The sequence below is a fragment of the Eutrigla gurnardus genome (assembly GCF_963514095.1).
Source record: "Eutrigla gurnardus genome assembly, chromosome: 21".
In the NCBI taxonomy this organism is placed as follows: Eukaryota; Metazoa; Chordata; class Actinopteri; order Perciformes; family Triglidae; genus Eutrigla; species Eutrigla gurnardus.
The window spans coordinates 4,081,892-4,153,980 of NC_139932.1; the positions used below are offsets into that span (position 1 = coordinate 4,081,892).

Here is a 72,089-nt window from a genome sequence, read left to right on the forward strand (position 1 = left end):
ATTATGGCACGTACTGATGTCTGTTTCCTTAACATGAGGGATGAGTAAACAAAGTCAGAGCAGGTCTACAAATTTCTCTCTCAAATCACTTTTTCCTGTGAGCGCATCAATTTGAACGACTTCCCTGAGGGACAGTCTGTTTGCTGATGATTGTGTCCTGTATGTGGGAGAATTTTGACATTTATCCAGCTACAGCGAGAAGACATAGGGCACTAGTTTCGTGGCGCAGCGCAGGGCGGCGCAGGGTGGCGGAGCCGGCGGAATGCAAGTTTCGACCCGCGCAGCCTTGCGCACGGTCAGTTTGGCAGTTTGGTGGATCGCCTGCGCCAAGATGGGTGTGGCGGCGCAGCAGGGGGAGGCGTCACAGATTCAGCTTGGCGTAGCGTAAGTTTCGTGGCAAAAAGCCTCGCCGAGACTGCGCTGAAAGTTCGCCAGCTCCAACCTAAGGGGCCCTAGTTTCGTAGACCAGGCGCAGTCAGCTTTCAGCGCACCTGCGCCACGCCGACGGGGTGTGTCCGCCTGGACTTTGCAAGTTTCGTGCACCGCGCAGGCTCGCGCAGGCACACCTCCCGTCTCGCCCACCGGCGCAAGTGGGAAAGAGGGAGGAGAAGAAGACGTGAGTGGGAGACGAGGAGGAGACGAGGCGTGGACTGGGATTAATACAGCCGATTCAGATCTTCACCAATCAAATGAGCTCCTCTCCTCTCCTTTAATGCGTTAGGGGAGGTTCAGTGCAAGTTCCGTCATTTGACAACCCGATGACAGAAGCAGCGCCGCCGCTCCCACCACGCTCATCACGCGCTGTGCGCGCGTATCATAATAATAACAATGCCCATATTATAAAAAACAGGAGAGAGAGAGGGAGATGTTTTGGTCCGAGAGGCTGAGTTTCCGTTACGCATGCCATCCGCCTTTGATCTGACGTCAGATGTGACGGGACAATCTATATAGATATAAATTCACGTGTTGATTAAATTAGTTGCATTAAATAGTGTTTTTTGTGATTATTTATTGCATTTAAATGTGCCTGGAACTGTGGAAACCTGCCTGTGAGGCAGGCCCGGTTCCAGAACAGAATGCCTTGGGGTGCATCTGAGATTACAGAGGGTGCACCAGTACTATACTAAAACCAGCTACCCAGCTTCAGTTCAGACTTCGCTTTTATACACACAGGCCTCTCTACCATAGACAAGCACTTCTGCGTAGTTCTACTGACATGTTGGGACAACAAACATTTACTGTGCTTAAAAGATGGTATCAGGGTGCGCGCATTTTGCACACGACACACGACGCGGCCGGCCACCGGCCGCCGAAGGCTATCACAGCAGCGCTGATATAGAGCGACAACATTGCGACCTCGAGCGTGATATTACTTTATACAACAGTTATATTTCGTAAAATGTACTGTTAATAATAATAATAATTGACAATAGATTGTGATTTGTTTGTTTATTTAATCATATAAACAGATGAAATTGCTTCCGCCAACAAAAATAGATCCCCACTGAGCGGACTGTTGCCAAGCAACATATAAAGAAAACACCATACATAAATGCGGAGTGATTTTGACAGTTTGGTGAACAGTCACAGTGATGTTGGAAGCTCATATCTCAACGGTATTTAATGGAAATTGTCACAAGTTTAACTACAATTTGTTTTGTGAGCAAGTATTTTATTATTTTTATCATATTTCTAAAAATGAAAATCTTTTTTTTTTTTTTTAATTGAGGGTGCAAACTATTTTTTTGGGGGTGCAATGCATGCTTATGCACCCCCGTAGAACCGGGCCTGCTGTGAGGTCTCGGTGACGTGTGCGCACTGCGCGTAGTCAGCCAAACTTCCACTCCGCCAGCTGTGATTCGCATTGAATGAATGGACTTTATTTACGCCTTGCGCCGAGAGTAGACCAGGTTGGAGCTGGCTAGCTTTCAGCGCAGTCTCGGCGAGGCTTTTTGCCACGAAACTTCCGCTGCACCAAGCTGAATCTGTGACGCCTCCCCCTGCTGCGCCGCCACACCCATCTTGGCGCAGGCGATCTACCAAACTGCCAAACTGACGGTGCGCAAGGCTGCGCGGGTCGAAACTTGCATTGCACCGGCTCCGCCACCCTGCGCCGCCCTGCGCTGCGCCACGAAACTAGACGGAACTTGCACTGAACCTGCCCTAATCCAGTCCACGCTCGTCTCCTCCTCGTCTCCCACTCACGCCTTCTTCTCCTCCCTCTTTCCCACTTGCGCCGGTGGGCGAGACGGGAGGTGTGCCTGCGCGAGCCTGCGCGGTGCACGAAACTTGCAAAGTCCAGGCGGACACACCCCGTCGGCGCGGCGCAGGTGCGCTGAGAGCTGACTGCGCCTGGTCTACGAAACTAGGGCCCATAGTGTTGGTCATCATTTGAATGATTAAGAAAAGTAAAAAATATATAAATGTTTTGACTCATTGACTGAATTGTGTGGCTGTGCAGAAAATGCTTTTCATGTTTTTGTCATTGTTAGCACTCACAGCAACACCCCATGTTAACAATATCATTGACACCTTTAAATTGCCTGAAGGTTTGATTGTGAGTTTGAATGCTTGTCTATCGCGTGGTAGGATTGTTAAGATCCTTTACTTGAGTAAAAGACAAGTAAAAGTCCTGCATTTGAAAGGTTACTTAAAGCTACTATTTATAACTTTCATTTGGTGTTGATTTTGGCAGTCCCTGTGGACAAAAGCCTATTATCAGCAAACTTTATCGATAGAGCAGTAAAAATGTTTCCTATTATATTTGATGTTTCTGGATGAATATTACTGTTAATGTGTATGTTGCATGTTTTTGACTGGTTTATATGTTGGCTGTTGGCTAGTTTAATCTACAGTAATGCATCATATTCTTAGTAGTGATGTCCAAATGAAGCTTCGTGAAGCATTTTCTTTATTTTCTGAGCCCAATAGATGGCGCTCTCTGTTCAACAAAGGGTTGAAAGCAATGGAAATATATCGGCCTTCAAACCTTTTTTGAACAGAGAGCGCCATCTATTGGGCTCAGAAAATAAAGAAAATGCTTCACGAAGCTTCATTTGGACATCACTACATATTCTATAAGATCGAAGCAGCATGGAAGGATTTGAGATAGAGTTCTCAAGTTTCCAATGTATTTTTCAAATGCTGAACTGCTCATCGATCTACATACAGGTCTTGTTCATGGTCACCATCCTGTAAATAAACATGGACACTAAACTAACCACACAAGCACTACATCCTACAACTGTACACGCAAAACATGAACAGAACATCAGTAAAACACAGACCTGTAACGTAGTCCCATGAGCCTTCACATTCCTCCAGGGTGGGACAGTCAATCGAGGGCTCACCTGCATCCCGCCACCTGCTACAGTACTTTGGATGCACTTGTTCCCACAACACACTGCTGTCTGTCTGCAAGCTGTGACATCCATCAGCTCGGCTGGATCGGGAGCTTTGTCTCTGTGACGTCACGGTGGATAAAAAAAAAACTGCAATTTCTACAACTGAACAAAAGTCTAAATGTGTTTTTTTTTTGTGTGCTCTGATACATTATGACTCTCCTCGAACTATAAACAAAGCCCATCATTGGTTGATTCATCAATGTGATTGTCTTTCACCATTGTGGTTTTGAAGAATTACTTGGTCTACAGTGTGTGTGTGTGTGTTTTGGCATCAGAAAGCAAACCTCAAAGTGTGTTCAATTCAGGCCTCATTACACACAAACACACACACACACACACACCCATCTCTGTATTTCACCACTTTCATTTCTTCGTCCTCTCAACCGGAAAATCCATTCAATCTTTTTCAGTCGGTAGATTTTCAGGATGTACAGTGAAATTCAACAGTCACTGAGAATTCAGTTCATTCGTATTGGCAAACAAGTCGCATACAAAGTATTTTTTTATATCCACAAATTGCATTTCCATATTCTATGTAAATGTGAATAAAACAAACATTGGGAACAACTTAAAAACGACCGTGTTTTTCTTCCGCGGGCTTCAGAGGACAAACACTGTATCGCCCACTCTTCAGCTTCCTACCGCATGTGTTGTGTTTCTGGGTAAGAAAAAATAAACAAGCTTCGAGATGATGTTAAAGGATTTATTCTACCCAGGAGAATCATACACCACTGCAAAACAAAGCTGTGAACAGGAAACAAAATCCTGACGCAGGAAGTATTGAATGAACTTTGCTCCGAGTCTGCTCAGCAGGGTTTTACGTCGATGTCAACACTGTCCAACCAAGACAGTCCGGTGACATTGTTATAAAGAGCCAAAGTCAACATTGGGAGGAGGTGGGGATGGAAACATCAAAATTCCACACGGTTTGTTTCCTGTTTGCTACCGACAGTCATCAGTGCTTCTTTAAAGGCCAGACACTCCAGGCAAGAACATACATTTTTCATGCTCAGGTCAACTTTGAGATTTTGGTCGTTTATTTTACTACTTTGTCTATTTGCATCTGTAGAGTTCTCCTAAAATCACCAACAATTGCAGTAACATTTCAGAAAACTTAATGTCAGTTATCAACAGTGGAAGTTTCATGGTGGTATCTTTTAGTTAATTTCTTTTGTGACAAAATGTTTGTAATTTAACATTCCATGTATTTCAAGGTCATTTGCTCTGAATTAGTTTTTTCAGACACTGATCTCCACTTACTTCAACCAAACGTTCCACTTTCATTCCCATCTATATTCTGAAGATTTTTACGGAGTGGTTAGTTCATATATCATTCATAGGCTCATTCAAACATTTATTCCTCAAAACATGCTACATTTATTTTTGTGACTGTTGATGGTATTGATGGGATTCATGGATATATCTGAAATTCATCTGTAAAAACCCTTGAAAATCATGTCAGCAAAATAAAAAGATATTTTGAACCTGGCTTTTCTGATATCTATTTTAATAATGGATGCATCTTAGCACGTATTTAATAAAAGTATGCTCAATTTGCATATTTAAACACAACACTTGTGTTAGAATTGGCTTTTACTTTGTTCATTTGTACACAATTTGTACTTTTTCACCAAACTCATGTAACTTACTGGTTGCTTTCACTTTCTTAGAGCAGTGTGACATGTTAACCTGATAAGCAGGAACCCGTTGAATCTTCAAGGCCCTCTTTGATTTGTCAGTTAGGTTTGCTAGAATAGATACACGCCTAAAGGGCAACACCCATACATGTTTCATATTACATTCCTATAAGTTCATGTCAGAGATAACTGACCAGCGCTGCCATACTTGACCTGAATAAATAATATATCTGTGAACTGAAGAGTTTATCCTTGGGCTTCCAACAAAAGAGCCAGGGGTTAATACTTTAATTATTTTTTTTACCTTATTGACCTGTAGTTTCTCTCCTCAACCATGATGATCGCTCCCTTCTTGGAACCCTAACTTCAAAGGTCCACTAACCTTAACAACTAACCCTCAGCATTTATATCAACCACAAGACACAATTTATGCTTCAAATATATTTGTGCATTAACTGACAATACCTCTCATCATTAGAGCTTCTATGTGTTGTAGAGACAGACAATATTTTCTTATGATTCATCTATTGAATTTTGATGAATCCGTTTGGAGTCATGGTAGTAAAAGGCTCTGCAAAGTCTCCCAGATGACCTCCTCCCCTGCTGCCTTCCCAAGCTCCTCCTGGGATCCAGAGACGCTTCCAGGCCTGATGGGATAAGAAATCCCAAAGGTGTGTTCCGGGTCTGCCCCGGGGTCTCCCCCCCAGTTACCTGTAATACCTCCACAGGGAGACGTCTGAAGGGAATCCGGATCACAAACCCAAACCACTTCAAGTGGCTGCTTTTGATCAGAAGGGGAAAAAATAAATTCCATCCATCAGTTAGACACAACTGCTGGATGTCTGTAAAATGTGTATGAATTAGTAGTAATTAGTTAATATTATTATTAATATTATTATTATTATGTAAGTGTATCATTTGCATATAGTGTGTACCTTTTTTCAATGCTGCTCTTTTCTGCCCTTCTTTGCCTTTTCATATAAAGCTGACGTTGAAAGATATTTCCAATATACTTCTATTGTATGTACAATAAATGGAATCTGATCTACATTTAGCTTTAAGTGGTAGTTAATGGTCAGAGAGCTGGAAGTGGCGAACATCCTGAGCTGAGGATGGCTCCAGCATTTACGTAGACTTTCTTGTTAAAAAAAGGCCGTCATCTATTGGACAAGAGTATAGATGATGCACTTCTCAGGGCATAGATAGAAAACAGAAACAACAGGCTTCCAGTGTTCATTTGGTTCTGAATTCTGAACCAGCACTCTACAGCCACCCTGTAGACCAGACTTACCACACTCCCTGAACGTGGGATTTACTGACCCTGAAAGCACTCGCTTCCCTGGGAGGAAATCCTGCACCGGCACCGCTCTTTGGCCCACGGTGCTCACAGTGAGTCTTCAAGGTCTCCAGTCCATCAAAATTATGTGAGCCTTCAGATTTCTCTGTAATTTTTCAGTAAATGATGTAGAACACCACCACTGGCTAGTTCTGACAGTTTTTCAACTTCATGTCACACTTAGGAGGAGGATAGTACTTTAATAAGGATTAGTTTGTGCAAAAAAAATAATTAAAATATTAGCGGTTGCACTTTAAACAGGCTGATTAAGCAACTTCTTTGGCCCAGACAGCCTGAGAGAGACATTTACTTATGCCTGTTCATAAGAGCTGGAATGTAGATCAACTGGCAAATCTGGAGTCTTAGCTGCATATTTACCACAACAGTCTGGTACAACACCCAATCCACCTACCAATCTGGTCTCACCTAGTTCCACACCAATTTCTTCATTGATTCCAATTGGTTTGGCGTTGTGCTTATTTATGGCTGCTATCCCTCAAAGCAATCGACCAATCAGAGTTTTGTTATGGGGATCAAGAGCAAGGGTGTAATTTTTGTTTTTATTATAAAAGTACCGGTCCGGTAGAGATTGCCTAGTGTGAGGGTGCCCTTAAGGGCTTTTGTAACTCTTTGACTTTGTTGCCTTACTATTAGTGATGTCCAAATGAAGCTTCGTGAAGCATTTTCTTTATTTTCTGAGCCCAATAGATGGCGCTCCCTGTTCAAAAAAGGTTTGAAGGCCGATATATTTCCATTGCTTTCAACCCTTTGTTGAACAGAGAGCGCCATCTATTGGGCTCAGAAAATAAAGAAAATGCTTCACGAAGCTTCATTTGGACATCACTACTTACTATGTCTTCAAAAGTACTAGCACCTTTGTGTGATTGAGGAAATAATTTGCTTTGAATTTTTGCATATTGATAAACTCAATGCCACGCAGTGAAAAGGTGTGCAAACTCCCTGATTTCAGAGTATATCTGAGTATCTGAGTATATCTGATTTGATAGATTATGTTAATTGTTCTTTGATGGGACGCCATGACACACGTCTCTGGGTTCAGACAGAGTGGAGACAAAGCAAAACACTATGAGTAACACCTCCTGATAACGGCTTGATTTTTTTTCTACTTTTTCTACGAAAGAGTGGATGATAGAATGCAACTTCTTCCAGTAAACATCCGGTGGAGCCAGGGGTATCATTGAGCTGATGAAATGTATGCGAGGCAATACATTCTTCTTGATGATTGAAAGTCATTGTCATTCAAAGCTAAAATTACACATAACAGGGATATTAAATGGAGGTGTCTGTTGGCTGATTTTTACTACCAAAATACTACCAAAAGCAAACAAACAAACAATTTAAAAAGATCTCAATCTGTGAATTAAGGCTCCTCTGGATTCCATGATAAAACGGTGATTTTATTCATAGCCTTTTCGAGTTTTGTATGGTCATGTAAGCTGCACAGAGGAACCAATTTGGAAATACATTGAAATGTAAGTGATACCTGGGCCAGCATCACCCGACACCCCCATACACACATACACACACACACGCACACGCACACGCACACACAGGGCCGGCCCGTGGCATAGGCCGTATAGGCAAATGCTAAGGGCGCCGTCCATCGGGGGGGCGCCACGCCAGTGCCACAAATGGTAAAAAAAATCTAATAAAAAAAAAAAAAAGTTGGTACAAGAAATAATCCCACGTTAATTAAAATGCAAAGCAAAGCTTATTTAATAGAAATAATATTTGTAACAACATTACAACCCCCCCCCCCCCCCCTCCACCCCTCCCATGCACGGTGCGCCCCCTCCCTTCCCGTATCATGATTCTTTTTGGACGTCGTCACATCAAAAAATCAACACAAGGGGCCCTAGTTTCGTAGACAAGGCGCAGTCAGCTTTCAGCGCACCTGCGCCGCGCCGATGGGGTGTGTCCGCCTGGACTTTGCAAGTTTCGTGCACCGCGCAGGCTCGCGCATGCACACCTCCCGTCTCTCCCACTGGCGCAAGTGGGAAAGAGGGAGGAGAAGAAGGCGTGAGTGGGAGACGAGTGGGAGACGAGGAGGAGACGAGGCGTGCACTGGGATAAATACAGCCGATTCAGATCTTCTCCAATCAAATGAGCTCCTCTCCTCACCTTTAATGCGTTAGGGGAGGTTCAGTGCAAGTTCCATCATTATCACGACTGGGTGACGACAGTTGTATGGACTCAAAAGCACGACTAGACACAGCACGGATGAAGTAATAAAGTCTTTACTTAAAACAGGTTCGGTACACAGGAGGTCAGTCAGCGGAGGCAGACAAATCCGGCAGGGGTTAGGCAGAGACAGGGTCGAGGGAAAACAGGCAGAAGTCAAAAAACCGTCAAACACTAGAAACTCTGAGGAAAAGGCTGGAACGCTTAGCACGAGGACAAAAGACGAACTGGCAACGGACAGGGAAAACACAGGGACTATATATGCACAGAGGGGAGGTAATGGGAAACAGGTGAAGGTAATCAGGGCGGGGGAAGTCAATCCCTGAGGGAGGAGAAACCACAAGGGCAGGATCTGAAACGAGAGGACAGGTGAATACTCCAAAATAACAGACAGAGACAAAAACTACAACATAGAGTGAGACATGACAGTACCCCCTCCTCTAGGGACGGCACCTGACGTCCCAGGCTGCTCAGGATGACGGCGCAGGAAGTCCTGGATGAGAGTGGGGTCCATAATGTTACTTGAGGGAACCCAGAACCTCTCCTCAGGACCGTATCCCTCCCAGTCCACCAGGTACTGGCGACCACGACCACGTCGACGAACAGCCAGCAGTCGCTTCACCGTATATACCGGGCCACCATCGATGAACCGGGGGGGTGGTGGGGGCCTGGAGGCTGGGACCAGAGAACTCTCCTCCACCGGCTTGACCCGGGCCACATGAAATGTAGGATGCACTCTCAGGGACCTGGGAAGCCTGAGGCGCACAGCTGCCGGGTTGACCACCTTGGAGATGGGGAAAGGACCCACAAAGCGAGGAGCCCACTTGCGGGATTCCACTCGCAAGGGGAGATCCTTGGAGGACAGCCACACCTTCTGCCCAGGTCTATAGGACGGAGCTGGGATCCTCCGACGGTCAGCTGCTCTCTTGGTCCGGGCCGAGCTTCGTAGCAGCACCTGACGAGCCCCATTCCATATCCGGCGGCATCGACGGATGAAGGCCTGGGCCGAAGGGATGCTAACCTCTTCCTCCAGGGCTGGAAACAATGGCGGTTGATAACCGTAGGCACACTGGAAGGAGGAGAGACCAGAGACAGAACATGGCAGAGTGTTGTGGGCATACTCAACCCAAATGAGGTGCTTGCTCCATGTAGCAGGGTTCTGGGAGCAGCAACGTAGTCCAATCTCCAACTCCTGGTTAAGACGCTCGGTCTGGCCGTTGGACTGGGGATGGTATCCGGAGGTGAGACTGACCGTGGCGCCCAGGAGAGAACAGAAGGCCTTCCAAAACCGTGAAGCAAACTGTGGCCCCCGATCTGACACCACATCTTTAGGAAAACCATGTAAACGAAATACATGCAGCAACAATACCTCCGCCGTCTCCTTGGCAGAGGGCAACTTGGGAAGGGGGACAAAATGGACCATCTTAGAAAATCTGTCCACCACGTGAGAATGGTGGTGTTACCTTTAGAGGGAGGCAATCCTGTGACGAAGTCCAGGGAGATGTCAGACCAGGGACAGTGGGGCACCGGGAGAGGGCAAAGGAGACCGGGTGGAGACCGATGGGAGACCTTATTCCTGGCACACACTGGACAAGTGGCCACATACTCGCCCACCTCCTTTTCCATGGCAGGCCACCAGAAACGCTGCTTGATCACGAAGCATGTTCTTTTAACACCAGGATGGCAGGACAGGAGGGAAGTGTGAGCCCAGTGGATCACCTGAGACCGAAGAGAGTCAGGAACAAACAACCGGTTCTGGGGGCAACCATCCGGTATATGAGAGTTAAGATTTGCCTGTCTGACCCTCTCCTCAATTCCCCATGTGACTGCCCCAACCATGCAGGAAGGGGGCAAGATGTAGCTCGGGGACCTAGGCGTTGGATCCGGGTCAAACAGGCGGGACAGAGCATCAGGCTTGACATTCTTAGAGCCAGGACGGTAGGACAGAGAAAAATCAAAACGGTTAAAAAAAAGTGCCCACCTGGCTTGCCTGGAGTTGAGTCGCTTAGCGGACCGAATATACTCCAGGTTCTTGTGGTCCGTCCACACCAGGAATGGGTGTTCCGCTCCTTCCAGCCAGTGGCGCCATTCTTCCAGTGCCACCTTAACTGCCAAGAGCTCTTTGTTGCCAACATCGTTCTTTTCAGCTGACGAGAGTTTCCTGGAAAAGAAGGCGCATGGGTGAAGCTTGTTGTCCGTTTGTGACCGCTGAGACAGAACCGCCCCGATACCCAGATCGGACGCATCCACCTCCACCACGAACTGACGACTTGGGTCGGGTAGTGTGAGGATGGGTGCAGAGGTGAAGCTCTCTCTCAGCTTCTGGAAGGCAAAATCAGCCTCGGGGTTCCACTGGAACTTGACCTGGGGAGAGGTTAAGGCATGCAGAGGGGCAGCAATGGCACTGAATTTGCAAATAAATCGCCTGTAAAAGTTAGCAAACCCCAGGAATCGTTGGACTAGCTTGCGGCTAGTGGGTGTAGGCCAATTCACAACGGCACTGACTTTGGCAGGGTCCATCTGGATGCTGTAACCAGAAACCACAAACCCCAAAAAAGAAACTGAGGGGACATGAAACTCACATTTCTCAGCTTTCACAAACAGCTGATGGTCAAGGAGGCGCTGCAACACCTGACGCACATGCTGAATGTGAGTCTGCTCATCAGGCGAGTAGATGAGAATGTCATCCAAATACACAAAAACAAACTGATCCAGCATATCCCGGAGAACATCGTTTACCAGGGCCTGGAACACAGCTGGAGCATTAGTTAGTCCAAACGGCATCACCAGATATTCATAATGTCCACTGGGAGTGTTAAAGGCAGTCTTCCACTCATCCCCCTCTCTTATTCTCACCAGATGATAAGCATTACGAAGATCTAGCTTAGTAAAAATCTTGGCATCTTGTAACAGTTCAAATGCAGATGAAATAAGAGGAAGGGGGTACCTGTTACGAATGGTGATGTTGTTCAGGCCTCTGTAGTCTATGCAGGGACGGAGAGTCTTATCCTTTTTGTCCACAAAGAAAAAACCTGCTCCCGCAGGAGAGGAAGATGGCCGGATGATCCCAGCCTTCAGAGATGAAGTGATATATGTCTGCATAGCTTCCCTCTCTGGAACAGACAGTGAATAGAGACGACCTCTGGGAGGAGACGACCCGGGAAGCAGATCGATGCAGCAGTCGTATGGCCGGTGGGGAGGCAGAGAAGTAGCTCGGGCCTTGTTGAAAACCTCTTTTAGATCCAGGTAGCATGCAGGGACACCAGAGAGGTCCAGGAAATCCACGTCGGATGACGCCGGAGGAGACGAGGAAGCAGGAGACACGGGAACAGCAGCAGGCTCAGGAACCACAGGAGTCATTGGAACCGGAACCCGCTCTGATGAGAAGCAGGCAGGTGAGCAATCCCCACTCCAACCCAAAATCTCTCCAGACGACCAGTTGATCTGTGGGTTGTGTCTGGAGAGCCAGGGAAGACCCAGCAGGAGAGGATGAGAGGGAGAGTCAAAGAGGTGGAAGCTCAGAGATTCAGTATGTCCTTTAGCCATAATGAGCCTGATGGGCTGAGTGCGGTGAGTTACCTTGCATAATAACCTTCCATCTAAGGCGCTGGCCTCCAGAGGCTTGGGCAGGGGCAACAGGCTCAGTCCGAGTCTCTTAGCCAATTGCCAGTCCATAAAGTTTTCATCAGCCCCGGAGTCCACCAGCACAGGATGACAGGACGTCTGGGACGGACACACCAGTTTAGCCTGAACCAGGCGCAGAGAAGGCAGCAGAGGAAAATGTACGGCTCACCAGTGCCCTCTTTATCACGGGTGAGCCCGGTCTTTTACTGGACATGAGGCGATGAAGTGACCCAGCTGAGAACAGTAAATGCAGCGACCCTCTTGCAAACGACGACGTCTCTCCTCAGGTTCGAGTCTCGTCCTTCCAAGCTGCATGGGCTCCTCTGAGACAACAGGGGGCGCTGACGAGCTGTTCACCGGGAGGAAACGAGGAGAACGCCACGAAGAAGAGACCGCTGCGGACTGCCCCCTGTGGCCGGGCGGGAAAACAGCCGAGCTAGATCTGTCTCTCTCCCTCTCAAAAAGACGTTTATCTATCTTAATAGAGAGTGAGATTAAAGAGTCAAGGTCCTCAGGAAGCTCTAGCGGAGCCAACTGGTCTTTGAGCAGGTCTTCCAGACCATGGAGAAAAGCATCACACAGGGCGGAGGGATTCCAGCCACTGTCTACCGCCAGTGTGCGGAATTCAATGGCGTAATCCGCGACCCGGCGTCTGCCTTGACGGAGCCCCATGAGCGCTCTGGCCGCCTCTCGGCCAGGGGTGGTTTGGTCGAAGATCTTTGAGAGTGTGTCCTTAAAATCGTTCAGCGAGTTGCAGACTGGAGACTCTCTCGCCCATTCCACCGTGGCCCACACCTCGGCTCTGTCGGAGAGGTGAGTGATAATAAACGCCACCTTGGTCAGTCGGGAACGAAGAAGCTTGCAGCTCGAAATGCAGCCCACACTGAACCAGGAAGGAGCGGCAACTTCCGGAGTCCCCAGAAAACCTCGCCGGGCTGGAAAGGTGAGGGGCCGGAACCGAAGCGAGCGGCGGAGCGGGCTGAGGTGCCGGAATGATGGCCGGAGCGGCTGTCGGAGCAGGAGCAGCGGCACCCCGATTCCCCATCTGGAGGGTCAGCTGCTGCATCTGTTCACCCAAGATCTGGAGCTGCTCACAAACGGAGGACTGGAAGCCTTGCTGTTGACTGGAAATTCCCTGGATCTCCTGGACAACTGAGGTAAGTCGCTCCTCCTGGTTGTGGATCCGACTTCCTTGAGATCTAAGCGCAGCGCGCACTGTATCAGGGTCGGCTGAGTCCATGTTTGGCCAGTTCGTACTATCACGACGGGGTGACGACAGTTGCATGGACTCAAAAGCACGACTAGACACAGCACGGATGAAGTAATAAAGTCTTTACTTAAAACAGGTTCGGTACACAGGAGGTCAGTCAGCGGAGGCAAACAAATCCGGCAGGGGTTAGGCAGGGTTGAGGGAAAACAGGCAGAAGTCAAAAAACGGTCAAAAACACTAGAAACTCTGAGGAAAAGGCTGGAACGCTTAGCACGAGGACAAAAGACGAACTGGCAACGGACAGGGAAAACACAGGGACTATATATGCACAGAGGGGAGGTAATGGGAAACAGGTGAAGGTAATCAGGGCGGGGGAAGTCAATCCCTGAGGGAGGAGAAACCACAAGGGCAGGATGTGAAACGAGAGGACAGGTGAATACTCCAAAATAACAGACAGAGACAAAAACTACAACATAGAGTGAGACATGACAATCATTTGACAACCCGATGACAGAAGCAGTGCCGCCGCTCCCACCACGCGCATCACACGCTGTGCGCGCGTATCATAATAATAACAATGCCCATATTATAAAAAACAGGAGAGAGAGAGGGAGATGTTTTGGTCCGAGAGGCTGAGTTTCCGTTACGCGTGCCATCCGCCTTTGATCTGACGTCAGATGTGACGGGACAATCTATATAGATATAAATTCACGTGTTGATTAAATTAGTTGCATTAAATAGTGTTTGTTGTGATTATTTATTGCATTTAAATGTGCCTGGAACTGTGGAAACCTGCCTGTGAGGTCTCGGTGACGTGTACGCACTGCGCGCAGTCAGCCAAACTTCCACTCCGCCAGCTGTGATTCGCCTTGAATGAATGGACTTTATTTACGCCTTGCGCCTTACGCCAAGAGTAGACCAGGTTGGAGCTGGCGGGCTTTCGGCGAAGTGTCGGCGAGGCTTTTTGCCACGAAACTTCCGCTACGCCAAGCTGAATCTGTGAAGGTGCGTGTCCACAGGGGCGATTTTAAACGCGAGTGGACGCGCCGCTTCCCAGGATTGCACGCTTGGCAGGCTGCCACTAGAGGATGATTGACAGGCGCTCTCCTTTAAACAACAATTTTTTGCGAGCGTTCGGAGCGTTCGCGAGCGTTCCCGAGGCGGCGAGTCGAGCCCGGCGCCTCTGATTAGCATAAAGTAGATTCAACTTCAACTTTAGGCAAATGAGGAGCGGCCAACTCGCGCGCCGTCTCTCGACATTCGCCGCGACGCTACCAATGCATTGCACAGCATTGAATGCATTGCACAGCTTTTCACATAAGGTACGTGTCCACAGGGGCGGTTTTAAACGCGAGTGGACGCGCCGCTTCCCAGGATTGCACGCTTGGCAGGCTGCCACTAGAGGATGATTGACAGGCGCTCTCCTTTAAACAACACTTTTTTGCGAGCGTTCGCGAGCGTTCCCGAGGCGGCGAGTCGAGCCCGGCGCCTCTGATTAGCATTTAAAGTAGATTCGACTTCAACTTTAGGCAAATGAGGAGCGGCCAACTCGCACGCCGTCTCTCGACATTCGCCACGACGCTACCAGAATGCATTGCACGGCTTTTCACATAGACAATGAATGGGACGCGGGGAAACACCGCTGCCTGTGGACACGCACCTATAGACAATGAATGGGACGCGGGGAAACACCGCTGCCTGTGGACACGCACCTTGACGCCTCCCCCTGCTGCGCCGCCACACCCATCTTGGCGCAGGCGATCCACCAAACTGCCAAACTGACGGTGCGCAAGGCTGCGCGTGTCGAAACTTGCATTGCGCCGGCTCCGCCACCCTGCGCCGCCCTGCGCTGCGCCACGAAACTAGGGCCCAAGATGTCAAAACGGCCAAAACTGTCCGGTGCCCAGGGAAGAAAAGCAAGAAAAGAAGAGGAGGAGAAACGAGAAAAAGACAGAGGTAACGTTACATGAAATTATTTATCTGTTACAGATAGACACCTGGCTTTTTAGCATTAGGATAACGTTACATGATTCGCTAATTGCTAATCAATAAATAGCTAACGTGAGTTGACTGTTTTAACGTCAGTTAATATTGTGGAGGGGGCTAAGTTGTTATGGAAAGTAATAATGTAACGTTGGGTAATTACAGTACTCCCACCTTACATTCCTCAGGGACATTTGTATTAGATCTTTTAAGCAGGTGTTTACATTTGTTTACATTTTTATTGCCTTCTGGTTAGCTAACATTTGCCCTGCTGGTAATAGTCACTTTTCCACCCCTTTATATATTATAGTTGTAAGCCTAGTTGTTAAAGTGCACATCATTAATGTTAATTAAGCAATATCACATGAGAGAGAATGCTGTTTTGAATATGAGCACTGCTGTGATTCGGTCAAAGATAATCATAAATAACATAACATTCTCATATATATTACTGCTACTTTGCATTCTGCTATTCAGCATTTCACTGTAATGATGACAATACATTGAATCTAATCTAATTTGCATATCAGTTAACATCATATATCTCTTTGGTTTTTCATTTATATTATATCATTTCATTTTATTCCTGGAATCATATGTTTTTATTATTAGACTGTAATACTCAATGGTGTCACATACTCCTCTCTTCAGATGCACTGATGAAGTTTCTAAATCCCACCCCTGGGCCATCTACCACATCTACCACTGCTGCCTCCACCTCAGCAGCACAACCCAGCCATGATGCAGCATCAGCAGCACAACCCAGCCATGATGCAGCATCAGCAGCACAACCCAGCCATGATGCAGCAGCATCAAGAGGTCTTCCTGTTGCCCCCACCTTTAATATCTTGTTTTGTGCAGTGCCTTATTTATATTGTATTTTTAATTTATTTTATGCAACTTGTTGACACGTTTTATTTTGTGTTTAGTTAGATCTTATACTTAAGACTATTTATGAATGTATGTAAAAATGATTGTATTTCATATATTCATTTTATTTTTTGTATTCATTTATTTATTCATAATTTTTTTTATCTTGTTAACTATTCTGATTGTGAATTAGCTTTCTTTAAGTAAAAAAAAAGGTCAAAGACAAAGCTATTCGGTTTCTTGTGAGTATATACACTACACTGCCGATGCAAGGGGGGCGCCACCTAAAATCTTGCCTAGGGCTCCAGATTGGTTAGGGCCGGGCCTGCGCACACACACACGTATGCTCAAAGGAGAAAAAGCAAACCAAGACAAAAAAACGATAACAAAAAGGTTGTCCGCCTTGACCACCATGGATCTTTTCTCCTCCAAAAAAACTGGAGAACCTACACCACCATCTCTACAAAAACAGTATACCAGTGACCACGAAGGAACAGGCATAGTCCCTCCACCTTCCAGTTAAGATAAATGTTTCATCTAAACAGTAGGGTAGTGAGCCGAGCAATATGAAAAAGGAGTCCCATAACACTATTGGCCGATAAAAGGTTCAGTTTACTGGGTCGGGGAGCATTGCTCCAATGCCAAAAAGTAAATGCCATAAAAAAGAAAGATTGACATATTATTTATGTTCCACTTGATAAAATAAAAGACAGAAAAAGGAAAACAGAAAGGTTCCAGTCATGGCTGGTAGTTCATATAGTTCATATTCCATTTGATAAAAAAGAAAGATGGGGGGGGGGGGGGGGGTTAGTATAGTTCTTGGAGTTTATTTAAATGGCTCTTGTGGGGAGAGAGAAAAAAAGCACAGTCTCCAGGCCTTTGCACACTCCGTGTCTCCGAGTCCGTTTTCATGAAATGTGTTTTTTTTCCCATCTGCCATCCGATAAAATTCATTGCGCAATGAAAACGTTCACACTGAGCCTGATGCGTTTTTTTAATAGATTGCGAAAATTCATCATCCAGCAGTGACGACGATTTTGTGATCATCTCATTCTTGAAAAAAGAAAAAAGAAGGAAGCTGCGCAACTATCACAATCGGTTCCAGGTGGACTTCAGGATGTCGGTGGTCCAGTTTGGGACCACTAAACTACTGGGACCGCACATCAGAAAGAAGACCACCGATCTCCGCGACCCAACTGACCAACGTGAGGTCGTATTCATTTTTTAAGGTGTGACTATTCTGGATAGAAAAAATGGGCTCAGTGTCCAAAGGCCTCAAGTCTTATTTCAGTTTGACCTTTTATGGAGTTTATTAACATTTGTACTAATTTTTCAGCCTGCGGACCTAATTCAGTTCCTGAAAGGTGTAGGTGCTGCTCCCCCAGGAGAGCTCGATTGTAGAGTAGGAAAGCCTTCTGTCTTTTAGTGCTGAACTCATGTTTCACTTTCTAGCACGCTTTGCAGTGCTTCATTGTGGCCTTGCTGTAATTTGCCAGCACCTCTACAGCTCACTAATTAACACACTTTATTACTTGCCAACACTTACTTTAACCAGACAACACACTTTCCTGTTTAACAGGGGTTAACTGCTGCACTCTTTATTTTGGGCAGTTGCCAGGCATCGAGCAAGGTTCCAGGAAGTTACCACCGAAAAATGGCAAATATTTGTTTTTTTCACAAAATTAAAAGTTAAATGTAGATGTTGGTAGGTAGATTTTTTTAACCAGACAGAGCCAGGCATATTGTTTCCCCCTGCTTTCAGTTTTTGTGCTACACTAAGGTAACCAGCTGCTAACTAACATCAGATATCAATGTTCCATTATTTCATCACTATTAATCTTCCATATCCACAAATAAACATGACACTGTAGAGATGAGGAGGGCAAACAGACCCAAACAGTCACATATAACAAATTTTGTAATTTCTCTCACCCTCTATCACTGCTGATGATGTGTGTCAGTTAGCATATCGGTTAAATAGCCAGTAGCCCATGGTACAATCTGAAGGAGCTCATCCATTTAAAACCTATTACACAAAATTACATTACGAAGGTCATTAAGAATATATTAGAGGTGTCGATGTCGTTATAAATTCACAACATGTTAGAGAAGTCATTAGGAAATGTGGGCCAACACACCCACACACACATAGGGAGGTTATTAATGTCACTCATGAATGAGGCCGACAATCCAAAATGACAAAAGCAAGGTCTGGGTGTGTGTGATGGATGGACTCAAGTGTGTGTGTGTGTGTTTGTGTGTGTCTGAAGCTGTAGCGCTAAGGAGTGTTAAGGCCTCAAACACCTTTAACATGTCGTGCTTTGTGATGCACAGTAAAAGTGATCCACAGAGACCGAAACACGTCTTTGATAAACTCTTTAACTACATAACACTCCTTTGCAATAACCCTGTTTAACACCGGAACGGAGACTGAGTAATGTGTGTTATTTTGTCTTGTGTGACTTTGTGTTAATGTACAATTAGAATACATTCATTAATTTGATCTTAAGCAAATTTATTGACAGCGAAGCAATTGTAAAATTCTAGTTAAGAAGGTTTCATGTTACCAGACAGCAAGCAGAAACATGAAGCCAAAGCGTCTTAAATTTGCATTCTCTCTACTGGCCATCAGTAGGCAACTCTGGTTACAAAAATAAGTCTGATTGTATAGAAGTCAATGAGAAAATGAGCCTACTTCTCACTTAATTTATTATTTCAGTAAACATTTTAAAGACCCCCTCCAGGCATGTTTTTAAGTATATAAAAATAATCTGCAATGCCTAATATTTTGTCTGACATTGTTTCCCCAAATAAAAAGTAAAAAAAACCCTCTGAAATTGGGCTCTATAGGACATCCACTGCTCTCTCCTCATGGAGAAATTCTGAGACACTGAATATTCATGATATGCAAATACCACAGGCCGCGCGCCTCGACCACCACAGCTGCTTGCGCTCATGCTCGCGCTTACGAACGACAACAAGATGGCTAGCGGAAACATCGGCGAGATTCAGCCGGGGTACTATGAACCGACACAAGGATGGATGCGTCTGATCGGGAGGCCCGGACTAGAAGGTGCGAAACGCGGAACGCCCGCGGCGCGGCCAGCGGGGGACGGAGGGAACGACAGTGATTGGTTGGGTGTACTAGAGACGTACATAATCTTGCTTGCCAGGATTCGTTTGAATTTTCAAATTTCACAGAGGTGCACAGAAATCTCTTTCAGGAGAGGAATGTGAAAACACCTCTCTAGTGACAAAATCTGACAAATCACTATAGTCAGTGTCAGACTTTAAACATGAGTGTATGGTCTCAATCTCTAGTTTCAAGTCTTCAATCCAGCATGATGTTCATTTAGTACATTATGGTCCATTTAGAGTCCAACAGACCAGAAAGCAGGGGATGCTTTAGGGCAGGGCTACCATGTGATTGACAGGTCGCTACCATGCCATTGGCCGTCTGGGAGTTGTCCGTCTTACGATCTTTGCCCTTTCACAGGAAGTTTTCACTTCATGGAAGTTAACTGGAAAATGGTTTTGGTTGTATTCAACGTTGGTTTGCTTAGCTCCACCCGTTCATGTCAGTTCTGGTTACAAAAAAAAAAAAAAATAACTGCAGTGGCCAAAACCAAGATGACAAAAAAAAAAGATCCAAAACGTAGTGAACACGAACAGAGAGAGACCATTAAAATGGACTCCAATTCTGAGTCAAGTCTCAGTTACAAAGACATGTGACATCTTCAAAAACATATGACAATAGGAATGTACAAAATGTCAAACTGGTTTACCTGCTTAGAGAGGTGTAGACATTTTCATTGGACCTTTGAAGACGTCTTTATTCAACGTTGGTGAGTCCAGTCGGTGTTCAAACAGTCATCAGTGGTCGTGGTTACACTTGTCTTTTCAATGCAACTTTATTCATCTGATCGTACCAGGATACATGTAATTGTAATGTCTGTACAATCAGTACTAAGTTCAGATCTGGATACAATTCTTAATTATCAAACATAGGTATCTTGCTGCTGATGAATAACTAACATTTCCCAATTTCCCTGCTTCAAAATAAATGCTTTTAAGTAATGAAATTATAGGGAACATTTTGTGCAAAGAACTAAATGTGGAAAATGTTTATTTGCGTAGACATTTGCAGCTATTCTTCAATAAAGTAAGTCTCTTAACACTGTAGTTGGGAAGAGTAAGCACCAACAATAACTGGGGATTTTATTGTGAAGAATTTATTGTAATAAAATGTGTTTATCCACAGTTGCTCCTTTAACCATGAACTATATTTAAGGCAGGTTGCAGGTTGTTAAATTGAGTTCTAATCCGGTGCATCCGGTTGCAAAAGTTGCACTGAAAAGACGATTGTCATCATGGCCAGTAACATGAAGGGTACAGACTGTACAGGCAGCCTGCTCTCCTAAAAATGATCTTCCCACACAGCAAAACTGCATTGTGAACTACATTTAGAGGGAAAACCTATTTTGTCGCGAATTGTGCTTCTTTTGTGGTGTCTGTGGAAGCCTGGATAGGGAGGACGTCAGGTTGATGGATGATGATTTTTATGAAACATAAGTAATAATAATAATAATGGTTAATAATAGCCAATAATACCAGTTATACAGTTTAGAAATACTGTATTTTGCATATAAAGATGTTTAATAATAATATTGTAACGTCAAACTTGAATTTCTTTTTTTAGCGTCAACATGTCAGCTGCCAGCTGTTTGCTGACTGAAGAGCAGTTTCTGTGCGGCATCTGTCTGGATGTGTTCAACAATCCAGTCACGTTACCATGTGGGCACAACTTCTGCCAAAACTGCATCACGCAGCACTGGGATAGCAGCTCCCAGTGTCGGTGCCCGTCGTGCAAGGAACCTTTCTATAAAAGGCCTGAACTGCGAGTCAATATTTTCATATCTGAGATGGCCGCTCAGTTCAGAGAGTCAGCTGGAAGGAGCAGCTCAGACAAACAAGCTGCCGAACCGGGAGAAGTTCCCTGTGACGTCTGCACTGAAACCAAGAGAAAAGCTGTGAGGTCCTGCCTGGTGTGTCTGGCCTCCTACTGTAATGCTCACTTGCAGCCGCATCTGACAGCTCCACGCCTGAAAAGACATCAGCTCACTGACCCTGTGGAGAACCTGGAAGGCCGGATGTGTACGATACACGATAAACCTATGGAGCTCTTCTGCAAAACTGACCAGACTTGCGTGTGCATGCTATGCCCACTTTTAGACCACAAATCCCATGAAGTGATTCCGCTGAAGGAACAATTTGAGAAAAAGAAGGCCGAGTTGGGAAAGAGAGGAACCGAAATTCAACGGATGATCCAGGAGAGACGGCTGAAGATCCAGGAGATCAAACGCTCTGCAAAGCTCAGCGAGGAAGCTGCAGACAGAGAGACAGCTCATGGGGTTCAGGTGTTCACCGTGTTGATACAGTCTTTGGAAAGAACCCGGGCAGAGCTCATCAGGATGATTGAAGTGAAGCAGAAAATGACTGAGAATCAGGCAAAAGGCTTCATCCAAGAGCTGGAGCAGGAAGTCTCTGAGCTGATCAGGAGACGGGCTGATGTAGAGCAGCTCTCACTAGTGATGTCCAAATGAAGCTTCGTGAAGCATTTTCTTTATTTTCTGAGCCCAATAGATGGCGCTCTCTGTTCAACAAAGGGTTGAAAGCAATGGAAATATATCGGCCTTCAAACCTTTTTTGAACAGAGAGCGCCATCTATTGGGCTCAGAAAATAAAGAAAATGCTTCACGAAGCTTCATTTGGACATCACTAGCTCTCACACTCCAAAGACCACCTCCACTTCCTGCAAAGCTTTACATCCCTGAATACTCCTGCACTCACCAAGGACTGGACAGAGGTCAGCGTGTATCCACCATCATTCGATGAGATGGTGAGGAAAGCGTTGGATCAACTGAAGGAGACCCTTGGTAAAGAAATTAAAGAGCTGCTCTGCAAGGCTGAACTGAACAGGGTCCAGCTCTCCGCTGTGGATGTGACTCTAGATCCTGATACAGCACATCAAGCTCTCATCCTGTCTGATGATGGGAAACAAGTACATCATAGTGTAGTGAAGAAGAATCTCCCAGACAGTCCTAAGAGATTTAATCCTAGTTGTTGTGTGTTGGGGAAACCAAGTTTCTCTTCTGGAAGATTTTACTTTCAGGCAACGGTTAAAGAGAAGACTAGATGGACTTTAGGAGTCGCCAAAGCATCGATCAAAAGAAAGGGGATAATCCCACTTTGTCCAGACAATGGCCACTGGACCATATGGTTGAAAAATGGAGATGAATATGCTGCTCTTGTTGGCTCTCCTCTACAGCTTTCTCTAAATTCGAAGCCACAAACGGTGGGAGTGTTTGTGGATTATGAGGAGGGTCTGGTCTCCTTTTATGATGTAGATGCTGCAGCTCTTATCTACTCCTTTACTGGCTGCTCCTTCACTGAGAAACTCTATCCATTCTTCAGTCCTGGTCTCAATAATGATGGCATCAACTCCACACCTGTGATCATTTCTAGCATCGTTAAGTGATTTTTAAAACATTTGTGTCTGGGTTTTAGGTGATTCAAATTTTGCAGTGTCAATCGCTGAAATGTGCCTTGTAAAAATGATATTTTTCTCATAGACTGTATATAAAAAAGTGCATGTAGTCATTATAACGTCCTCGTTGGTTTCTGGACTAGGGTTTGAAGCCTTGAGTTTGGCATTTTGGCCTTCGCCATCTTAGTTTTTGTCTGATACCATCTCGGCTTTTTGTAACCAGAAGAGGGGTTTATTTTGTTTTCACAATCTGGAAAAACTGTCAAGGGTTAAAGTTATGGAAAACATGGACAACTCACAGACTGGACAACACCTTGGTGGCAACCTGTCAATCACAAGATTGCCCCAAAGCATACCCTGCTTTATGGTCTATTCAAGAAGACTTGAAACTAGTGATACACCTTAAATTCATGTTTACAATGTTTATTGAGGTAATACATCAAATGAAAAGTAAGATCATTTTCACTTTTTCGCTTCTATACAATGAGACGTATTTCCCCCTGAAAGAATGCATGTTCATGCATTGTTAAGTCTGGTTGAAGAGGACTCAGGTAAATTTTCCCCCTTGGTACGATTCTGTTCAGCAGATCTGAACACCACCATTTGAAGCTTGTCCAGTCTAAAACAGATTGCACAGTTCAATTGGAAACGGTCTTGGCCCAGGTAGAAATTGATTCTGGAATGTGATCCAACCTCGATGTCTGTGATGGTTCTCAGTCTAGGCCATGGTACTCTTTAGAAGCTGTATTGTAGGCAACTGGACTGCCTTTAGTTTTTTTTTTTAAGATGTTTTGCCTTTCATCCAAGAGGCTTGGATGTGGGGAGTTTAGGTATTTAACCTCTTGTAGGGTCTTGAATACTGTGAGAGATATGTGACTCCTGGACCCACCCAGCCCTCGTTAGGGTCAAATGAGTTTGAGTGTGGATGGTTGTTAATGTGGGGACTGATCTGAGACCTGTACTGTATGTGGCTGATAGGTTACGTCTTAAACCAGGTCTTCTGTTCAGAGATGGTCGTTCCAGCTCAACGAATATGGCTTCTTTAACTCTTTTCTAAAATCCTCACTGCCAGAATGTGAACATTGGTGTCCTCAAAGAGGAGAATCCCTTGTCCTTATGATGGAGATGGACTGCTGAGTCCTGACCTGAGGAACTCGCTCTCCTGTGTTGTTCCAGTCACTTGTGCAGTGGTTGTTTAGTTTCCCCTATGTACACACCATATACATCACATTGTTCAGATGTTTTCTGGGTATCTTGTCCTTAGGGTGGAGAAGCGCACAGGGATGTGGTTTGGAGACACCTACAATGTTCGGGATGACAATGTTGGTGCATTTTTTGTTGTTATTTTCTTCTCCATCCATGTTCTGTCTCTCTGATATCAACCATACACCGTTCAAATACTGTGACATGTCAATGTCCTTCCTAATGAAGTCCTGACAGTCACAAACAGAACTTGGGAAAAAAATGTTTTTTTCCCTTGTGCAGTATAAAGTAAGCACAGCTTATATTTAGCTGCAAAACCCTGTTCAATAAATGAATGTTAATGGAAGGAAGCCTTGTGAGTTTGTTCAGCGTGACTTTTGCAGTTGTCACATTCATCCACTGCAATAATACTCTTGTTTAAAGCTGTCAATCTACTGCTCACTCTTTTGTTGGAAGCTGGAAGTGCCACATTTCTCTCTGCATCATCACTGCTGTAGTAAATCACATTTACAGGCAACGGACACACCTGCAAGTCAGCCTGTTCACTTCGAGGACAGCTATAGGGGAATTTGCAGCACACATTCCTGAACTCATTGTTGCTACAGTGTACTAGTTTTAGCTATGGTAGAGAAATCAGTTTTAGACAAGAATACACTTAGTTGCAGTTTTCCAAACAAACACATTTACTTACTGTTTTATAACAAGGTTATATGGGTATTTGAGCATCACAACATGTCATGCCTAATAAATAATAATAACCACAGTAACCTGTTCAGCTGAAGGAAAGAGCCACAGTTAATTCAGCCATGAATAATTTTATTATTTGCACCTTTGCTTTTCCTACTGTGACGTGTCAAAATATCATCCATGATGAATGCCTGACAGGCTTAATTGTAAAGACATATATATATATTATTAATAATATATAAAATATAGTTTGTTTTTCTTTGGTCTGGCATATAAAGTGAGCTACAGACTCCTACAGTGCTACAGTGACGTGCCAAACAAATTATTCCGAGACTTGGTCTGTGCTGAAAATACACCAAAACCAAAAGTATTTTCCAAACCATTCAGAAAATTGGCAAATCATGAAGATGATAATATGCAATTTGATCAGTCAGTTACTTACTTACTTACTTACTTACTTACTTACTTACTGAGTCAGCTGCAGAGCCCTCTAAGGTCCAGCCAAAAACACATTGACTTGGAATGTGAAACACAACTTAGTTCAGCAGATTAATTGAAAATTTCAAGAGAATCGTTAACTTTGGTATAAAAGCATGACATTTGGCACAGATACTCTCTAAGGGTCACTTTTTGGGAAAAAGTCGTTAGCCACCCAAAAATTAGAAAAGGTGGCCGCTATTTCTGTCAAATGCTCATTATGTCGATCGTTCAAACTGTGATGTAGGCATAACATTTTGTGAAAATACTCTCTTAAGAATGTTTTTTTGGAGAACAGTGCTTGTTCCTGAAAAAAATCAAGAAGACAACCATTTTTTCATTTCATTTTCATTTCTCTTAAATCCTTACATCAATTTATCAAATGGTGATGCTATCATCAAGACTGGTACAAATGTTCTTAAAGGAACATTCTCATGGAAAAAGGTGTGTGCCACTCAAAAATTCAAGATGGCGACCATTTTCAAGATGGCCACCATTTCTGTCAGAGCTCAATGTAATGTGTTAAGGAAGGTTTTGTTTAATAGAGTGAATGTCATTACACAACCAGGGCACACTGGTGACTTCACTGCTGTGGAACTCAGCATGGGGTTCAGTGTCAGCTTATCTAGTTTTACTTAGACTGTAGTTCTTGACTAGTAGTAATAGTATAGCTAAGGTTAGTGTCCCAAATGCTGTCTAACAGCCCCTCATCAATTAGCTAGTATTTTATGTAGTTAGATAGCTGCACCTGAATTGACAGGTTCTGCCAGCGCGGGAGAGCCATGCCAAGGGTAAACGGGGCAATACATGACTTGTTCATGTATGCTTACCCGGAAGGTGTACAGATCACACGGGACTTAAATGGCACTGAATGAATGATCGGGCTAGGTGTAGGTTACCCAAACCTAGTTGTATCCCATACATAAATGTGTACTATGTCTATGATTCAGGTGGTAAAAGGATAACCCCTCTGCCTTAATCATACAACAAACCAAAATGTTAAATGAAAGTCCCATGTCAACCAAGAGGCCAACTGATTGGATGAAATGTTATCTTGTCAGACAGACACAAAGCAACCCCTCCAATCACCATCTACCCATCATGTTTCTCAACATGATGCCTATAAAATGATTGGCACCAACATTCCACACTTTCACAAGATCAACAAAGCCAATGACCCTGGACCTTGAACAACTGGATGAAGGTGGTGGTATAGAAGCTACTTTGAGAAGGAATCAAGTATCACTACAATTGTCAACTTCGGTTCAACAACACAAAGTCACTTTGTGCCCAGAAGTGCCGCCGAACCATGATGCAGAGAAGTCTGCAGGTTTGCTTTCTTTGTGAAAACACATCTCCTGAATCTGAACTACATCAGGTAATGACAATGCACATGAATGACAGACTACATGAATGTGCACAAACACTGAATGATGGTAAATTATTGGCACAATTTAGTGGCGCTGATGCCATTGCACAGGAGCTGAAATACCATCGTTTATATACCAATACCAACAGAGTACACTATTAAAGCAACACCCACGTTGAAAAATGAATCTTGAATTTTTGCAATTGATTTCTTCTATAAGTGTGGCCGGTAGAGTATTTTTGCTAACACGTATGTGTGTATCAGTGTACATACTACCGAAATGATGGCCATCTTGAAAAAGGGCTCTATCTTGAATGTTTTATTGGCCATTTTTCCAAAAAATGGCCTTAACAGAGTACTTGTGGCATATTTTCTGTATCACTATTTGGAAACACTGGCAATGAACATAGGACAGGAATGGGATGCATCTTGAAAAATATTTTCCATCCTGAATTTTTACTGGCCACTTCCTTTTTCTAACAGTGGCCCTTCCTCTCTGTGGACTGCACCTTGCTGTGGTGTAGAGGCTTGTGTACTCTAATGAACCTGAGAGCTACAGTATGCCGGCAGAGATTTTATATCCCTTGCAAGTTTAACTAAGCTGGACAGGTCAAAGGAGAGGAGGTGGACAAAGCAGACATTATGACTATTTGACAGAAATGGTGACAATCTTGAAAATGGTGAGTGGCACATACCTTTTTCCAAAAGAGACTTCCTTGAAGAGTATTTCTGCCTAATTTTATGCTTGCATCACCATTATGAAAATTGAAATAATTAATATTCTATAGGACCGGTGGCCATCTTTAAAAATGGCAGCCATCTTGAATTTGGGACAAGCATCTTTTCCCATTATCTGTCTTTTAGAGAGTATTTAGATCAAATGTTATGCTTGGATCACTGTTTGAATAATTTATATAATAACCATTGAATAGCTATGTCCATCTAAAACTGGCCGCCATATTGAATTTTTGAGTGGCCAACATCTTTTTCCAAAATAGTGGCGCTTAGACAGTATCTGTGCCAAATGTCATGCTTTTATACCAAAGTGAACGATTGTCTCACTAATCTGTCGCACTAACTACACAAAACCGTAACAAAGATGTGTGGTTATGTTAAGGCAACAAATGGGCTACAAAAGTAACAGCAGTCTCCTGGGTGAAAGTCCTTTGTTTACCCATCCAGCAACCGGAAAAGTCCTCCATATGTGGACTTCAGTGGTCTTATTTAAAAGCAGACATAATGCATGACAAAATACATTTCCCTCAAAAGGTAGCTCTCAATGCAGCTTCATTGAATGCGATTTTTAGACGAAGCAGATAGTCCAAACAATTGAACCAAGACACGCACATCACGCTACTTTGCTGTGAGATTGAATCTGAAAAGATGCATATTGTGTTTGGAAATGACGACCACAAAACACCAGGGAAGGTATAACATACTCAAGCATTAAGTCATCTGTCAAAGAAAAGGTCAGAGAATTTAATCTTCGTCACCTGCACAGCTTTGTGCTATCCCTTCCAGCTTTTCTCATAGCTTTTAAAAGAGCACATTGTCAGTAACTGAAACCATATCTCATTGCTTTTGTTGTGTTTGATTAACAGGCACAAATAAAGCAGCAGTGATTGAACTGTCGTGGATTCATTTCACCCGAATGTTGACACAGCAAAGGGACTGAAGAAGATAAGAAAGACATAACCGGTAACATGATTCCTGTGCTGCGCCATCAATATCTTCCATCAACAACAACAAACTGCCTTATTTCTTATTTATTTTAATTTATGATAGTGTTATCTTCTTCCCCGGTGCATTCACACCAGTATGATCTGTGGAGATAAACGTCTGCGCCTGGTTCATAAAGATAAAGTGTTCTTCAGCAGTGAGTCACACTGTTGTTTAGCTTGTTCTCTGGTGTGTACTGCCATCTAATGGCTGTCAGTGTATAATGTGACAAGGCACACTATATGGCCAAAAGTATACTTGTATGTATGTATATATATAATTTTAAGTATAGGCCTAAGGTATGTTTGACAAAAAATATGCAATGTGTTCAAGAACATTAATGCACATATGTAAAAATATATTTTAAAAATTACTATTATATCAAACTATATTTATATATACTTTTGAAAGTTAGATTTATGCAAGCGGTCACAATGTCACTACATCCCATACAAATCCATTCCATCAGGCTTCAAGTAATAAGTTGGTGTCCAATATGCCAGACAACAGAACAATCAGTGACTTGAGAGGAGCTTCTGTCAGCTAGGGGCTGAGATGACTACACATTCTAAACAACGATGTCTCCTACTAAAGAGGTGAGCGTAGATGCTGCAATAGCATCAGTGAAATCAGAACCGGAGAGTGTTTCTGCATTGATAGAAACATAGAATGACAGTGAGAGCTTTTCATGGTAAAGATACGATCTTAGATGTCAGCTTAGTGCACCCCTGTAGCACTGTGGATCCTTCTTGACATCCCTTATACTCCATCAGCCCTTAAAGCTCCTCTCTTACCCCCTTTATCCATTTACATTTAGACATTTACATTTAGGTCATTTAGCAGACGCTTTTGTCCAAAGCGACTTACAATAAGTACATTTGTCAAAAGAAGGAAACAAAGAAACCACAACGTATCATTGCCGATAAAGTAAGAGCTAAAAATAGAACAAGTGTTAGGTCCTCATCTGAGTAAAGTAGTACTTCAAGAGCAACAGTGCTTTGATCTACGGAGCCCTGGAGGTGACATGAAGGGGGGGGAAAACGAAAAAACGAAGGTAAAAAAAAAAAAAAAAACTGAGAAGCGGTATGTAGTAATGATCAAAGTGCTATAGGTAAGGTTTTTTTTTTGGGGGGGGGGGGGGGGGGGGGGTTAGTGGGTCATGCTATGTAGAGTCGAGGTGAAGTCTGAACAGGTGAGTCTTGAGCCTTTTTCGGAAGATGGCAAATGACTCTGCTGTCCTGACATTAGTCGGGAGTTCGTTCCACCATTATCCCTCTATAAGACCTCAGTACCGCTTGATCAATTTGTAATAAGTAATTGATCAGTCCCAATCTATACTTGTTTCATCCGCTAACAACTGTACTATCGTCTGTTTACAGCCTTGTGTCTCATCCTGTACCCTTCCATCAACTCTTAAAACCCATTTACCATCACACTGTTAGCCCCTCAAAATCTCTTTCTTCCCTGTCAACCAATTGGCCTCCATCCGCCCTTTATGTAATGAGCCAAATAGCCAAAGGGGAGGAAATACTGATCACATTAGAACACCAGAGTGGTGTATTGAGTCCCTGGAGTTTATTATGAAATTATATGAGTGCAGATTTCACAATAATGGTGGTGGGGCATTAACTGTTTGTCATCCGGAAATCGGAACTGTTGATTCGTGGTTTGTCACATTCTAAATGAAACTCGACAAGTTATTTAATTATCTTTTATTGGCCTCAACGTGAACAACTATACCAACATAGATGCTTATTCTACTCAGCATAGGCTCTCATATGTTTCTCAGTGCTGCTGGGATTTCAGTTACATTACCTGCTCTCTACAGGAAAAAAAAACCAAAAATCCATTTTACTGATTTTGAAAATGTCAGGATTTGCCATGTAAGCATGTGGAAAAATGTCTTACAGTACAAAGGAGTGTTCTGTTTTTACAAGACTGAAGCTTTACATTGATTACATTTCTTTACAATCATACAGACAGGTGACACATTAAGTGTTCTATTGACCTGAATGTTTTTAACCCGAGGAGGCTTGGAACATGTTCTCGCTTTTCTTTGGTAATCCCTCCATGAATAAAATGTTATTGTGAGTGCAGAATCTTATTGGATGAAGGGAAAAGTAACTCTGGCAATTTCTGCAAAAATAGTTTAAAAGCTAGGCAGGCAGTTCCCTCCTTGTCTTTGTGCTAACTTAAACTTAAAAAAGGGGAATGGTTTGCCAACAGCTTTAGAACAGGAGTTGGTGGTGTAAATGTCTAATAAACTCTGAATAAAACCAATAAACGATGTGAAAATATTGGCCAGATGATGAAAGAGTCAACTAACTTTGCAGTTATCATCCTCCATGTTCCTTGGGAAATGCATAGATGACATTCACTGTGCTATTTTCTAGTGTGACTGGGCCTTAAGATAGAAAAACAATGTTTCGAACAATTATTACAACGGTTGCGTTTTAAAATCCCTGGCTCTTATGACTTCCTCGGGTTAATAAAGCTGCAGTTAGGTGAGCGTATAGTGCTTATTTTCTACATATATGTCTCTGTTACATAAGACTTTTATAATACTGCACACCAAATAACAAAAAAGAGATATAATAATTCACAAAAACGTATATTGTTATGCAAGCAATATTCTCTACAATAAAAAGCTTGAAGTAAATAAAACTTCTAAGCAGAATAAAATCTTCTTGCAGCGCGCCATAGCAGTTCCTCTTACAGTGCAGTGGTTAAAATGTGAGAGATCATGGGTGGAGGGTTTTAGTAGCCCTTCATGGCAATGGTTGGTCCTCCGGTGCTGTCGTGACGTCTGACCTGATAAATCATCAGGATGGAGATCAACAGGCCCAGCAGCTGTAAAGACAGGTCAGTTAGAAAGGTACACAACCTTGAATTCATTTCAGAATCAAAAGACATTATGCAAGCAATTTCCAATAGACACTATGGTGTTAAGAATTTAAATTCTAAATGGTGGCCAATAGCTGTTATAATGATCTTTTTTTTAAATATCAGTCATAGGTTTCTGCATAGTGTCATCTTAATAACTGAATGAGTAGTTGGGCTATCTTTTCATCTTTTCTTGAGTTGAAACTGCCTTAACCCAAAAGAAAACCCTGGAAAATGGTTGCTGATTCTGGATATGTTTTCCCCTGGACCAAATTTAAGTAGTGGACGTCATTGTGACGTCACCCGTTAGTTTGTGGACTCTGTTTGTGAAGCCTCGAGTTTGGCATTCTGGTTGTCTCCATTTTGGATTTTGGCTGTCGCCATCTTGGAATTTTTGCAGCCAGTGAAGTAAGTGACCATATTTGGACTACGAAGGAGTGACGTGTGGATCTAACGAGCACAAGCAGCAGAGTGGCACCTGAACAGCAACCCTACTGGATCTGGCTTCATCTGGATTCTGGTGTGATGCTTACAAAGTTAGCTTCATAATTCAAGGTCAATTTTACAGCTAAGTGTTAAAGTCATCTTAGTAGCTAATTGCATTGGTAGCATGGTAGCGAAGGTAGCCAGGTCAATGTAACCTGTCAATAACTAGGTAGCCCGCCATAAAGCATACCCTGTTTTATGGTCTATTTGACTTGATGCTAACATATTCTTTCTTTTATATTCTGGTAGTTCAGAGATAGCTTTGACAGTGCCTCCATGGAGGACTTTCATGCAATCAGACTTCTTTTTGCAAGTAGAGAATGCAAGGTAAAGGCACTTCAGCAATCGGAGGTTGAAGCCTGGTGTTTCCTCATGTTAAACATACAGAACTTTCCTGACCATATGCTGAACAGTAGCTACACTCTTAAAATCAATAAGTAATCAGCATAAGAGATGAGATATGTAGTTCACTGAGCGGTTTCACACAAAACTAGGTGATTCCTAAAACATAAAAAAACTATTTTTTGATTTGAAAAAGATGCTTTTTAAATTAACAAATATTATATCTGTAATTCATGGTACAATTCAAACGGGATAAAAAAGAATAATTATCTCGTCATTGACTACCATGCATATTTTTTCTGAAATAAAGTTGCATTGTGACTTGGGCTTTATACAGTTGTGGACAATGCAGTGTACCAGAGTTACTAATGCCATCACAAAACATGATATAACAGAAATAAAAATGACAGCAAAACTTACAGCAGTGACGGCAAATCCAAAGAAGAAGCCCATCATAAACTGGAAGATAATGTTGAACCATGCAAAGATGAAGTCACTGCATGTCTGCAGAAAAAAAGATGGGAAAAGGTCTTTATCTGGAAACATCGCAGGCTGGTGAACTGGATGATGTCTTCAGTGGTTGGTTGATTGATTGAATACCTGTCTATAGATTTGGTCCGGGCCACTGGTTCCCTGCAAGAAAACAATAGCAAGATATGGTTATCATAATAAGAAAAGAAAAACACTCCACTTCTTATCTTCTGTCAAGTATACGTGTTTGAGAAAGATATACTTTTTCAACTTGTTGACAACAGATCACACAGAGTAGTTTTTTTAAGCATAGGCCTACCGTACCCCTAACTCTTCCAGTATTTCTTGATGCTACTAAACATTTGCTAATTTTCAAATACTGTGAATTTCAGGTTTTATGAAGAAATTCCTAATTAAGCTGTTGTAAGCTTTACTCCCCAATAGCAACAGAACTACCATAATGTTTCAGCTGATGATGATGGAGCTGCATTGAACCACCAATTCTTTTTATCACATTGCACCACAGCCGCTTGAAGGCCTGCACTTTTTGATGCATTTAGTGAAGGGAAAAGTGGCATTTACCTTTGCACATGAATATACAGCTTTCCCATGACATGAGGCTCCTGGATGTCTACATTTCTAAATCAGAGCTTCCAGTTTTATTATACAAAACCAACCTGAGGTTTGGCTTTACATCCACCTCCTCCGATTCCAAATGCACCAAGTCCACGTGAAGATTGAGGTCGACACTCACAGGATGCGGGGATATCATCACCCCAGTCTGCAGCGCTCACCACTCCACAGCATTGAGCCTGATACCACACAGAAAATTAGTCTCAACAGGTGGAAATGGTCTTTAACAGGAACAGGAAGTAGACAGTGGAATATCAATCATTGAAAATGATTTGTCACAAATCAAAACCTTTTTGATTGTCGGAATCCTAACATAGTGGGTGGTGGTTTGATTTTTGTCTACTCTAACTGTAGGCTAGAGATTGTTTGGGATGGGTTTTTACTTTTTTCTTATTTCTTATTTTTCCTTGTTCTTTAGACTGGATCGGCACATGCGTGTCATTCGCTAAACGTCAAGGCCCCGCACCTCTTTTGAGGATAGAAAAATAAAGGTGCTTTTTCATATATATGGTTTTGGATTTTGGCAATTTGGAAGATATGTATTTGCTGTTAAACATTTGTTTTATAGACATGTCTAATAATTATTTTGGGATCTTGCCTGAACCTGAGTATTTGCGTTACTTAAACAAGGCCAGATGTATTGTCACATTGTTTAATTTGTATTCCGACCACGAAAAAGGATCCTTATTAACCACTGGCACATTACCTGTACACCAAACTAATAAATTGCATTTGGTGACTATTTTGAACCACTGTGAGATTGAGTTGAAATAACCGACCTATATGATCAAGACTAGGCTGAGATTTAGTTGGAGAAGACACATACAGCTTTACTGTATATCCCACTCAGGCTAGTTATCCATTAATAGTCACCAGCCTTAGCCATTTTGGGTTGTTTTTTTGGACGACAAAGTAGTGGCCAATCATCAATGTAAAACTCTCTGTTTTAGTTGTAAAAGATGTTCCATATGCTTAAGGAAACCATTCTAAGCAATGCGCTCATACAGGTTTAATAGTGCAAAGGTAACATTACACTTGGCTGTAGCCCCTCGAGCATCGCTCTGAATCCCTCGTCTTCCATGAAGGGCTTTGCCACCTCTGCGGAGGCGCTGTCAAAGCTATCTCTGAGCTAATGGAAAAGAAACAACAACGTTAGCATCATGATTGCAAAAACGTCATGGTAAATAGACAATAGAGAATAAGTTAGCATTGAAAGAATACAAAGTAAACAAGAACCAGCATCTAGATAGAGAGAACATTAGCATCTTGAGACAGACTATTAGCATCAAGGCAAATATAGAAAACATTAGGACCAAGGTATATGTAAAGATAATGTTAGCATAAAGAGCTAACATTAGCGTCAAAGTAGATGGAGAGTATGTTAGCATTAAGGTATAGATAGACGTGTATGTTAGCATAAAATAATGAGATAGATAAGTTAGAGAGAACAGTAGCATCACAATAAAGAAAGAGAGTGTTAGCATCATGGTATAGATAGAAAAGAACATCAGCACAGAAAGAGAAAGTGTTCACATCAAGGTTGATAAAGGGAACGTTAGCAAGATAGACAGAATATTTGCTTCAAGAGAGAACATTTGCTTCAAGGTCAATATAAAGAATGTGAGAGACTGTTGGCAACAAGATATAGATAGAGAAAATGTTTGCGTCAGGATAGATAAAACTGTAGCATCAAGGTAGATTGAGAGAACATTAGTGAGAACGTTAGTATTAAAGTAGATTAAGAGAACATTAGCATCAATTTATAGATCGAGAGAACATATTAGCATCAAGGTAGATAGAGAAAATGTTATAGCACCAAGGTAGGAAGATAGTTTATGCATACTAAGAGATGCAGAAAAAGAGAAGACAAGATAGACAAACATTTGTTTCAAAATAGATTAAATGGTAGTTAGCTAGATAAATAGATGACCTTGTTTCTTGTGACAACGACGATGATGCCAAAGATCAGCATGATCAACATTCCAACACCCATGAACCCTGCAAACTGTAAACAAAACAATATTTAAACATGTATGTTGTTTTGCTGATTGTGGCTTGATTATCTTGAAATTATCAAATGAGCAAACATCAATATCGTTCCTATAAGTTCATCCGTTGAAACATATGGTACGTACTATTTTGAGGGCAAGTAATTTCTCTGAGAATCCTGCATAAATTCCCAAGCAGGAGATGCCAAGGACACCGATAGCAAACACCCAACTCCAACCAAGGCTCGGACCCCCGACCGCCGACAACTGCTCCGCAATAATGGGAAAAAGACACAACACAAACATTGGATTAATGCTGTTAAAAAGTGCAGTTGATCATGAGGATGGCATTATTCTACATTTTTCGCATTGAACAAATTCCATGAAATAGGTGTGACTGCATACTTTCCCTAAATAACCTTGTACAGTAAACAGTTAATGTAAGAGCCAACTCTTTGTTTCCCGTGAAGGGTGGCAGCTTTGTTTTTTGTTCTCAGTAGTTTGTGATCTGATGAAACTGTCAGAGCCATCCTGTTTTCCTTGTTGCTGAGAAAGTCAACTGTGTGAATGGAAAATCTCAGGCTGCATCTGCTCTGCATTAAGAGAAATTAAAGCCCCCACTACGTCTTGGCAGCTGCCTGCCTACATTCTTCAACTGGACTTGTTTAAACATTTCTAAACATGTTCTATATATTTCCAGCAGTGTGCAGTATACAGGATTACATGTGATATCCCGAGTGACAAACTCAGCCTTGATTTTAACCAATCAGCAGCTTTGGTTTTAACCCAAGGCTTAATTTTCATGCTCTTCATACTGCTTGCTATCAGGGTCATACAAGGTCCTTTAAATGTTGCTGTAAAATCTGAATCCCCCTTTTTTTCTTTTTTTTTTACAGTATTCAACACAAGCAAACCGTTACCGCTGTTTTCCCCGTAAAAACAAAACACACTTGATTGTTAAATTGTTTTGCACATCTGACTCTGATTTAGTTGTTTGCTAGTACTCCGAGTCACGTTACAGAAAATGTGCTGCCTGTTCTGCCAAGCGACGTCCCGTAATGGGAAGTCCTAAATGTATGTTTGGCAGTGACCAGCTTCCGTTGGTCCAACATCAATAATCAATGAGGACATTTTTAAGGAGATTACTGCATGATTATAGCTTCTTTTGCCAACTTATTTTCCTGAGCTGCCACAGAGGTGGACACGTGTTGTTGTCATAGCCTACCGAGAAAAGGTCTGATATGTTTAAGTGAAAGTGCAAATGCTAATTTCTTCACACCTTAAACAAATTAAACAAGCTTTAGAGGTGCTGAGCTGCCCAGTCTCTATTGTTAAAGTTACAAAGTTGCCTTTGTATAGCTTTTAAGAACTTTCAACTCTGTGATTATGGTAAATGGTTAGCTCGTTTGCTAAGCATGATTTGGCCTGAATATCATCCTCGTAGTACACACTCTGAAGGATCACAGATGCATTTTGTTCCAGGGTTAAAGTGCAAATTTCTGTTAAAATGATGTCCTGTTTGGTTCAGGTGTCACATCAGTCCATCTACCCCAACAGCATTACATTATCACATTGCTAGCAAGTTTAATTTGGTCTTTATTTCATTCAAGTTCCTTTTATTAAACTATGAAACTATTTTTATTGCATTTATAACTTTTGGTCAAGTTGTGGCATGCACGCTAATGTTCCGTACACTTCCTAGTTTTCATTATTATGACATCATATGCAAACATGTGGACTGGTTTTATGTTTTTCTGCGTTTCAATGCCAAACTGTAGTACATGGAGTTGACTGTTGTTGTTTACCTGGTGGCTGTAGGCGCTGGCTTTCACCGCTCCAAAGATCAGCACACATCCGAGGATCTGAACACACATCACATTGGTTAGCTTGAGTTTGAACATGGAGGCTGAAGTGTGCCACTAAAATATTGATTCTTGAAGAAAAAACATTCAAATATTTGAAATGATAACATCCAGTATAAAACCTGCCAAACCCTCCGATGTCTTCATCTTCACCAACTGTGGTAATATGTTCAATCCCATAATTTCATTACCACATGAATCAAATTTAGTTTGCCATTAATGTGTATAAAGAATAGATCCATTTGAGCCTCAAAACATACTGGGTTTGAATATTTCACTCAAAGAAAGTATTATATAACTTCCATCCATCCATTGTCTACCGCTTATCCTGTATTCAGGGTCACGGGGGGGCTGGAGCCGATACCAGCTGTCATTGGGTACACCCTGGACAGGTCGCCAGTCTATCACAGGGCCGACATGTAGAGACAAACAACCATTCACACTCACATTCACACCTACGGGCAATTTAGAGTCACCAATGAACCTATCCCCATCCTGCATGTCTTTGGACTGTGGGAGGAAGCTGGAGAACCCGGAGAGAACCCACGCTTACACAGGGAGAACATGCAAACTCCACACAGAAGGGATCTGGGCCTGACCCGGGAATCGAACCCGCAACCCTCTCGCTGTGAGGCGCCAGTGCTACCCACTACACCACCGTGCAGCCCTATTCTATAACTTATTATTATTATTTACTTCCAAAGGGGCACTTTATGACACGTGAAAAGTTTGGGAACCCTTGTTTAAAATAGGCTTGTTCGGGATGGTCTTGGCTTGACTTGACTTGACTTATCACGCCAACGAGAGCTGCAGGTGTCTGAGGGGGCGGGCTCTAAAAGAGACGGCAGCCAAACGCCGTCAAGTGGGACAACAAAGTCAACGTGACTATGGTGCTCAAGCGATAGAACACAGCAGCAAACCAAAGAGGATATGTTTTTATTTATATATATATATATATATATATATATATATTACACACACACACACACATACATATATACATACATACACACACACACACGCAAGGCAACATGTGGAAGGCATTCTTTTTTCCCAGTATATTTGTATTATCATTCTATGTTTGTATTAACCAGACCTCACATATAATAGGCCTACTCACAACACAATGCACGGAACTTAAGATCAAGCCATGAGATCAATGCGACCAAAATAAAAAGTATCATTTCACCACAAGGTGGCCGCCGAGTGCGGACCTGAACACACGTCATTGAACTTTAAACCAATGAGAACCATTCCACTGTAGCGGAGGTGTGGACAAGCCGGTTGCAGCCGTCGTAGACCGCGCTGCCAAGCGCTGCAAGAAGCGGCTCTTAAAAACTTATTCCCGCGATGTTTTGGGTCACGTGATATGGTCGCGACCCTGTGACGTCTTTGCAGTCGGCTGCTAAGTCGGACACAATTCTAGCCATAAAATAAATACAGGAAATACGGAGTAAAAAAAAAAAAAAAAAAAAAACACAATTCTAGCCATCATGCATCGCTTTCAACCCACAATACATCACGTTAGGTAGCGCGCTGCAGGCGGCTACATCAAGTCGAATTCGCCTAATGTCTGTAAGGGGGAAATCAAGACCTTTTTTAAAAAAAAACACATATTAAGCATGCAAAAAGAGAAACATGTACAATTGACATACTGGCACAGGATCTAAATATTGGGAAATGGCTTTTTAATTTCAATAGCTGTGTTTCCATTCGAAAGTTTTTGAGGGAATTAAAACAATGTTGCAAAAATGGCAGAAACAGCTGATCAGTCATGTTAAATGTTTGGTACATCAGAATGTATTCAGCATAACTTATTTAATGTGTCAGCTCTTTTCCAAAAAAAGAAAAAGAAAATTACATTAAGAGAGCATTAAACCTTTTTTTTGCAATTGAGGAAGTTTAATCATATTCTGATGTCTTTCTAATGTGATTCGAAATGGGCATAGACATATATGAATAGAAACCCAGCAACCCAAGTGTCTTGGAAAATAGTTTCAACTGTCAGGAGAGTTTGAGGGTATTAAACCATGAATATGTGGTTTTCACTGTGTTTAAAGTGTCTTATCCAGGCATGACATTTGTACCAATGCATGTTGGGCTTTTTATTTCATCTCTCTGGACTCCTGAAGTAGTTTCTGTCATTCCTGCTTTTAGACACTAGAGGGAGACAGAGGCCAAAAATCTGAAACTCGACTTTGTCACACCTGATGATAACAACCAGCTGGTTTTTTCACTTTTTTCTAACAACCAGTTCCTGGATACACTCACATACACAATAAGCGGGAAACATGTTTAACTTTAAAAACACCAAATGTATGCATCCATTGCATAAAAACACAAATCCAATCCAATTAATTAGCAAAGATAAAAATAATTTTTAATGCCAGCTAAAGGCAGGAAATTGAAATTGGACCTTGTGGGTCAGAAAAGGAAGAAAAGTGGGCGTGAGGGACATGGAAAGGGAAAAACATATTTAAAAGATGTTTCCTTTTATGTCAATCAACTTTCTTATTGAAACACATGGATATCTTGTCCACATCTAATATTTTTTACGTTTTTTAGTCCTTTTTTTAATATTTTTTTCCTTGAAAAAAACAACTTAAAATGCCCCTGAAACTGATAACAGCCTCTTAACACTCCGCCCTCTTGGGGCTGAATACATGCCTGTGTACCAGAAGGCAACTTCATGAGAGGGGGAAAAAAGCGGGACAGTGGGCAAATGAAACATGACCCCTATCAAGCCCCCCCCCCCCCAAGTTACTGGAAGTGACTGTTTCAAAACCTGAGCTATGAAAAAAATCTGGATCTGCTTACTGTTTAAAAAAATGCTTTACACCTTCTACCACTTCACTGTATATACTTTTTTTGTAGTTAAAAACATAATAACTTAAACTTTTTTTTTCTTTTGCAATTTTTTTTTTTTTTTTTTTTTTAGCATAATAAACTTTTCCCAAGCCTTTTTGGTTAGTCAAGCATCAAACAAGTCAAACATTTAACCAACTTCACACTATTTGTATTTATTTATTCTTTTACCTTAACAATAATCCCTCTTTGTTTTTGAACATATGACATTAAAAAGCGTATTTAATTCATTATTTAATGGATGGTGGATTTATCTTTCCAGGTTTTCTCTTTATTACTTTGATATTTTGCTACACCAATACAAAGAAAATAAGTAAAATTACATGAAAAAAGTCAGAAATAGTCAGAAAAGTGTTTCTACTTACTGCATACACAATATTGAAGAAGATAAAGAGGCATTTGAGGCATCCGTTAATTTTCCCCATCTTCCCTTTTTAGTGATCAGCTCTCAAGAGATGAAGTTCTGTGCATGTACTATAAGACAATGTCTGTGATGGCGTGCTTCAGTGTGTGCTGTGATAAACTGCACAGTGAAAGGACGTGAACACAGAACTGTGACACACAGAACTGATCTGCACTAAAAATTAAACAAACAAGTTGCAACACTGCAAACAGATTGGAAACTTGGAAAGCAGTCATTAAAGTCTCTGAAGTGAACGATTTTCTTTTCTTTTGATATCATAAGGTATTTGTAACTGTTGTCACAGTTAATTTACAACATTCACAAGTAGCAAAAATAAGATTTGGATTGAGAAAGAGAAGTTAAAGTGTGTGAAACAGTTAAACAGAGATGTGGATAAAACCAGGTTTAAAATTCATGTCTCATACTGATGTTTTAAAGTCATGTGATCGTGAAAGAAAACCAACACTGACTTTGTAGATTAACCTTTTCTTTGTTTTTCTCCCTATAATATATCCAATATAGTGTAATTAGTAGAGCACATGAAGGAAACTGATGGAGCAATTTTAAAAGAAAATACAGAACAAATGTTATGATAAAAACTGAGCTTACTGAAGCTGTGTGGAAAAGTTTTTAAAATTGAACTTTATTCAAGAAAATGTAAACAGGGAACTCCAAGAAGAAGCTGTTTACCAGACAAACTGATAATTTCCTGTTATGCCCCCATTTCGTCTTCTCTAACTGCTCTAGATCTATGACGTGTTTACAACAGGTCTGATGGAGGAGACCACACCCACTCTGTGTGTGTGTGTGTGTGTGTGTGTGTGTGTGTGTGTGTGTGTGTGTGTGTGTGAGAGAGAGAGAGAGAGAGAGAGAGAGGCGAGGCTCCATTCTCCCCAGCAACCTCTACAAGAAGAAAAATGTGGAGGTCAAAGTCAAAAAAGTGAAAGAAATGTAAAAGATATAAAGTGCTGTGTTGAGGGCAGGTTCTTGATTCTGTCAGATTTTAAAACAACTACTTTGTCTGTAAAGCGCCGGGGAATGTTCACATTGACGTACAAACTTCTAAGTACCACTTAAAGAAACACAAATGTTAAGGAGAAAAAAAGCAAGCAGCCCAGAAATGAAACTGAAAAGAAGACGAAATGTGGCGTTGCCGGTAAACACTGGATTCCTTGATTGCAGATTAAATGCCGTCGAAACTAAGATGTTCATTCGGGTTAAAGTTGTTTTTGTAACCTGTTTTTCAGTTCGATACAATAAACTGTTTGACTGGACTGAAAGATAGATGTTAATTGATTGAATTGCAAATTTTGAAAACTATATAATAATAATAATAATAATCCATCCATCCATTTTCTACCGCTTATCATGTATTCAGGGTAACGGGGGGGCTGGAGCCGATCCCAGCTGTCATTGGGCGAAGGCAGGGTACACCCTGGACAGGACGCCAGTCTATCACAGGGCCGACATGTAGAGACAAACAATCATTCACACTCACATTCACACCTACGGGCAATTTAGAGTCGCCAATGAACCTATCTCCATCCTGCATGTCTTTGGACTGTGGGAGGAAGCCGGAGAACCCGGAGAGAACCCACGCTTACACGGGGAGAACATGCAAACTCCACACAGAAGGAACCCGGGCCGACCCGGGAATCGAACCCTCTTGCTGTGAGGCAAGAGTGCTACCCACTACACCACCGTGCAGCCCCTAATAATAATAATAATAATAATAATAATAATAATAATAATAAACTTTATTTGTATAGCACTTATCGAAACAGGATTAAAAAGTGCTTCACAGAACAGAATAAAACATAATTAAAAACTACACACAATACATATATAGCGGTATGTCACACCCGAACGCATGTAAGTTTGGTTAGAATTGCTTAAACCAATTTTGTTTTAAGAGCATGTTTGTCAAATTTAAAGACACACATGTGGTGTATGAAAATGGATTAATGCATATCAGCAAAGTCCGTAGATGATCCTGTCAACATTTCAGGACGATAGACCTCTGGTATCAAAATAGGTTTGTGAGAAAATTGAGGAAAAAGTCACAAAATATAATATTTTTAGAGCAGAAGACCATTGAAGCAAAGATGCAGATGATTTGGCGAAAAAAATGTTGAAAACATTTTGATAATAGCCAAAACATTAACTTCATTTTTACAGCGCCACCCTGAGGTCAATGAGTGTAATTGTTTGTGTAGGCGTAGGTGGTGGAATTTACAATTGGTCTCACAGTTTTTTGCACATGCACTTTTAGTAGTGAAACAACTATTGTAACAAGTGAAGGAAGTGACCATATTTGGACTGCAGAGGAGCTACGGGTTGATCTGATGAACACCAGCAGCAGAGCAGACACCTTACTGGATCTGGATCCATGTGGACCTTCATATGTTAGTCATCTTAGTTGCTAACTGCACCTGTCAATCACCAGGTAGCCCCGCCCTAAAGCATCCCCTGCTTTCTGGTCTGTTGGACTCTAAATGGACCATAATGGACTAAATGAACATCATGCTGGATTTAAAAAGACATGAAACTAGAGATTGAGACCATAAACTCGTGTTTACAATGTTTACTGAGAGAAGTAGGGTCATTTTCTCATTGACTTCTGTCCAGTCAGAATTGTTTTTGCCCTTTTCATATCAAAATCTCTCTCTTTTCTCTTCCTGTAAAATATCCAAATATTTTTATATGACTCCTCTTTATTCTGATCAAAATGTAATCACGGCGACTGCTCATTTTATAATAATGTGTCTTACATAAGCTTTGAGACACCCAGACCTGAGACATCCAGACCTGTGTCATCCAGACCTGAGACACCCAGACCTGCACCATCCAGACCTACACCATCCAGACCTGAGACATCCACGCCCGCCACCACTCGTGTTCTCAGGAAAAGAAAAATACCTGAGCAAACAATCTCAGTTAAACATTCATTAAAAAATAATAAAGAACACAAAATGAATATTTCCAGGCTGCGTTGATTATTTATTTTCTCACTTTTATTTAAAATCAATTTCAACATAACAATGTAGATCAAGTCCAACTGTATTATTGCATGGCTGCTTAATCTGTAATGAGGATATCTGGTTGACATGATTGATAAAGTATGATTCGTGTGGTGCTTCCTGAACCTGCTTTTAAGAGGTGGAGACTTCTTTGTACTAGCTTATTTACTATAACAGTGTTTTGTTTGTTTGTTTGTTTGTTTGTTTGTTTGTTTGTTTTTCTAATGCTAATCTAGGATTATCTTATTATATACAATTTTGAGATACAAGTAATTTAATTGACCATTCACATTGTATGCTAATTTATCAATTTAACTTCACTACATGTATTTCAACCGCATGGCTACTTTTCACCTAATATATTGTGATATACTTAGATGATGCAGTTCTATACTGCTAACATACTCAGTAGTATAAAAAGTACCTCAAATTGGCTTCATGTGGAAGAACTGCAACATTAAAATGGTCTTGCTTGTTTTCTTGCAATAAAAAGAGAATAATATAATATTCTAGAATAGTATACAGCATAATATTTATACAATATCATATACAATAGCCATTCTGCATAATGAGTACTTATTTTCCTGATAATACCAACGTACTTTTACCTAAGTTATATTTTGAATGCAGGACTTTCACTTTTACTGGGATATTTTAAGACTGTGGTATTTCTACTTTTACTTACAAGGTAACGATCTGAGTATTTTCCATCTCTGAACAAAATTGTCTTTGCTTCACTCCTCAACTACAAATGCTGATACAAGACATTTTTTCGCCAACAAAAAGTTTTAACAGGCACCTGCCAACCAATCAGCAGCCAGGATTCCCCTGTCGGCGGTGGTGTGAAAAGACTCTGGATACTGTCTTGTTTGGAGTTTGTCTCTGTGTTCAGGAATGTTAGAGTTTTACGAGTCTCATTGTGTTTACAAGAGAAAAGTTACATTCCTGTCTCCTCCCTTTCAGCCAGATGGAGAAGACCATGGCGAGGGTCGTGGGGGTCCAGAATGTTAGATTGTTTACTTAAAGAACTCAACAACTGCTTGCTATGAAAGTTGATAACCACTGTCCCCACTGAATAATGATGATATAAGATACAACTGTATTTGTCCTTGTGCAGCAGTTGCAATACAATACAATTTTTAAATCATGATTTTACGGACATAAAAACATATTACATTAACTATAACTATCTGCTAACATGAGTGAATGTGACTGCAGGAATCAGCTGCCTCGGTCACTACATTGTTTGGGGTGAAATAAACTTTTGAAACATGAACATAAAAAACATTTTAAAAAGTCACAGAGGAAGTGATTATGAAATAGCAATTAGCTGTCATCATCGGGCTAGTTCATTCTGACCATAATGTCAAAACAACCTGAGCACAGTTAAGTTCAAACTTGCGTGGTGTGTGTATGGCAACATTGGGTTGAAATTTCTGGAACTCCCCCTGAATTTCAAAGAATGATCTGTGAGTTTTGACATTCAGGAAACAAACCAATGCAAGAGATTTGCAAGCTTCCTGTACGGCAAAAAAAAAAAAAACTATGTCGACTGTGTGGGGAGATGTTTATTAAAACAAAAGAAAAGCATAATTTGATGGTCGGTGACCCAGCGGTGAAGTCTGTCTGTACTTTGGCTCTGGAGGAGCTCAATGGACTCATTAAAAACTGAAAAATTATTGAAAAATGACTAAACTAATATCAGGAAGCTCGTGTGAAGTGGAACGGATCGGTACATCGTTCAAGTCAAAAGTTAAGAGTGAAGAAATGTACCAAAATGACTCTGACTGATGACCATGTCAGAAAACGAATCAACATCGGGCATAAATTAGATGCTAGCTTTGAGGTTGCTGCTGTTTTTACCCAATTCACAGGGAGTTTGAGAACGGAGACACAGAAAGCGGAAGGGGAGGAGTAAAGTCTGACTTCCTTCCTCCTGGTATTGATCCCAAGCCTTCAATTCCTGTTATCTGGACTAACCCTGACCCTACCCTCAGGGGACAGACTTCCTCCCAGTCGGTCCGTGGATGTCAAGAGCAGGATGGGGAAACTTGCTATGTAACTTTGGACTTTTGTCGATCTTGTAGTTTTGCTTTGTGAGATGAACTTGTCTTTGTCTTGTGGGATTTACAACTATACAGCTTTTTTTTTTTGGTCTTCTTGATGTCTTTTCTCTTTTTGTTCAATCGGGCTTCCTGAGTCCAACTCATTGAGAATGATGGAAGACTTATGGCACTCTTCTTACTTGTGTTGTGACTTGGATTTTTTAGGTCTTTGATTGCAGATTCACCTTTATGCACCTAAATTAAAGTTACCGACCAATGTAAAAGGTGTACATAATTAAGGTGCACCAAAACATTTTCACTGGACCTTTTGACACTGCAATAATACACCTATTATACATTTTCTTTATAGTTCCCATATACACTAGTAATTTCTTAACACATTCGGTCAATGACTATAAACAGGAATAAAAATAAGAAAAAAAGCTAAAGATAAATGTTTTTTCTTTATTTAAATCTCAACACAAACAAGAAATCAAAATAACCTACATTGTTTAAAAATGAACTTAAAATGCTCGTTTTGAGTGATATTCTAAGCTGTGTAAAGTGTTATTATAATTTCTGACTCCTCACTGCTTCAGTTTGTGGCTGCCTGATGCTGAGACGCTGTGGGGAGGAGAGGCTGCTCAGAATTTAACAATTCTGAACAACAATGCTCCGACAGCAAAAGCAGCGTTCCCTGTCAGGCTCTGGCCATATTCTAGTGTTGGCCCACCCGACCAGGCCGCCCAACCGGACAGCACGGTTGCGTCACCGGCTCAGAAGGAGACGGTGAAACAGGATAGGTATCGACAGTTGTCTTCATTTTTGATGCTCAAGTCATTCTGCCTGATTACTTTTTCTCACAAACATTCAGCAAAGAAGAGACCGGGGTCAGAGCCAATTAGAGACGAAGGCCCGCCCCTCCTCGGTGATTGGCTCAGACTGTGGTGATTCTTCTTTGCTGTTTGCTGTGGGGAAAAAACATTTCACTGCACAAATAAACAGACCAGCTAAATGTGAGGAGCACCAGTGCGACCAAGGAAAATATTTAGTCGCATTTCACTGATATTTGGTTGCATGTGCACCCAAAATGGCCGCACTGGAGTCCTGCCTTTGGGATTGGCTTGGTCTGGTAGATTTCGTGACACGGTCTTTGTTGGGCAGATTATTTCACTCATCCTTTTATTGGATTTATTGGCCGTCACCCTTCCGGACTAGCCTTCAGGCCATCACTGATGATCTTTCTCTCTCATGCAGATTCTGTGACTATGTATTGATTGTAGTCATGTCATTTTTCTTGATTATGAAAGTTCATGTCATGCTGACAAAGTAATGATTTTTTTAGTACGTTTGACTGACTTTGACTGTCCTGTCAAGCTTTAAAAAAAACATTTAGCTTAGAAAAGGGACAGAAAACCCCACTATCAGGTGTCAGTCACAGACAGATGAATAAAAGCAAGCTCGCCGGAAAGTGAGGTAGGACTATTTTGGCATGTTGTAGGGAGCAGCAAGAAGTTGTCTGGCCATCACACAGCATGTATTTTGGGCATTACTTACGTAAAGATAAGTGTGTTGGAATGTGTTTGGATGATCTGATGACAGACTGAAGGAGTTTCTGCGTTCAATCATCAGACTCTGACCTGATAACGCGGTACTGATAGAAAGGCCAGCTTTCCACATTTATATATTCTACATATTGGAGTAATACTGGACATTCAACTCCCTTTCGACGAGCACACCAATGATATCCAGAAAAGTCTATAAGCCATACACAAGCTGAAAGGACTGTATGTTGCCCCCATCTCCTCCGGTTGTATCAGAGCACGAGCCAGCCCATTTTACTGTACTCTTTCACCTGCTTCTTCACAGTATTGTCAGTCAAAAACAGGACCACACCCAACCTACGAGAACTGAAGAACAGGGCCATTACCACTGGGTGTTTTTGTGGTGTGTATGGCTTAGGCTGTTGGATGGATAGGTTGCTGTGAAAATGTGAAAAGGTAGTAGAATTTCAATCCTCTTCCCTCCCTTTCCAGTTTTTGTAATGTAGCCCATGCAGTGGGATTTCCAGTCACTGAGCTGTATCACTTGAGAGTTTGGGGTTTGTTTCATTGTGGGGAGCGTACCTATGTTCCCTGGGTCCAATGTTCCCCAGGTCCTATGTTCCCTGGGTCCTATGTTCCAAGCTTTATATGTGACCGGGGAACATAGGACCCTTTTTGGGAAAAACGGGGAACTTAGGACCCGGGGAACATAGGGATGACCCCCTTTGTGTTTGACAGGACATGCTGGCGACGTGTCTCACTGTGTAATATCCTCTCTCAGCCTGGCCTGCAGATGACCGATAGCCGAGCTCACATCAGCTTGGAGATGTTTACTTCGGCTGCTCCTCTGCTTCCTATCTGCATCTCATGCAGAGCCAGGCTTTATACTTTATTTCATCACAAGCATACTGATTAGCACACTAATGAAAGCGAGGATAAGGGTTTACTCCACAATTAAGCTGTTAACATCCCATAATGCTCTGTGTTTTTGGCCTTCACAGTAGATTTCAATCCAGCTGAACACCTTCAGGGGATCATCGTCCAAACGCTACACGAGTGAATGTGTTGATCTGGACACAATTTACTAAGAGACTTTATGTTGGGTTTTTGTCTTCAACTCGTATGCAACAGTGACATTTCATCAAGGACACTTTGCTTAGTCCAAAAAAACCTCATCAAACATCAAACTCTTCTTCACTCATTGGATTGAGTAAATCTAATGCATTTACAAATCTCTTCCTCTTGTCCTGAAGGTTAGTTTATGATGCAGGATGTAATGTTTATCAAATGATGCAAAATTAAAAGTGCCACAATGAAGGCACGAATATTTTACGTGAGGGTGTGAATTTTACTTGCTGGCATTTCTTTAAAAATAAATCTTTATGTCTACATATTTTAACAACAGGGGGTGCGATAGAACGACATAACATACACTTAATACGTTTAATAGATATGTATTAGATTAGTCTATTTGTTTGCAAAGATGCATGTTGCAGTTTTAAAACAGTCAGCCAATAAAACAGTTTGAAAAAGAAAAATTTGATATGTAGCCCGTGTTCAGTTGTAAAAAGATTTTGCTGTTTTGCTTCAGGGGCCGGCTGCTTTTACCTTGCAAAGAAGCTGAATGTCATGAGGTCAGTAATGCAGTTGTGTCCAGACCAATCGGCCTCCTCTACGGAGTTCCTGACAGCCTGGCTTAGGCGACGTCTCCGAAAGAGGTTAGCATAGATGCTGCATTAGGATCGTATATATCAGAACTAGAGAGTTTTTCTTTATTGAAGTCCCAATTGGCAACATTTGTTTGATCACATTCACTGAAGCCGACACTATGCTCCGATAGAACAACATAAATCATCCGGTTAAAAAAAGAAAAGCACACCTCTATGTGCATGTAGAGCCTGTTATTTGTTTTGCAAAAATCGACAGCGCCCAGATCATCCTGTCCAATCAGCACGCGGGGCTGTGTTCCTGCACACACAGAGCCCCTCCCCCCTCGGGTCGTACCACTATCACAGGGGGGAGGCAGAGGGAAGTAGCAACAAGCTTCCAATTCCTCGGTTAAAAAACGAAACGAGGAGGTCCAAAACAACCAAGGAAAAGAAAACACCGGTGGAAAAGAAGGAAAAAAAAGAAAGATTGCGACAAAAACCAGAGTCAGCATCGGACCTGTGTTTCAAAGGTGGCGTGATCTAAGGGATTTCAAAGGGCACGAAGTCGAGGGGAAGGAGCTCAGTGGTCATGGGGGAGGAGTGTGAGAGTTGTAAATATTCAAAATCTGACAGAGTGCCCTCGATCCTGCTACTGTTTTTATTCTTTATTTTTTTTATCCTAGTTTTATCTTTTTTTACAACATGCTTCATTGCCTCATTTTACTGCTATGTTACCCTTTTTGTTGTGTTTTGTTGTGGACCCGGATTCAGAGACCAGAGACTGGACGGCAGGAAAAATAGTTTATTTGAACAGGTATAATTCTGAGTGATGGTGCGGGCGAGGAGGCCAGACCGGCAGGTTGGCTGGTAAGCAGGTAAGGAGACAAGCAGGCAGGCGGAAATCCGAGCAGAGGAGCGCTGGAGGTTTCCTGGAGGGCGAACCAAAGGACAAGTGACAAGCGAAGAAACAAAGGCACCAAGAAGTACGTCTAAGTCTTGCAAAGACAATCAACACGGGGCACATAACATCACCATAGGGACAGAATAATCTGACCCCAAAGTGGTGGAGAGACCAGGGGCCCGTTTCACAAAGCAGGTTCAACAAACTCTGAACCTAACCCTGAACTATGAGTTGACCAACTCTGAGATGGGCAACTCTGAGTTTTCAGTTTCAGAACAGCGGTTTTGAATTAGTTCAGTCAATTCTGAGTATGTAAACTCTGAGTTACGCGCGTGCCTGCCGACTCTATAAAGCCATCATCAATGGAGCTCCGATACTACGATTCACCATGGCAACGGGGAGAGCGTCATTAGATATTACTGAGTGTTTATGTAGAAAACGAGCTCATCCTGAGAAAGCGGAGCAACGTAACTGCAGCAAAGTAGCGATAGTTGGCGTGGCAGACATTTACTGCCCGATCTAATGTGTATAACTGAATGAAACAGTCTATTGATCTAAAGGTAATAAGTGTTCATTTTCAGACTTCCAGAGTGACACTGTGGTGTAATGGTTAGCAATGCCGCCCACGGCGCAGGCGACAGGGGCTCAACTCCCGTAGTTCACAAAGTAGCGCACTGAATGAATTATAATTTTCATTGGGTGTAATCCCCCCAGGCACGGAAAGAAAGTGGCGTCAGTTGAAAATTAAGCATAAGAATATTGCGCAAATACGTTTACTAAGGCATATGATTTTAATCATATTTCACATATTAAACAGTAAATAAGCAGTGTGACGGCTTCAGAGCTGGCCATGTCTGTTTCTTGTGCTGGCTGTTGCCTTGTTCTTCCAGGTGGGTGGAGCTGTTAATGGGAGATGCAGTTCACCTGACAGCTAAGGAGGCTATTTAAGCAGATCTGCTGCTGATGATTTTCCTCTTCCCCTGGCCTGCCGACTGACAGCATTTGTTTCTGTTTAGTTTGCATATTATGTTGTCTTATTTTGTTTACTTTATTTAATTAAAATATGTTTAACTCCTTCTAGACTGTGTGGTCTCCCTTTTTGTCACTGACTTTGAGCCAGGTTGTGACAAAATGGGGGCTCGTCCGAAGGCTTTGTTTGGTAGGTTTCTAATACTGAGTAGAAGCTTTTGTATCAGCTATTGGGTTTGAACTAGTACTATTTGATTGATTGATTGATTCATTTTAATGACCACACAGCCAGGCTGGTGGAATTTGTTGTCAGCTTGGTACAGGTTCCAACTTACAAAACATATAACACAGATATACATACAGACATACACACTACACAATACATAAGGGCCATGCTTAATCCTTAATGTTCAGAGTTCAGAAAGTTTATTGCAGTTGGGATGAAACTGTTTTTTAACCGGGATGTTCTGGAAGCAATTGTCCTGTAAGGCCTCCCAGAGGGCAGTAGCTGGAAGGCATAGTGTGCAGGGTGAGTGGGGTCGGAGATGATTTTCCGTGCTCTGCGTAGCGGCCGTTTGTGGTAGAGTGAATCAAGGGATGGAAGGGGTGTGCCAATAATTTTGGATGCTCTATTTATGATGCGTTGTAGTTTCTTCCGGGAGAGTGAGTCTAGACTGCCGAACCAGACTGTGATGGAGAAGGTGAGGATGCTTTCTACGATGGCTGTGTAAAAGTGGAGCAGAAGATGGGACCTTACCCTGAACTTCTTGAGCTGACGGAGATGGAAAAGTCTTTGCTGGGCTTTTTTGTAGATGTGGTCTGCGTTTATTTTCCATTTCAGGTTATTGCTGATGTGGGTTCCAAGGAGTTTGAATGTGTCAGTGATGGAGATGGATTCACCTTTAATGAGCACAGGAGTTTTGGGGGATGGTTGGCGTCTTGGGTCGATGATGAGTTCCTTTGTTTTTGATGAGTTGAGTATGAGATCATGGTCTGTACACCAGGTCACTGCTTGGTTGATCTGTGCACGGTATTCTGTTTCTTGGTTGTTGGTGATGAGTCCTATGATGGTTGAGTCGTCCGCGTACTTGTACAGGTTGACAGAGCTGTGGTGGGATGTGAGCTTGTTTGTGTAAAGGGAGAATAGCCAGGGTGAGAGAACACAGCCTTGGGGTGTGCCTGTACTGAGGAAGAGAGGGGAGGATGTGGTATTTTTGATCTTCACCTTTTGTTGCCTGTTCCAGAGAAAGCTGTGAATCCAGTGACAGATGCATGGGTCGATGTTCATGTCCAGTAATGTATTGAATAGATTGGCCGGGTTTATTGTGTTGAATGCAGAGCTGAAATCCATGAACAGGATGCGGGCATATGTGTTGGCGGACTCCAGGTGGTTCAGAATGTGATGAGTTGCTAAGATGACGGTGTCTTCAACTGACCTGTTGGCTCTGTATGCAAATTGACATGGGTCCATGAGGGGGGTGGTGACAGATTTCAGGTGATTTAGTATGATGCGCTCAAATGATTTCATAACTGCTGATGTCAAGGCAATGGGTCTGTAGTCATTGAGGCAGGAGATGGTCTTGGTTTTGGGAACTGGGATGATAATGGTTTCTTTGAAGCAGTTGGGTACTGAGTTTTGGCAGAGGGAGGAGTTGAAGATGTTGGTAAAAACCCCAGCCAGCTCCGCAGCACAGTAGTGGAGAACGGAGGGGCTGATGTTATCTGGGCCGGGGGCTTTATTCCTCTTAAGTCCCTTGAAGGTGCTCCTCACCTCCTCCTCGTAGATGGTGAAAGGGGGGGGGGGGGGGAGGGGGTCTGGGAGAGATGGTGGTGGAGCCGGTGCCTGCTCAAACCTCCCATAGAAAGTATTAAGTGAATCAGGAAGCTGATTGTCGCTGTCAGGTGTGGGGGTGGGTTTCTTTTTGTAGTTTGTCATGTTTTGTAGTTTTTTCCAGATAGAGCGGGTGTCACTATTAGTGATTTGTTCTTCTAATTTAGTGGCATAGTTGGATTTGGCTCTTCTTATTGCAGATCTCAGTTTGTATTTGGCAGCCATATATTGTTCTTTATTTCCTGTCAAATGTGCTGAATTTTTCTCCTTTCTTATTATTTTAATGTCCTTGTTAAACCACGGTTTATTATTATTGTAGTGTTTGACTTTTTTGAGTGGAATGCACAGGTCAACGCAGTAATTGACGTATGACGTCACTGCTTCGGTGACGTCGTTCAGGTCACCTGCGGCATGGAAAACATCCCAGTACGTGCACGCGAAACAACCCCGAAGTTGTTCAATGGCTTCGGGGGACCAGCACCAGAGAAAGGTTGTTGGTGTTTTGGAGGATTTAACTTTTTGCCTGTATTTTGGAATTAGCAGCAGCATCGCGTGGTCGGACCTGCCCAGCGGAGCCCTCGGGAAAGCACGGTAAGCCTCTCTGATGGAAGTGTAGCAGTGGTCCAGCGTGTTGGTCCCTCTGCTGGGGCAATTTACCTGCTGATGGTAGCCGGGGAGCTCAGATGATAGGTTGGTCTGGTTAAAGTCCCCGAGGACGATGACTGCTGTGTCCGGGTGTGAATTTTCCACTGAGGAGACGTAGTTGGCTAACTCGGCTATGGTGGTGTTAGCGTAAGCCTCAGGTGGAATGTAAACACAGATCATAATAATTGATGCGAACTCCCGTGGGAGGAATGATGGTCTGCATTTGACAGTGAGGTATTCCAGGTGAGGGGAACATACATGTGAGTTCAGTAGAATTTGTGCACCAGTGTTCATTTATCATGATGCAAACACCACCGCCTTTTGCCTTGCCCGATAGTTTGGAAGATCTATCGGAACGATGTAATGTGAAACCTGGAAGAGTTACCGCTTGGTCTGGTACTGATTGATCCAGCCAGGTCTCTGTCAGGCAGATGGCGGAGCAGTCACTGTAGTCTTTGTCGGTTTGGATCATAAGTTGTAATTCGTCCATTTTGTGCCGGAGGGATCTTACGTTTGACAGCAGAAGGGCTGGGAGCGGTGGCCGGTAAGGGCGTCTCCTGAACCTGGCAAAGGTGCCGGAGCGGCGGCCCTTTTGGGCCGGCAGCCATGGTGTTGAGTGGCTTGCGCTGTAGATGTTTAATTCCAGTAATTTCTTCTCCAGCAAGGATGTAGATGGGCCCAGATCACTGTGAGAGGTGGATCTGAGGTTTAGAAGCTCCGATCGGGTGTACTGGATAATGCACGACACTTTGCAAACAAATAACGCAGACACTAAAATGACAGACAGGAACACTGCTTGTACTGTGGCAAGCCTCACGGCCGCCATTTGTTGCTTCCATCTTAGATTAGTATGTACTATTAAAGGTTTGAGGCTTTCCTTTAGGATAGAGAGTAAACTTGTTTTTGTTTAGCTGTGTATGATCTGAGCTAGTAGTCTGGATATTATAGCTAGTAGGTACTAGGTGTGGGAGGCCGCATAGTTTATTGGTTGTGGTTAAGATCTGTTTGTTTATGGTTAAGTAGGTTTAGTTGCTGTGGTTGAGGTTAATGCATCTTTTTGCTTTGTTAGTTGTGCATTTGGCTAATGTTAGAGCTTTAGTGCTATCTTGTAAAGGGCTGGAGATAGTTTTTGAAATTGCCAAAGGGACAGTATTGATGGTTTGGAGTGCACATGTTAGAATTTGAACTTTCCCTGGTAGGATAAAGGAACGTTCCTCCTTTGGGGGTTCGTTCGTAAAAACTTGGTAATGTTGTGGCAACGTGGTTAGTGTTAGTTGTCTCAGACAACTTTCTCGGGAGCACGTCCGTGGGATCTTGCAGGGTTGCCTGCTTGCAGGTCGCCTTTCAACCCCACTGGTTTCCAGTGTGTAAGTACCCGCCGCAAGCCGCATGAAGAGACAGGGTTGAGTCTAGTAAGTTTCTGGATAGGTAGTTAGTGGGAGGGTTTTGATTCAAAGTGCACTTCAGTTATCTGTACTGTTCAGTTATGGCTACTGTTGCTAGTTTTGTTCAGTCTCCTTCTGAGGAACTGTTGAATAGTTGTACGAAGAAAGAACGTTTGAAGCTCGTTGAATATTATGAAGTTGATGTTGGAAACAATCGGTTGAAGGAAGAAATTCGGGGGTCATTGAGGACTGCTTTAATAGACAGTGGTGTTTTGGCAGATGCAGTGCAGAGTTCAATTGACTGTGTAGATGAGTCTGTAGTCTCTCTCACTGTTGCATTAACCTTTAAGCAGCAAAAAGAGCTATTGTTGTTGCAAATGGAGAGGGATAAATTGGGTATCGAAAGGGAAAGGCTTAAGCAGTCTATGGAAAAGGAAAGACTGCAGTTGCAGCAATACCAGTTGGACCTAATTAGGGCAGGTAAGCTTTCTGATAATGCTGATATTGGGGGTTCACTTGGTCCTGCAGCATCTGTTTCAAAAGAATTGAAAAGGTTTGATTTGGTGGGTAACTTGCGCCTTTTACCGAAGTATGATGAGAGAGATCCAGACACCTTTTTCTCCCTTTTTGAACGTGTCGCCGAGGTAAGAGGTTGGCCTGAGGCTGACAGTGTAGTTATGTTGCAAACTGTATTTACAGGAAAAGCCCAAGAAGCGTATTCAGCTCTTAGTGTAGCTGACAGTCAGAAATATGCTACTGTTAAAGATGCAGTTTTGAAAGCTTATGAATTGGTACCAGAGGCCTATCGGCAACGTTTCAGGTCCTGGAGGAAGTCTGATAAGCAGTCGCATGTTGAGTTTGCGAGAGACTTAACCAAACATTTCAACCGGTGGTGTTCTGCTTTTGAGGTTACTACCTTTAAAGACCTATGTGATCTGATGGTGCTCGAACAATTTAAAGATTGCATTCCACCTGAGGTTGCCACTCATATTTCTGAGCGTGGGGTACAAACTGCTTCGGAAGCTGCTACTCTAGCAGATGAGTATGTGTTGGCACGGAAAGGAAAGTTTGGGTTGAGCTATGTTTCTGATAAGGCTACTATTAAAGCTGTTGGTCACTCTCCTAAATTTTCTTGGTCTGAGTCTACAAAAGTAAATCGTGGTTTACGTTCAGTTGGTTTTGATCAACTTTGCAATTATTGCCATGATCATGGGCATTGGAAAGCAGAGTGTCCTGTACTGAGAAGTAGGGTAAAGCACACAGGTAATAAACATATTAAACCAGCTGCTCTCAGTGTTCCAGTGAGAAACATTCCAGTTCTCTCTGAGGAGGTGCTTGATTCAGTCAAACCTAAAACTGATAAATATTCAGGTTTTGAAGCTTTTGTGTCAGATGGGTTTGTGGCTCTCGTTGGCAGTGATGTTAAAGTGCCTGTGAAGATTCTTCGTGATACAGGAGCAAAGAGTTCATTTATTCTAGCTTCTGTGCTGCCTTTTTCTCAGGACTCAGATTCTGGTGATTGTGTTGCGGTACGTGGAATGGGTTTAACAACTCTGTTGGTTCCTGTACACAAGGTCATTCTGTCTTGTGGCTTGGTGAGTGGTGAGGTCCACATGGGGGTTCGGCCTGCCTTGCCTTTAGATGGGATAGATGTGATTCTGGGGAATGATGTGGCTGGCAATCGTGTCTGGGCTGATGGCACCCCACCGGTTAATCCTACACCTTTTGTTTAGAGAACCAGATAATTGTAAACAGGAGTTTCCAGAGGTCTTCACAGCTTGTGCTGTAACACGGGCAATGTCACAAGCTAAGTTAGATTCTTCAGTTCAGGAAGAAAGTGATAATGCAATTGATTTGACTGTACCTGAATATCTCTCTGTCTCCCAGCAGGAGTTTATTGGAGACCAGCGAGCTGATGCTGCGTTGAGTGGGCTGTTTGACCAGGTGCGGTCTAACCATGAAGCTAATTGTGCAGCCGTTGGGTATTTCCTGCAGAGTGAGGTATTGGTCCGTAAGTGGGTGCCCCAGGGGTTTGGATTGTATGGGGGATCCAGTTGTCCAAATAGTGGTACCAACTAAGCATAGGAATAAAGTGTTGGAGTGTGCTCATGATCAGACTGGGCATTTGGGAGTCAGGAAAACATACTGTCACATTTTACGTTACTTCTTTTGGCCTCGTCTTAAGCGTGATGTTGCAGCTTACATTAAGACTTGCCATACATGTCAAGTAACCGGTAAACCAAACCAGACAATTAAGCCTGCTCCACTTTTTCCAATCCCTGTAGTTGATAACCCATTTGAACATCTAATCATTGATTGTGTTGGGCCTTTGCCCAAATCAAAAGCTGGATCTGAGTATCTGTTGACTGTGATGTGCCAGGTTACACGTTATCCTGCCGCTTATCCATTGCGTACTATCACAGCAAAGTCTGTAGTCAAAGCTTTGACCCAGTTTATTGCCATATTTGGAATACCAAAAATCATTCAGAGTGACCAAGGGTCAAACTTCTCATCACATTTGTTTTCGCAAGTACTCAAGCAACTACACATCAAGCATAACAAAGCATCTGCTTATCATGCACAGAGCCAAGGTGCTTTAGAACGGTTTCACCAAACTCTCAAGTCCCTGTTGCGATCCTTTTGCACAGAAATGGACAGGGACTGGGAGGAAGGTGTACCATGGTTGCTTTTAGCTGCCAGAGAGGTGAGTCAAGAGAGCACTGGGTTTAGTCCCAATGATCTAGTCTTTGGTCACAAGGTACGGGGACCATTGGCTGTACTTCAGGATGAGTGGATTGGAGATGAACCACCTCCAAATTTGATAGATTATGTAAATGGTTTCAAACGCAGGCTTTATATGGCTGGCAAATTGGCTAAGCAAAATCTGGCAAAATCTCAGGCACACATGAAGCACTTGTATGACAGGCGCTCTGAGACACGTCAGTTTAGTGAGGGTGACCAAGTATTGGCTTTGTTGCCAGTAGTAGGTTCACCATTTCGAGCAAAGTTTGTTGGACCATACACGGTAGTGAGTCAGCTTACAGAACAAAACTATCTTATTGCTACTCCCAACCGCAGGAAGAGAAACCAACTTTGCCACATAAACTTGTTGAAACCTTATTATGTTCGTGACTCTTCTCAGGTTGGGTCTGATGACGTGGATCCCTCTTCCTCAGAAGTGTTTGGCCTTGACCGCTGGTCCAGTGATTCAGTCAGCAGTTAGTGGGGGGGAAGATGTGGCAGCACCTGATGATTCATTGCTGCGTGGTCGCTTGAAGAACTCTGAATCGCTTCGAAATTTAGATGGTTTGTTGTCTCACTTGACTGTTCAAAAGCGTATAGTTGATTGAACTGCTAAATAGTTATCCATCCTTATTTGGGGACAAGCCTTCAAAGACGAATTTGATTAAACATGATATTGACGTGGGGGACGCAAAACCGATTCGTCAAAGATTCTATCGAGTCTCTGAGGAGAAGCGAAAAATAATTGATGGTGAAGTTAAGTACATGCTTGATAACAACATCGCTGTACCTTCATCATCTAGTTGGGCTTCTCCCTGTTTGCTTGTTGAGAAATCTGACAAGTCACCGCGTTGTACAGATTTCCGAAAAGTAAATGCTGTAACTAAGCCTGATTCTTATCCATTGCCTCGCGTCGAGGACTGTATTGACCAAGTTGGCTCAGCCAAGTATGTAAGTAAATTTGATCTACTAAAGGGGTACTGGCAGGTGCCATTAACACCAAGAGCTCAAGAAATATCTGCTTTTATAACATCATCGGGTTTGTTTTCATACACAGTTATGGGTTTTGGCTTACGCAACGCTCCAGCGACATTCCAATGACTTATGAATATGGTCGTTAATGGACTTGAAGGCTGCGCTGTGTATTTAGATGATGTGGTTATATACAGTAACACCTGGGAGGATCATTTAGGTCGTATTTGTGCTTTGTTTGAACGACTAGCAGACGGAAATTTGACTGTAAACTTAGCGAAATGTGAGTTTGCTAAAGCCACTGTGACATACTTGGGTAAGGTTGTGGGTCAGGGTCAGGTGCAGCCTGTTCATGCGAAGGTTGCGGCTATTACTGAGTTTCCTGTTCCCACCACTAAAAAGGAATTGATGAGGTTTTTGGGTCTGGTCGGCTATTATCGCTGCCGTGATTTCTCAACTGTGGTGGCTCCTCTGACTGACTTGTTGAAGGCAAAAGCTAAATTTATCTGGTCTGCCTCATGTAAGCAAGCTTTCTGTGATGTTAAAGAGTTATTGTGCTCTACTCCAGTTCTGTTGGCTCCCCACTTGGATCAGCCTTTCAAGCTACATGTGGATGCAAGTCATATTGGAGCAGGTGCAGTATTACTTCAAGCTGATAAAAGAGGTACTGAACGTCCTGTTGGCTTCTATTCAAAGAAGTTCAACTCATATCAGTTAAATTATTCAGTGATCGAAAAAGAAGCGCTGGCATTAATCTTGGCTTTGCAGCATTTCCATGTCTACCTAGATTCGGGAAGGCCAATCAGTGTTCACCGACCATAACCCATTGACTTTTTTGAACTCTCTGCAGAACCCAAATCAGAGGCTCATGCGGTGGGCTCTGTTTCTGCAGCCTTACAACCTGGACATTCGGCACATCAAGGGCAAAGACAATATTATGGCGGATGCCTTGTCCCGTGCACCTTTATAGTCTTGTACAACATGATTGATGTCTCCTACTCCGTCTTCTGTTTTCCTTCCTCTTAAACTGCTCCTAGGCGTCAAGGTTGCTGAGGTTGGAGGTGCAGAGTCCGGAGTGAAGAGGAGTGATCAGTTGACTAGTACAGGGCCGGAAAAGGGGGGGGGGGGGGGCTGTGTACAGTACCAGCCCATCACATCCTCACGCCATACAGTTAAGTTGTCATTTCTGCTTTAATTACTAATTGTGCGTGTATATTACTGTACGTAAGGTTCAGGGTGAGAACCCTGTCTTATGGGGGGGGGGGGGGGGGGGGGAGTGTGACAGCTTCAGAGCTGGCCATGTCTGTTTCTTGTGCTGGCTGTTGCCTTGTTCTTCAAGGTGGGTGGAGCTGTTGATGGGAGATGCAGTTCACCTGACAGCTAAGGAGGCTATTTAAGCAGACCTGCTGCTGATGATCTTCCTCTTCCCCTGGCCTGCCGACTGACAGCATTTGTTTCTGTTTAGTTTGCATATTATGTTGTCTTATTTTGTTTACTTTATTTAATTAAAATATGTTTAACTCCTTCTAGACTGTGTGGTCTCCCTTTTTGTCACTGACTTTGAGCCAGGTTGTGACAGCAGATATTTCAACACAGAAATGTACTTAAACATTTCATAAATCTCCCGTTCGCAAAAACACTACCTCCGCAAAGAATCTGGTTGCGGATTATATCCGCGATATGAAATGTTGAAAATGTCGGAGAATATTGTTTAGATAATATCTAATGTGATTGGAAGGAAAGGTAATCAAAATTGTCTCCCAACGCAAAGCTGCTAGAATCACTTTTATTTCCGTATCGATTAGGTTGACGATGAAAGGACGGCACATTTTTTTCAGAGTTGGTTCAGATTCCGGAAAAAGGCGGAGACATGTAGGGAGAAACTCAGGGTTTGTTGAAGCAAACCTGCTAGCGAGCAGGTTAGGTTCACGGAGTATGTTACCCGGGTAACTGACTCAGATTTATGCTGAACTGGCCTTGTGAAACCGAAAAGCCAGAGTTTCCCTCATCTCAGGGTTAACTAACTCAAGGTTTTCACTAAACCTGCTTTGTGAAACGGACCCCAGGGGCCTGTACTACGAAGCAGGATTTGGGCTTAGCGAGGTAACTTAAGCGTTAACTCTGGGTTTTCCGTCCTACGACGCTGGTTCACTTCTTACCGGGGTAAATCGACATGGTAACTTACGCTGTGGAGCTAACCTGCCCCGGAGCAGGTTATGTTCCTGATAAGAGATCAACTCATAAGAGTTAAAGGGACGAGAGAGAGCGACGACATGATTTAAAAGACGGCCAAAGGGCAGATTCGAACCGGGGCCGCTGCAAGGAGCCTCGTAACATGCGGCGGTAACTCTACCACTAAGCTATCAGCGAGGTTGCTGTTGTACTCAAATCAGTCAGATCTACTAGTGCCCTTATGATGGGGCAGTCATATTATAGTACTACTAATACTATTAATACGACTTCCGCATTCACACAGTCGGCAAGTTTTTGCCAGCTGTCCTTCATGCATTTGGCAGATGAAACTGTTGCCTTTTGCCTGCATTATATGTTTAACTTCTTCGTATTTCTGTAAGATTATGGTTCGCTCCTCGTCAAGTCGGACACAGGTGCACTTCACGGACTTTTTTTAATTTAATTTTTTTAAACTTTATTAATAATTATATACATAACACAAACTGTCGAGCCAGGGGAAACTTCACGGACTTTGCACAAAGAATATGGTCTACCCAGTGGCGCTGGCTTTCTTCGTCGCTGACGAATTCGAGCCGAGGCATTTGAACTCCCGTTGTTGACGGAGTCTGAGGAATTTTCTCACGTGGGAAATACCACGTGATAATTCTAACCAACTAGGGCAACGTTGAGGGGAGTGTCTTTTGTCCGCACTTATTTGAGACCATCTGCACAGAAAAGCATGCGGAGGGAGGTACCCTGGAGATACCGCAAATTTTTAAAGTCATATGACATGTCGCAAAGGGAAGTTATCACCAGCTTTTGTGACGTTTTTTTCCCAGAATGCCTGGTTTTGCAAGGCAAATGCATGCGCATGCATGATTCGAAACGTGCCTAATGCTGAAGTGCCTGGTTGCAAAAGGAAGTCGGTCTGTAAAGATGTCTTTGAGAAAATTACCTTATTTCTTGATGTTTTATCTCAGTAAACATTGTAAACATGAGTTTATGGTCTCAATCTCTAGTTTCAAGTCTTCTTCAATCCAGCATGATGTTCATTTAGTAAATCCCTCTGTCATCGTCTCCAGTTTCCTGTTTGTCCAATGGACTCCTGCGGTAGACGATGGATGAATATTCCACGAAATGAAATTAGCCCTCTAATGTGGGCCTGAGGCTGAAACAGACTGAGTCATGTATCCAAAAGCCCACAAATTAATTTTCTGTAGAGCACTTATCTTGTTAGGTTGCAAAACGTCATAGTGAAAGTTGGAGAGTCGCTTTCATCCACTACTTTTTTATCCACGGTGCTTCTTCTATAAAATGTTTTGCATTTCATTTCATTTTATATAAGATCAGCTTTACACTAGCTAACACGTTTTGAATAAGAAAAATTATGCATGAAAACGTAATAGCAACATTGCTGGAGTCTAACTACTGGGGAGTACAATTTTGAGGTACTTGTACTTGGCTTGAATATTTTCTGCTACTTTATCCTTTTACTCCACTACATCTAGCCAATATTGTACTCTATATTGATAGCAGAAAATAAGATGGGCCTAAATACTGTATTATGGATAAAGACACCAAGTCAGGCTTCTTCTGTTGTTCCCCCATGGGACCTTATTTAAAAAAATATATGTCTGGTAGTCAACGGCGAGTGAGATCATTTTTTTTATCCCATTTGAATTCCACATGATGTTTGTCAAAAAAAAAAATTTTTTTTAAGTTCCAAAAAGTCCCAGTGTGTCATAGTTTTTTCCTCGTATCATTTAGTTTAGTGTGAAACCGCTCAATGAACTATGTCTCTCATCACCAACATGGCCGTTAGCTTGGCTTGCTAGCTAGCCAACTTAGCTACGTTCCATCACAAATGTGACGCCACCCTTACATATTTTCACACTCTCACCTCAACAAAATTAATTAATTCATGCCACAATTTGAACAGGATCGAAAAAGGACTTGACTCACGAAGTTGAAAATAAAATCCCATGGTGGTCCACTGGAGGGGGCGGGACTTCTCCTCTCTATTACGCTACCCTGCAGTATGGAGTAGTTGAAACAAGCTACACCTTTAGCTGCTGCAACATTAATGAGACTTCTACATGAATGCCTCAGTAACTCTAATCCAATGAAACGAGCCATTCTGCATAAAGATTAGTGGGATGTACTTTAGGTATATTCTATAGGACTTTGACTTGCTGCAGAGTATTTCTACACTCTGGCAATTTTAGTTTTACTTGTGTAAAAAAAAAAGAGAGTCTGCTTCCTTTTATTAGTCAGATGCAGGAAGTGAAAGCAGCGAGGGGGCATGTGACAGTGTCACACTGTCAGAGCAGAGCGACCACAGCTGCAGCCGATCGGTTAATGTCCCCTATATCTATGATCGTGTTCTGCTTGCGCGCCGCTCATGCCTGGTCTCGGCAGCCTGTTGTCCGTGGAGAAATGTGCAAACTTGCTGCAAGCTGGAGCTGGAGTTGGGGCTGCTGCTGGTCTGAGCGGCGCGCGAGGGCCACGCGGGCCCCGGTGTCCCGCCGTTCTGGTGTTGGACGGGAATCCGGTGCAGCTGTGGAGCGCGGATGATGAAGACGGTGGTGATGATGATGATGATGATGATGAACGGCCCGGTGGCTCATAGGCACCGGGGTCTCGCCGTCATTATGTCTACTGCTGTGCGCTCTGACCCTGTTTTGTGATATATGACAGACACAGCGTATCCCACTGTATAATTTATCCTCAAGTTTTAATTATTCCCGCATGCGAGGTGCGGAGAATGCGATCTCAATTATTATACACAAGACTACACGCTACGCGACTATAGGAGTAGACTACAAGACTACAGTTTGCCATCTCATTACAAGATCTTTTTTGTGTGAAATGAACAACTTATCCCTAACACTGAATTTTTCATAAATTATACTTAATAGCCCAAATAAAAATATTTCACGCCGGTGCGTCTTTTACGCATTCCGAAGGTGCCCGTTTGATCTTGGATGGGCTTGGATTCGGACATTACTACATTTCAGGATTTTCAACGGTAACAGATAAGGTCATGATAATTATCATCTTGCTTTATTATTATTAGCACTACCATCTCCTCAAACTAAACAAGCAGCGTCTCGGAGCTGTCATTTTCCTAAATGAGCCACGGCGGGACTCAATGTTTCGGGCTGTAGGCATTTTAATAGCGCATTTAATAGCGCATTTTAATCTGATCAGTTAACCGGTTTCAACCGGTTAATGAGGCTCGGTGGTCGGTCAAAAATATTTTTAGTTTTGGCCATCCCTAATGCAGAGATGGCGAGTCCGGAGCAATCCGATGAAAAGTTAGCATTTTCAAGGTGGAGATGTCTATTCTACTCATTTCAACTGACTTGTGAAAACTGCTCAGAAAAATCCAAATTCTTTGACATAAAGCAACTTTTTTTTTTTTACAGTAACGCAAATAGTTACTTTCCCTGGTAACTAGTTACTTTTATTTTAAAGTAATTCAGTTACTAACTCAGTTACTTTTTGGAACAAGTAGTGAGTAACTATAACTAATTACTTTTTTAAAGTAACGTTCCCATAATCCCATATGACGCTCTGGGATATTTGGCAGAGATGTGTTCACTGTGTCTAGCAGGCCATTGGCTGGTCATGACCCCAAAACAAACAAGTTACTGTGATTTATTTGCAATGAAAAAATGTGAAGGGAAGGATGCTGAAATGACCATGTGGTGATTCCGATATGTACAAAGACTGAAGTCGTGCTTTGTCAGGCCTGTCCGCAAAACAACAAGCAAACAACGTTTAAAATGCTTCTTTTCTGAATGGAGTCTGGATGGGTTGCTGCTAGGTCTCTGTACTAATATAAAGTACTGTCCTTGAGGCCCGGGTAACCAAAGAAGGCAAAAGTTGAAAGATTTCAGCTTGCACAAATGAATATGTATTCATATCATTCACTTCACGTTAGTTCCAACTGTTTCATTTTCTTGTTTATTTTTGTTTTAATATCTATCCATCCATCCATTGTCTACTGCTTATCCTGTATATATGAAGTGAAACTAAACTTTGAGTTGTGAAACTGATCCAAATGCAGCTCTGTGAACCCCTGCAGGCCAATATTTGTTTTCAGCCAACAAAGAAGTGACAGTTGTCAAAACTTTGACTTTCATTTTACTTCAAATGAAAGCTACAACTCACCAGATGTTTCCTTGGAAACTAGTGTTTGTCGGAAGCATTAAGCCACAAAATGGCGGTTTGGTGGAGGGATTCATCTGAGCAGATTTAAAGGAGTTCTTCACTGGTGGACTTGAAAGTGGGTCATATATGTAGTCGAAAAGGAAAATACATTTCAAATTTGGTGCCTTCTTGACCGAGAAAGGGCAGACAGTGGGTGCAGTCGAATAGTCAAAAAATAAGGTCCTAACTCCTATTCCTAACTCCTATTCCTTGACCTCTGGGGAAAACATCACGGGGTTAAGGAAAGGCGATAGGAGAACTCAAAAGGATTTAGGAAAAGTCGACCGCGGTGCTCAGAGAATCCGACCGGACTTTCACTAAGCTACGTCATTAAAACGCGGCTGCTGATGATTGACAGCTGATGATCGGCACCGGCGATTGCCGTGCGTCTGCGCTGGAGAAACTACAATAATGGACTACAAAAAACGTGTCGTCCACTTCTCCACATGTTGGTTTTATAAACAGCTGGTTCACTGACTGTGACTTGTGATATATGACAGACACAGCGTCTCCCACTGTATAATTTCTCCTGAAGTTTTAATTATTCCCACATGCGAGGTGCGGAGAATGCGATCTCAATTATTATACACAAGACTACACGCTATGCGACTATAGGAGTAGACTACAAGACTACAGTTTGCCATCTCATTACAAGATCTTTTTTGTGTGAAATGAACACCTTATCCCTAACACTGAATTTTTCATAAATTATACTTAATAGCCCAAATAAAAACATTTCACGCCGGTGCGTCTTTTACGCATTCCGAAGGTGCCCGTTTGATCTTGGATGGGCTTGGATTCGGACATTACTACATTTCAGGATTTTCAATGGTAACAGATAAGGTCATGATAATAATAATCTTGCTTTATTATTATTAGCACTACCATCTCCTCAAACTAAACAAGCAGCATCTCGGAGCTGTCATTTTCCTAAATGAGCCGCGGGACTCGATGTTTCGCGCTGTAGGCATTTTAATAGCGCATTTAATAGCGCATTTTAATCTGATCAGTTAACCGGTTTCAACCGGTTAATGAGGCTCGGTGGTCAGTCAAAAATATTTTTAGTTTTGGCCATCCCTAATTCGAAGAAGCAGCAGAGATGGCGAGTCCGGAGCAATCCGATGAAAAGTTAGCATTTTCAAGGTGGAGATGTCTGTTCTACTCATTTCAACTGACTTGTGAAAACTGCTCAGAAAAATCCAAATTCTTTGACATAAAGCAACTTTTTTTTTTTACAGTAACGCAAATAGTTACTTTCCCTGGTAACTAGTTACTTTAATTATAAAGTAATTCAGTTACTAACTCAGTTACTTTTTGGAACAAGTTTGTTTGTTTGTTTTTGTTTAATTATTTGGATCTCTTTTAGCCCAATTGGGCTATTCTTCCAAGAGTCCATAGCATAAAAACATTACAGAATACAATACAAACACAATACAATAAAACTGAAACACAATATAGAACAGACACAATCCAAAAAACATACATTACAACACATGAATGGTATTATAAACACAAAACAAAACTTATACAGATAATATTACATAAAAACTATACCCTCAATCACAGTCATGCAATTACAATAAAAGAGTTCAAATACTTCTTAGAAAATACCCCTAATGTTTTGTTTAAAATGTTTTTCTGGTAAATTCCTAGTGAGATCAGGTAAACAATTCCATAGCTTTACAGCCCGAAAACAAAACATCCTTTTACCAGTTACAGATTTTAGATACATCATCTGGTGCACCTGGACACATCATCAGTGATGTAACCTAGGTTCATAGGGGGTTTCGGGTCTTTCAACAATCATACCCCCTCCCCTAGGCGACCCAGCCGGGGTGATCAAGTCCCAGCTTGTGTCCAGGTAGCGCTACTGCCCTACATGCCACGCCTCTCCCCTCCTGATCCACAGCCACCTTGATGCCACTTCTGCAGCATCAGTGGCCAACTTGATGGCCCTTCGCTGGCTGGCCCCAGTGATGCCAAGCATTCTGTAGGCCCTGCAGAGGGATTGGCCCACAAACCCTCGACATCCCACTTCGATAGGTTGACATATCGCTCGCCACCCATTGCTTCGGCAATCCTCCACAAGCTGGGAGTACTTCGCTCTCTTCCTTTCATTGGCCTCCTCGATACGGTCCTCCCAAGGCACTGTGAGCTCCAAGAGGATTACCTGCTTGGAGGCTACTGAAGTGAGCACAATGTCTGGCCTTAATTTTGTTACGGCAACAACTTCTGGGAACTTCAGCTGCTTACCCAGATCAACCGACAGCTCCCAATCCCGCGCCGTTGCCAACAAGCCAGAAGAGGTGTTCCGGGCAGCTGGTGTTGACTTCTCCCCTGCTCTGACAAAAGCGGTGGTCTTCACTGGGCGGAGGCTCTTGCTGTGGCTAACTCCACTGCAGATGGAATCCGCTATGGCTTTAAGAACCTGGTCATGTCGCCAGCGGTAACGCCCTTCGCCCAGGGCTTTTGGACAGCAGCTGAGAATGTGCTCCAACGTTCCTTTCCTCAGGCAGAGGGGACATGCTGGTGTCTCCACCCTTCCCCAGGTGAAGAGGTTGGAGGGACTTGGCAACACATCGTAAACAGCCTGAATCAGGAATTTTATCCTATGGGGTTCTGCCTTCCAGAGCTCCGTCCATGTGACCTTGCGCTCCGCTGCTTGCTCCCATCTTGTCCAGGCGCCCTGTTGCCGCATCCCAACCATCTGACAGGCTCGCTTCTCCTCAACCCCTGCACGCACCTTGTCGAGGATCAACGACCTCCTCTCTTTCCCTTGCGCCTTGTCGTAGCGAGGTGTTCTTCCGCTACCTAGACCAGCTCTCCCCTGTGCCACTGTGCCCACCAACACCTTTTGCCGTAACCTTGACTCCGCATCCTCCACAGCCTTGGCAGCCCTCCACTTCCGCCCTGTCCTGACCTCAATCCCAGCTTGGGCAACCTTTGGATCGCTGGAGTCACGATATTGTAGGACCTCCCTGGACCGCGTCACTATGAACTCCTCACTCAAGCTGCTGATGGGGAGCTTCAGCTTGTTGTTCTTCCCGTATAGAGGGATGCTGCTCAGACTTCGCGGCAGTCCCAACCACCTGCGCAAAAACCTGCTTACCCTCATCTCGAAGCCTTCCACCGTTGAAATGGGGACTTCATACACCAAAAGGGGCCAGAGGATGCAAGGGAGAATACCGTGCTGGTAAATCCAGGCCTTGAACTTGCCCACCACGGCAAGCCAGGTCTCCAGGTCTTGGTTGGTGGCTTTTGTGGAGGCTACATCTCTCAGGCTGCAGTTGAACACCTTCCCCAGGCTTTTCACAGGTTCCTCTATCAGTGATGGTATCTTGATGGTGCCAAGTGAGAAGCAGAACTTGTCAGTAACCTTCCCTTTCTTCAGCACGAGGGACCTTGATTTAGCCGGCTTGAAGTTCATACGAGCCCAGGACATCAGCTCCTGAAGGCCGTTCAGGATCCACCTGCAGCCTGGGACAGATGTAGTGGTCACTGTCAGGTCGTCCATGAAGGCTCGGATGGGTGGCTGTCGAACTCCAGACTTTGAGAGGGGCCCCCTACACTGCACCTCCGCAGATTTCATCAGCATGTTCATGGCGAGTGCAAAGAGGATCACCGAGATGGTACAGCCAGTGATAATTCCCTTCTCAAGTTTATGCCAGCTGGAGGTTGTTGTTCCGGAGGAGACCCTCAGATGGAATTTGGCGTAGTAGTCCAGGATTAGGTCTCTGAACTTCTTTGGGATGTGATGCCGGTTCAGTGCCTCTTCAACTAGCTTGTGGGGTATGGATCCATAGGCATTTGCGAGGTCCAGCCACAGTACAGCCAGGTCCCCCTTGTTCTCCCTGGCTTCCCTGATAAGCTGAGTGACCACGCCTGTGTGCTCCAAGCATCCAGATACCTCTGGGATCCCACCTTTCTGGACTGATGTATCGATGTAGGAGTTCTTTAGGAGGTAGTCTGTCAGTCGCCTGGCAATGAGGCTGAAGAAGATCTTGCCTTCAACACTCAGCAGCGAGATGGTCCGGAACTGGTCAATGTTCTGAGACTTCTCCTCCTTCAGTATCCAAACACCTTCTGCCTGTCTCCACTGGTCTGCTACCTTTCCCCTCCTCCAAATCACCTTCAGGATCCTCCAGAGTCTGTGGAGTAGTCTAGTACAAGCCTAGTCCTGGGTGAAACATAATTACTTGTGCTAGCTCGTGCTAACTAAATCTTTTACCTGCTGGAATCTGCTTATCAACAGTTTTGGCTTCTTTTTAACATGTAAGTTATAAAATAATTTAAGAACATTTCTAGCTTTTATATCCCTGATATATGACCACTCTAGTTTTTTGTATCGCTCTCCAATAGGGGTATCATTTGGACATCTAAGAATAATTCTTGCCGCCTTATTTTGTGCAGCCTGGAGTCAGCTTATTTCTCCCACTCCAGCATTACCCCAAACGGCAGCACAATAATTCACCTGACTGACTATTAAAGCGTGGGTCACTTGTCTTAATATTTTTGTGGGTAAATATTTGGCTATTCTACCAACCATAACAGCAGTCTGAACCAGCTTCTTACATAGATTAGATATGTGTGGTGTCCAAGACAGATGACTATCGAGTTGAACACCTAACAGTCTAGTCTCATCTATTTGTTCTATCATTGTACTGTTTGTCATGAGCTGTAAACAGGGCAGAGTTTGCTTCTTCCTCACAGAACCAATAAGCATTACTTTTGTTTTCTTTACATTCAATACAAGTTTGTTCATATCAGCCCAATCCTTAATTGTTTCAAGGTCTTGCTGTAGTGATGTCTGTATGTCTACACATGAATACCCCGGTACATACACAGTAGTATCATCCGCAAAAATTGTCATTTTTGATCATACTAGAGCATATGAAATATCATTTGTATATAACAGATAGAGGAGAGGCCCAAGACAACTACCTTGAGGCACGCCGCACTGTATATTCAGAGGAGAAGAATATGATCCATTTATAAAAAACGATTGTGTTCTTTCAGATAAATAAGCATGAATCCAGTCAAGAGCGGTTTGTTGGAACCCATAATGAAGGAGCTTTTTCAATAATATACTATGATCTACCAAATCAAATGCTGCACTAAAATCCAAAAATAGTACGTCAACATATTTTCCCAAATCAATTTGTTCTAGCCATTGATCTGTCATCTCAATGAGAGCAGTCGCAGTTGAATGGTCCTTACGATATGCATGTTGATTGGCAGAGAGTAAATCATTAGTTTCCATATATGACCAAATCTGAGCACTGATTATGCTTTCCAGTATTTTACTCAGTGCAGGTAAAAGACTAATGGGCCGACTGTTCTCAGGTGAGACAGGTTCTTTACTATTTTTTGGAATTGGACATAGCTTAGCTTTCTTCCATACTCTAGGGAAGTGACCCGTGTCAATTGACCAATTAAACAAATACCTCAAGGGGGCAGCGATCTGCGGTGCAGCATACCTCAATAACCTGTTGTCCATTAAATCATAGCCTGCAGCTTTCTCATCAGGAAGTGACTCCAGCAATTTGATAACCTCTTCAGTTGTTACAAAGGAAAGGGAAAAAGAGCACATTTTACTTAGCATGATGTTGTTGTCGATCAGATCATTGAGAGTATCTTTAGAACTGGAAAAATCTGTCATTGTTCTTAGCCTGTTGATTTTGTTTTCAAAATAAACAGCATAATGATTGGCAACATCAACAGGCTTTGTGATCACTCTTCCATTCTCCTCAACAAATGATGGATACTGTGCAACCTTTGTTCCCAACAATCCTCTGACTGTATTCCATGTTTTTTTAGTCATTTCCACACTTCATGAATGCTTTTCTATAAAAAGAGGCCTTTTTACCACGATTAAATTTCAGTGCATAATTGCGTAATTTTCGATAGATCCGTTGGTCAGATTCTAAATTTGATTTTAAAAATGTAGCTTTTGCCTCATTTCTTTCCATAAAAACTTTGTTAAGTTCGTCATCTATCCATGGAGCAGAACAAGCTTTAACAGTCCGTTTCCTAATTGGAGCATGCTGATTCATCACTTCAGTTAAGTGTTCAGTAAAACATTCAGAGGCATGATCTAAGTTGTCCTCTAAAATTATTAATTCCCAGGGACATGCAGCCAAATCCCTCTTAAATTCCTCACTATTAAATCTTTTAAAACTCCTCTTTACTATTATTCTAGGTGGTCTCTTTGGAATCTTTGATATTCTGGTTATGGATACAATATTGTAGTGAGTAACTATAACTAATTACTTTTTTAAAGTAACGTTCCCAACACTGGTCATCAAGCTCCCACTTCACACACTCAACACACTTACATGTTTCATTTTAAACAGAAAAAAAGACATTTGAACTGTGTAAAAAACGAAGAATTTATGAATCATACATTATCCTGAGCCATAATCCCATATGACGCTCTGGGATATTTGGCAGAGATGTGTTCGAAATGCCATACTAACGTACTGCCTACTACATACTCAACGTGTATGTACTGCATACTGCCTACTAAATGAACGTTTGAGTATGCTGTTACCCTCAGACTGTTCACACCGAAGTATACACATCTCATACTACATTTTTTTGTTTTTTTTAACTTTATTGACATCTCGTCCTCATCTTCTCTCACGTAACCGAATCGATTACGTTAGCGGTTCTAGCTCCCGTTTAATATTAATTACTTATCAAAATATAAAGCATGATTATTATTACAGTTTATTTAATATTTCTAAATATTTTTTAAGTCAAATTACAACTGTGAAATGTTTTCTACAGTTTATTATATATGCGCGCTCTCACGCTTTCCCTCTTTCTTCCTCTTACCTGAGTAGCTTCTTCACTCGCCATCGATCGCAACTATTAAGCAGCTTTTATCGATCATTAATCGTCCGTTCATAGATCGTATTACCTCTGACCACGGAACACCAGCACACATGCACATGGAATTTGGATTTCCCTCTGAAGTAAGTAATATGACTTATCTTGTCATGATCTGTGTTTGTTTTGATCTGTGTTGTCTTGATTTTGATTCTCTGGCTTATTTTGTAATTTTGCCCTTGGTGTGATTCCCTGTCTCGTACTTCCTGGTCCTTGTTGTTTCCGCTGTCTTGACTCCCCCTCCCTCTCGTGTTGATTACCATGCCTGCCCTGATGTGTTTCACCTGTCCCTCGTCAGCTCCCTGCCTCCCTGTGTATATAGTCTGTGTGTTTCCCCTGTCTCTTGTCGGATCATTGTTGCTGTCGATGTCGTTGTCTCTTGCCGCTGTCATGCACCACGTCTCGTCCCTGGATTTGTCTTTGTCCCTGCGTCCTGCCTTCCGTGTCCCTTCATGTCTTGGTTTTTCGTAAGTGTTTCTTTCATGACCGTTTTTGCCCTTGTGGTTTCCTTTGTTGTTACTTTGTTTTAGTATTAGTTTTTGGTTTTGTATTTAGTTTATCATTGAAATAAATCCCTTTTAACTGCACTTGGGTCCTCACCTCCTGTTTCTGAGTCCACGCCTGACAGAACCCAGACAGAATGATCCGACCCCAAAAGGATCCAGCAGTTGATGGACTGAAAACCATGGAATGGTATGTGGACTACATGACGAACCCTGCTAGCAGGGCTCGCCAAATTGCTGCCAGCGGACTTTTTTTTGGAGCCGCAGCTAAGCCACCAGTCCATGTCTCGGCTACAGCTATGCTAGCAGCCCAGGCAACAGTCACAGCCAGGCCACCGGATCACGTCTCGGCCACAGCACGGCTTCCCAGCTCCTGCCCGAACCCGTTCTGGGGTACTCGTCTG

At 42.7% G+C, this 72,089-nt stretch overlaps 2 protein-coding genes across 2 annotated transcripts; one reads left to right on the forward strand and one right to left on the reverse strand.

Moving 5' to 3' along the window:
* Positions 1–20,075: 20,075 nt before the first annotated feature.
* On the forward strand, positions 20,076–24,234 carry LOC311031963 (E3 ubiquitin-protein ligase TRIM21-like). The gene is made up of 3 exons (XM_084038564.1): positions 20,076–20,111; positions 20,966–21,845; positions 22,049–24,234. The coding sequence occupies exons 2-3, from the start codon at positions 20,973–20,975 to the stop codon at positions 22,802–22,804; spliced, it is 1,629 nt and encodes a 542-aa protein (XP_083894690.1). The 5' UTR covers positions 20,076–20,111; positions 20,966–20,972; the 3' UTR covers positions 22,805–24,234.
* Positions 24,235–29,965: 5,731 nt separating this feature from the next.
* Positions 29,966–40,316, reverse strand: LOC311031947 (tetraspanin-8-like). The gene is made up of 9 exons (XM_084038544.1): positions 40,164–40,316; positions 36,877–36,933; positions 35,219–35,338; positions 35,014–35,088; positions 34,117–34,212; positions 33,128–33,262; positions 32,580–32,612; positions 32,400–32,483; positions 29,966–31,118 (listed from the first exon to the last, which is right to left on the reverse strand). Exons 1-9 carry the CDS (start codon positions 40,221–40,223, stop codon positions 31,026–31,028), a joined length of 753 nt encoding a protein of 250 aa, XP_083894670.1. The 5' UTR covers positions 40,224–40,316; the 3' UTR covers positions 29,966–31,025.
* Positions 40,317–72,089: the final 31,773 nt, after the last annotated feature.

Bases quoted from the DNA above. Each gene is read 5' to 3' on its own strand.
- LOC311031963 (XM_084038564.1), top strand. From the start codon at position 20,973: ATGTCAGCTGCCAGCTGTTTGCTGACTGAAGAGCAGTTTCTGTGCGGC. The intron at 21,846-22,048 runs CTCTCACTAGTG...GGACATCACTAG, and splicing joins GACGGGCTGATGTAGAGCAG to CTCTCACACTCCAAAGACCA.
- LOC311031947 (XM_084038544.1), bottom strand. From the start codon at position 40,223: ATGGGGAAAATTAACGGATGCCTCAAATGCCTCTTTATCTTCTTCAAT. The intron at 34,213-35,013 runs GTCATCTATTTA...CTTTTCCATTAG, and splicing joins TCGTTGTCACAAGAAACAAG to CTCAGAGATAGCTTTGACAG. The intron at 31,119-32,399 runs GTAAGTTTTGCT...CTGTCTTTACAG, and splicing joins TTGGATTTGCCGTCACTGCT to CTGCTGGGCCTGTTGATCTC.